General features: G+C 37.5%; 3 protein-coding genes and 3 pseudogenes across 3 annotated transcripts; 5 read left to right on the plus strand and 1 right to left on the minus strand.

The window, feature by feature from the left end:
• The first annotated feature begins 2,786 nt into the window (after positions 1-2,786).
• LOC113909228 (olfactory receptor 4K13-like) lies at positions 2,787-3,734 on the plus strand. Its single transcript, XM_027570332.1, has one exon. It carries the CDS (start codon positions 2,787-2,789, stop codon positions 3,732-3,734), a length of 948 nt encoding a protein of 315 aa, XP_027426133.1.
• Positions 3,735-23,473: 19,739 nt separating this feature from the next.
• On the plus strand, positions 23,474-24,415 carry LOC113909227 (olfactory receptor 4K13-like). Its single transcript, XM_027570331.2, has one exon. It carries the CDS (start codon positions 23,474-23,476, stop codon positions 24,413-24,415), a length of 942 nt encoding a protein of 313 aa, XP_027426132.2.
• An 8,565-nt stretch (positions 24,416-32,980) lies between these two features.
• LOC113909226 lies at positions 32,981-40,272 on the plus strand (annotated as a pseudogene).
• Positions 40,273-40,698: 426 nt separating this feature from the next.
• LOC113909225 lies at positions 40,699-42,931 on the plus strand (annotated as a pseudogene).
• A 6,792-nt stretch (positions 42,932-49,723) lies between these two features.
• LOC113909869 (olfactory receptor 4K14-like) lies at positions 49,724-50,638 on the plus strand. Its single transcript, XM_027571495.2, has one exon. The coding sequence runs from the start codon at positions 49,727-49,729 to the stop codon at positions 50,636-50,638; it is 912 nt and encodes a 303-aa protein (XP_027427296.2). The 5' UTR covers positions 49,724-49,726.
• A 14,367-nt stretch (positions 50,639-65,005) lies between these two features.
• LOC113909224 lies at positions 65,006-65,928 on the minus strand (annotated as a pseudogene).
• Positions 65,929-72,089: the final 6,161 nt, after the last annotated feature.

Genomic DNA, 72,089 nt, shown 5'->3' on the forward strand with positions numbered 1-72,089 from the left:
TTATCAATTTTATGGATGAAAGATGGTGTCTCATTTCTGTAAAGTCAAAAGTGTATTTTAACATCCTAATTAGTTTTTTACTAATAGTCTCTCAGGAATTTAAGACAATCAAATGAGTTTCCTCCTTTGTGCTTTCTACCAAGGGATAGATTGATATACTGCTGTCTCTTGAAGTTCAGAGCAGAAAATAAAATCACTGGATGATGAAGATTAAGCATCCATTTCATACTGATGTGACTTCTGAAGTCCAAGTGCAAACCGGTAGGTTACATAATCCTGACCTGTCACTCTACCCTACATACCACATCTATCTCATTATTGTCATTAATAACCTCAAATGTGTACATAAGTGATAAGTACAAATGCCAAAAAAAAAAAACTAAAGGGAGGGCTGAAAGGGGAAAATTAAACTGGAATATACTTGATTTTGTCACAACTGGAAAAAAAATACAAAAATCAGAAACACCATACCAAGGACTACTGGCAATTAAGATAATCCAGCAATCCAGGTGAAGTAAATTATTCTTAGAGAAAAGAAATCTAGATATGTTCAAATTGTCTGGCTATACTTATCAGGTTGAATGATCTTATTCTTTGAATTATAGCAGAAATACAGAGACCGTTCCTTTGTTGTTTTTAGAAATGCAATTTTTTAAAAGAAATAAATAATAGAAATGTAAGGATAAAGTGCCTGATTCATGGCTTTGAAAATCACAGAATGTGGGGCGTCTGGGTGGCTCAGTTGGTGGGGCGACTGCCTTCGGCTCAAGTCATGATCCTGGAGTCCCGGGATCGAGTCCCGCATTGGGCTCCCTGCTCGGCAGTGAGTCTGCTTCTCCCTCGGACCCTCCCTCTATCTCATTCTCTCTCTCAAATAAATAAAATCTTTAAGAAAAAAAAAAAGAGAATCACGGAATGTCACCACTCATAAAATATTGATGCTATCATTAACTTGTTAGGAATTACTAGAAAAACCTGTCAGAAAGTTCAACTTTCCTATGGCAACAGTCTGAAAATGGCCAAGTACACTCATTAAGAAAAAAAAAAGAGAGAGATAGCATCTTGTCTAGGACTCTATCTCTGCCAGACCCATGTGCACCTGCAAATGTACTTATTGCATACTTCAGACAAATACAGAAGGTCCAGGGGCTATAGCTTAGGTCATTGTCTTATAGCAAGGGTATGAAGCACTAAGAAGAAATATACATTCACATCTGTGAATGAGAACTAACAAAGATTTCCATTTTCAGTTCTATCACCTTGTGAAAGAAGGAAGTTTTTATGTACTCTGAATGATGGTGTCAAACATAATGGAAGATTATGAGCCATTTACAATAACTGTGTGTCTTAAGTGACAGTAACGATACATAGAAAAGAGAATACAATTAAATGTTTATTACGGTTATTTAGATATACTATATTTTTAAAAATTTGAACTGTGTAACTAAAAGGTGAAAATGTACCCCAAAACTATGCATATTCTATTTTCTTTTCTGACAATCTGCATTAGGCCTGGGTCTAGGCTCTCATAAAATCAAGGAAAGGACTGGAGATGAGCAACAAGCCTGGATTTAAGACTTGAAAAATAGAGCTACAATCAGGCAAACAGGAAGGTCTTTAAAAAGTGAATTTATATACAATGAGCACTGACCTATTCCTTTGATATGTGTGTATTTTTTAAAAGTTCATTTAGCTTAGCTGAATCCACCTCAGTCAGTAACATAGTATCTATGACTTTTTCTATTTTGGTAAAGTTAAAGGTTAAAAGAACTTTAAGGAAATAACTGTGAGAAAGGATAGGTCCAAGGAGGATAAGTAACCCAAGATGGCACTCTATTCAAACAATCCATCACATTTCAAATTTTTTAAAGTCATGTTTACACAGGTAAATGATTTACCTTACCCTTTGCCCCTCACTAATGGAGGAAAGTAGAACAAGACTACAATGGTCGGAAAAAAAAAAAGACTACAATGGTAAACTTCACTAATCTTAATAATAGTGATTTAGATGTTTCTATATAATCATATATGAAACCATATGACTTAAAAACAGTTATCAGATAAAAATGGGTATTTAATTCAATTTTACAGCAATTGGATAAGAATGCACAGATAGGACACACTTTATGTCTAATCACATGAAGAGTTAAGCACTATGTAGATGAGCATCTGTAGTTTTAAGAGTCAATCTGGGTCATTCAAGTCTAAAAAGCTTAATCTTTCTCAGTAATTGGTTTTGATCTCAGTTATAAGTGTATCCACATGCAACCTTGTATCAACAGTATGCTCGTGGACTATATAATTAGTTCAGGAAGCATAACGCACATTATGTGATTTCAGCAATATTTAATATGGCAAACTTTTTACTGCACACTGAGAATGTCACAAAAATGTGTCAGTAAATGCACTTCCTGAAAAAGATAAAAATCTATTTTGCTGATGCCTTCCAAAACTCTTTTCCATCATTCTAATAAGTGTTCACATATAGTCTGATCTGCAGCTGAACAAGAAGTGAGAGGTTTTCTCAATGTCCAACTGACGTTGCCCCTACTAACCAACACACACATTTCATTTAGTTGGCTCCATTCCCCCCATACTTTCTATTGTCATGTGGTCCTGTGAAATATCTCCTGTAAAATACCTATGAAGCAGTCATATTACCAACAGGGTTGTCTGCCTGCATATGAGACAGGATGTAAGTAAAGATCAGGTTTACTGACTTGTCAGTCCCTATGACATCCTGTTTCTTCCCTCTTCTAGGCAACTTCTGACAAACATACAAAAGGATGAATGTGGATCTCCCGAAAAACAGATCAAGTGTCTCTGAGTTCATCTTGCTGGGACTTTCCAATTCTCAAGAAATTCAAATATTCTTTTTTACAATCTTCTTTCTTGTCTATGTAGCCATCATAGTAGGAAACCTCCTCATTGTGATTTCTGTGATAGTCGATAACCATCTTCACTCTCCCATGTATTTCTTTCTGGCAAATTTATCATTTTTTGACTTATGTCTTTCTTCGGCTACAACTCCCATAGTGATTTCAGACTTCCTTAGAAAACTCAAGACCATCTCCTTGTGGGGCTGCATGGCCCAAATGTTTTTTGTACACTTCTTTGGGGGTGGAGAAATGTCTCTTCTGATAGCTATGGCCATGGATAGGTATGTTGCCATATGCAAACCCTTGCACTATAAGACCATCATGAATCGCAGGGCACTCATTGTGTTTCTACTGCTCTCGTGGGCAGTTGGGTTCATACATACCACCAGCCAGATGGTTTTCACTGCGGGTTTACCTTTCTGTGGTCCCAATGTTGTGGACAGCATTTTCTGTGACCTTCCCCTGATCATCAAGCTTGCCTGTACTGACACCTATATTCTGGAACTGTTGGTAATTGCAAACAGTGGACTCCTCTCCCTGGTCTGCTTCATTCTCTTGCTCATATCCTATATTGTCATGCTGGTCACCATCTGGCAGCACTCCTCCAGTGCATCCTCCAAGGCAGTGTCCACACTAACTGCTCACATCACTGTGGTCACTCTCTTCTTTGGTCCCACTGTCTTTATCTATGTTTTCCCATTCAACAGTTACTCTATAGATAAGTTTCTTTCTGTGTTTTACTCTATAATCACCCCCCTTCTTAATCCAATTATTTATACTCTGAGGAATAAGGAAATGAAAGCAGCCATTAAGAGATTCAGCAGCCAGCATCTTGGTTCCTGGCTCACTTCTTAAATAATGTCTATAACAAGTGATTATTTGTGGTCTCTGCTATTTGGGGTTTTTGAGTCTTCAATATTTATTGGAATAACTACAATGAAAATATTAAAAACCATTTCCCTCAAAATTCATAGAATTATTGTCAGTTTTATCAAAAATTTAATGGAAAATGTTCATAACACAGATTCAATACATTAATAAATGTGCATTCATTAATTCCTTGTATTTCCTTGTCTTCAAATTCAAGGAAACAACATTGATGAATGTTTAAAACACATAATCATAAATGTTATTATAAAAATTTTATAAAGTTTTAATGGCTCAGTATGTAAAAATAGGTAATTTTAGTATGACAACATACTATATGGTGTTTAGTATCAAATCTTTTTCCCTAAAACTGTATTTAGTAACTTAATAGGTGTTAAAATATCTGTCAATATTTGTCAACCATTATGAAGTCTTCACAGAGGAATTGTGATTTGAATGAGGGTAACATTCTCACTATATAGCCTCAATAAACTATATATTTAGTAGAAGGTAAAAATATGCCTAAAAATAAATATTCCCAACATATCTTTGAGTACTCAGTTTTCAAAGAATCAGTATCAACCGAAATATTAAAGATTAAAACCATGAACAGCTTAGTGTAGCTTGCTTTACCAGATCACATGGACACTCAATGAAAGTGAATTTCATCATTCATGAAACATTAAAAAAATATTTACTAGTTACCAATCACTGTCTAAAGCAATACAAATACACGGTTATAGATACAGACCTGTTCCCTGTTCTGGAGAGAGTAACCAAGGGGAGGGATCTATCTTAAGCATGGTGGTCTCAGAAGACCATTTTAAGGGGAGACATTTATACCAGCCAGTTAAGTAAGCTCTAGAATTAGAGATCTGAGCAAAGAAAAGAGCATTTCAGGCAAAAGGGCCAGTGTAAACAGACATTGTGAAATGAGAAAGAGTTTGTAAGTATTAAGGGTAGACCTCGGTGAAGGAAGTTGATGAATAAAAGGGAGAAGATCTATGCTGAGATTTTATAGAAAGGAAAACCAGAATTTTCAAGCCTAGTAGATTCCTTTTTATTGTCAACATAAAGCCGTTAATGTGTTTTGAGAAAGGGAAGGATGGGATCCAGCATACATTATAGTATGGTATACCTCAGTCCCCTTAAGTAGAGAATATAATGTAGCTAAAGGGAAAGCAGAGGGACTAGTTAATGACTGTTTCTGGTAGGAAGCCTGAATTTATTAATAATACAAATATTGAGTTTGTGGAATCTGCAAAGACTTCCAAAGGCAGTTAGAAGACCTAAAATTATTCAAACATCTTGGAGACCAAGATGTCTTTTTATAAATTTTTAAATGTCTCAGCTTTAAAAATATTTTAATATTTTGTTTTATTATGAAAACTTTTATTTGAGGGGGCGGAGCAAGATGGCGGAGGAGTACAAGACCTAGATTTCGTCTGGTCTCAGGCATTCAGCTGAATAGGGATCAAACCATTCTGAACACCTACGAACTCAACAGGAGATCGAAGAGGAGAGTAGCAACAACTCTCTGAACAGAGAGGCGACCACTTACTGGAAGACAAAATGCCAAGACGAAAAAAATCACCTCAGCAAAAAAAACAAGGGGTAGTACCGTCAGGCAGGGACCTACTCAATACGGACATTAGTACGATGTTGGACCTAGAGTTCAGAATCATGACTTTAAAGATACTAGCTGTGCTTGAAAAAAGCGTGGAAGTTATTAGAGAAACGCTTTCTGGAGAAATAAAAGATCCAAAATCTAACCAAGTCGAAATCAAAAAGCCTATTAAGAGGTGCAATCAAGGGGCGCCTGGGTGGCTCAGTTGGTTAAACAACTGCCTTCGGCTCAGGTCGTGATCCCGGAGTCCTGGGATCGAGTCCCACATCAGGCTCCCGGCTCAGCGGGGAGCCTGCTTCTCCCTCTGACCTTCTCCCCTCTCATACTGTTTCTCTCTCTCGCTCTCAAATAAATAAATAAAATCTTAAAAAAAAAAAAAAAAAGAGGTGCAATCAAAAATGGGGGCACTAACTGCTAGGATAAATAAGGCAGAGGAGAGAATCAGCGATATAGAAGACCAAATGATGGAAAATAAAGAGGCTGAGAAAAAGAGAGATAAACAACTACAGGATCACGAGGGCAGAATTCGAGAGATAAGCGATACGATAAGATGAAACAACATTAGAAAATTGGGATCCCAGAAGAAGAAGAAAGAGAGAGAGGGGCAAAGGTATATTGGAGCAAATAATAGCAGAGAACTTCCCTAATGTGAGGAAGGAAACAGGCATCGAAATCCAGGAGAACCCCTATTAAAATCAGTAATGATAGGTCAACAACCCGACATCTAATAGTAAAACTTACGAGTCTCAGAGACAAAGAGAAAATCCTGAGGGCAGCTCGGGACAAGAGATCTGTAACCTACAATGGTAAAATATTAGATTGGCAACAGACCTATCCACAGAGACCTGGCAGGCCAGAAAGGACTGGCAAGATAGCTTCAGAGCACTAAACGAGAAAAATATGCACACAAGAATACTATATCCATCTAGGCTGTCATTGAAAATAGAAGAGATAAAAAGCTTCCAGGACAAACAAAAACTAAAGGAATTTGCAAACACGAAACCAGCCCTCCAAGAAATATTGAAAGGGGTCCTCTAAGCAAAGAGAGAGCCTAAAAGCAGCATAGATCAGAAAGAAACACAGACATTATACAGTAACAGTCACCTTACAGGCAATACAATGGCACTAAATTCCTATCTTTCAATAGTTACCCTGAATGTAAATGGGCTAAATGCCCCAATCAAAACACATAGGCTATCAGATTGGATTAAAAAATAAGACCCATCGATATGCTGTCTGCAAGAGACTCATTTTAGACCCAAAGACACCCCCAGATTGAAAGTGAGGAGCTGGAAAACCATTTACCATGCTAATGGACACCAAAAGAAAGCTGGGTGGCAATCCTTATAGCAGACAAATTAGATTTTAAAACAAAGACTGCATAAGAGAGGAGGAAGGACACTATATCCTACTTAAAGGGTCTATCCAACAAGAAGATCTAACAATTGTAAATATCTATGCCCCTAACATGGGAGCAGCCAATTATATAAGGCAATTAATAACAAAAGCGAAGAAACACATTGACAACAATACAATAATAGTGGGGGACTTTAACACCCCCCTGACTGAAATGGACAGATCATCTAAGCAAAAGATCAACAAGAGAATAAAGACTCTAAATGACACACTGGACCAAATGGACTTCACAGACATATTCAGAACATTCCATCCCAAAGCAACAGAATACACATTCTTCTCTAGTGCCCATGGAACATTACCCAGAATTGTTCACATCCTAGGTCACAAATCAGGTCTCAACCGGTACAAAAAGATTGGGATCATTCCCTGCATATTTTCAGACCACAATGCTTTGAAACTAGAACTCAATCACAAGAGGAAAGTCAGAAAGAACTCAAATACATGTAGGCTAAAGAACATCCTACTAAAGAATGAATAGGTCAACCAGGAAATTAAAGAAGAATTAAAAAAATTCATGGAAACCAATGAAAATGAAAACAGAACTGTTCAAAATCTTTGGGATACAGCAAAGGCAGTCCTGAGAAGAAAGTATATAGCAATACAAGCCTTTCTCAAGAAACAAGAAAGGTCTCAAATACACAACCTAACCCTACACCTAAAGGAGTTGGAGAAAGAGCAGCAAATAAAGCCTAAACCCAGCAGGAGAAGAGAAATAATAAAGATCAGAGTAGAAATCAATGAAATAGAAACCAAAAGAACAGTAGAACAGATCAACAAAACTAGGAGCTGGTTCTTTGAAAGAATTAACAAGATTGATAAACCCCTGGCCAGACTTATCAAAAAGAAAAGAGAAAAGTCCCAAATCAACAAAATCAGGAATGAAAGAGAGGAGATCACAACCAACACCAAAGAAATACAAACAATTATAAGAACATATTATGAGCAACTCTATGCCAGCAAATTAGATAACCTGGAAGAAATGGGTGCATTCCTAGAGATGTATCAACTACCATAATGGAACCAGGAAGAAATAGAAAACCTGAACAGACCTATAACCACTAAGGAAATTGAAGCAGTCATCAAAAATCTCCCAAGAAACAAAAGCCCAGGGACAGATGGCTTCCCAGGGGAATTCTATCAGACATTTAAAGAAGAATTAATACCTATTCTTCTGAAATGTTCCAAAAAATAGAAATGGAAGGAAAACTTCCAAACTCCTTTTATAAGGCCAGCATTACCTTGATCCCAAAACCAGACAAAGACCCCATCAAAAAGGAGAATTACAGACCAATACCCTTGATGAACATGGATGCAAAAATTCTCACCATAATACTAGCCAATAGGATCCAACAGTACATTAAAAGGATTATTCACCATGACAATTGGGATTTATCCCTGGGCTGCAAGGCTGGTTCAACAACCGCAAATCAATCAACATGATACAATACATTAACAAAAGAAAGAACAAGAATCATATGATCCTCTCAATAGATGCAGAAAAAGCATTTGACAAAGTACAGCATCCTTTCTTGATCAAAACTCTTCAGAGCATAGGGATAGAGGGTACATACCTCAATATCATGAAAGCCACCTATGAAAAACCTACAGTGAATATCATTCTCAATGGGGAAAAGCTGAGAGCTTTTCCCCTAAGGTCAGGAACGTGGCAGGGACGTCCACTATCACCACTGCTATTCAACATAGTATTAGAAGTCCTAGCCACAGCAATCAGACAACAAAAAGAAATCAAAGGCATCCAAATCAGCAAAGAGGGAGTCAAACTCTCACTCTTTGCAGATGATATGATACTATATGTGGAAAACCCAAAAGACTGCACCCCAAAACTGCTAGAACTCATCCAGGAATTCAGTAAAGTAGCAGGATATAAAATCAATGCACAGAAATCAGTGGCATTCCTATACACCAACAACAAGACAGAAGAGAGACAAATCAAGGAGTCGATCCCATTTACAATTACACCCAAAACCATTAGGTGACTAGGAATAAATTTAACCAAAGAGGCAAAGGATTTGTACTCAGAAAACTATAAAACACTCATGAAAGAAATTGAGGAAGACACAAAGAAATGGAAAAATGTTCCATGCCCATGGATTGGGAGAACCAACATTGTGAAGATGTCAATGTTACCTAGAGCAATCTACACATTCAATGCAATCCCCATCAAAATACCATCCACTTTTTTCAAAGAAATGGAACAAAGAATCCTAAAATTTGTATGGAACCAGAAGAGACCCCGAATAGCCAGAGGAATCTTGAAAAAGAAAAGCAAAGCTGGCGGCATCACAATTCCGGACTTCAAGCTCTATTACAAAGCTGTCATCATCAAGACAGTATGGTACTGGCACAAAAACAGACACATAGATCAATGGAACAGAATTGAGAGCCCAGAAATGGACCCTCAACTCTATGGTCAACTTATCTTTGACAAAGCAGGAAAGAATGTCCAATGGAAAAAAGACAGTCTCTTCAACAAATGCTGTTGGGAAAATTGGACATCCACATGCAGAAGAATGAAAGTGGACCATTTCCTTACACCACACACAAAAATAGACTCCAAATGGTTGAAAGACCTAAACGCGAGACAGGAGTCCATCAAAATCCTAAAGGAGAACACAGGCAGCAACCTCTTCGACCTCAGCTGCAGCAACTTCTTCCTAGAAACTTCGTCAAAGGCAAGGGAAGCAAGGGCAAAAATGAACTATTGGGATTTCATCAAGATAAAAAGCTTTTGCACAGCAAAGGAAACAGTCCACAAAACCAAAAGACAAGCGACAGAATGGGAGAAAATATTTGCAAATGAAATATCAGATAAAGGGCTAGTATCCAAAATCTATAAAAAACTTATCAAACTCAACACCCAAAGAACAAATAATCCAATCAAGAAATGGGCAGAAGACATCAACAGACATTTTTCCAAAGAAGACATCCAAATGGCCAGCAGACACATGAAAAAGTACTCAACATCGCTCGGCATCAGGGAAATCCAAATCAAAACCTCAATGAGATACCACCTCACACCAGTCAGAATGGCTAAAATTAAGTCAGGAAACGACAGATGTTGGCGGGGATGCGGAGAAAGGGGAACCCTCCTACACTGTTGGTGGTAATGCAAGCTGGTGCAACCACTCTGGAAAACAGTATGGAGGTTCCTCAAACAGTTGAAAATAGAGCTACCCTACGATCCAGCAATTGCACTACTGGTTATTTACCCCAAAGATACAAATGTAGGGATCCGAAGGGGTACGTGCACCCCAATGTTTACAGCAGCAATGTCCACAATAGCCAAACTGTGGAAAGAGCCAGATGTCCATTGACAGATGAATGGATAAAGAAGAGGTGGTACATATACACAATGGAATATTATGCAGCCATCAAAAGGAATGAGATCTTGCCATTTGCAACGACGTGGATGGAACTGGAGGGTGTTATGCTGAGTGAAATAAGTCAATCAGAGAAAGACAAGTATCATATGACCTCCCTGATATGAGGAATTCTTAATCTCAGGAAACAAACTGAGGGTTGCTGGAGTGGTGGGGGGTGGGAGGGATGGGGTGGCTGGGTGATAGTCATTGGGTAGGGTGTGTGCTATGTTGAGCGTTGTGATTTATGCAAGACTGTTGAATCACAGATCTATACTTCTGAAACAAATAATGCAACATATGTTAAGAAAAAAGAAAAAGAAGAAGATAGCAGGAGGGGAAGAATGAAGGGAAGTAAGTCAGATTGGAAGACGAACCATGAGAGACAATGGACTCTGAAAAACAAACTGAGAGTTCTAGAGGGGAGGAGGGTAGGGGGATGGGTTAGCCTGGTGATGGGTATTAAAGAAGGCACATTATGCATGGAGCACTGGGTGTTATGCACAAACAATGAATCATGGAACACTACATCAAAAACTAATGATGTAATATATGGTGATTAACATAACAATAAAAAACTTTTATTTGAGTATAGTTGACATACATATTACATTAGTTTCAGGTGTACACAGTGATTTGAGAAATTTTATATATTATGCTGCTATGTTTACCAGAAGTATAACTCCATCTGTCACCAGACAACACTACTACAATATCATTGACTATATTCTTTATGCTGCCTTTTATTCCTCTGACTTGTTCTTTCCATAACTGAAAGCCTGTATCTCCCACTCACCTTCACCTATTTTGCTCTTCCCCCCACCTGCCTCACCTCTGGCAACCATCAGTTTGTTCTCTGTATTTATATATCTAATTCTGCTTTTTGTTTTTTTGTTCATTTGTTTCGTTTTTGGATTCCACACATGAGTGAAATCACATGGTATTTGTCTTTCTCTGAATCATTTCACCTAACATAACACCCTCTAGGTCCATCCATGTTGTTGTAAATGCAAGATTTCATTCTTTTTATGGCTGAGTAATCCATTGTGTATATATACCATATATTCCTTATCCATTAATCTAGTGATGGACACTGGTTGCTTCCATATCTTGGTTATTATAAATAATGCTTCAGTAAATGTAGGTGTACATATATCTTTTCAAATTAGTATTTTAATTTTCTTTGGTTAAATACCCAGCAGTGGAATTACTGGATCATATTGTAATTCTATTTTAAATTTTTTGAGGAATCTCCATAATGTTTTCCTTAGTGGCTGTACCAATTACATTCCCACCAAAAGAACATAAGAGTTGTTTATTCTCCACACCCTCACCAACACTTACTATGTTTTGTCTTTTTGATTCTAGACATTCTGACAAATGCAAGGTTGATGATATGTCATTGTGTTTTGATTTGCATTTCCCTAATGATTAGTCATATTGGGCATCTTTGCATGAGTCTGTTGACCATATGTATGGCTTCCTTCAAAAGATATCTATGCAGGTCCTCTGCCCATTTTTATTCAGATTGGTTTTTTGGTGTTGAGTTGTATACATTCTTTTTTTTAAGATTTTATTTATTTATTTGGCAGAGAGACACAATGAGAGGGAACACATCAGGGGATGTGGGAGAGGGAGAAAGAGGCTTCCCTTGGAGCAGGGAGCCCGATGCGGAGCTAAATACCAGGACCCTGGGACCATGACCTGAGCTGAAGGCAGACGCTTAACGACTGAGCAACCCAGGTGCCCCGAGTTGTATACATTCTTTATATATTTTGGATATTAACCCCTTTTCAGATATATCACTCCCAAATATCTTCCCCCATTCAGCAGGTTACCTTTTTGTATTGCTGATGGTTTCCTTTGCTGTGCAAAAGCTTTGAAAAATACCTTGAATATCAAACTTACATATTTTCCCTTCTTATCCGCTTTTTCTTCCTTTTTTTTAATATGTTCTCCACTTTAAATTCTTGTTACTGTTATGTTAAACACCATACATTACATCATTAGTTTTTGATGTAATGTTCCATGATTCATTGTTTGTGCATAATATCCAGTGCTCCACGAAGAACTTTCCCTCTTTAATATCCATCACCAGGCTAACCCATCCCCCCACGCCGCTCCCCTCTAGAACCCTCACTTTGTTTTTCAGAGTCCATCATCTCTCATGATTCGTCTCTCCCTCCGATTTGCCCCCTTCATTCTTCACCTCCTGCTTTCTTTTTTTTTTACTTAACATATATTGCAGTATTTGTTTCAGAGGTACAGGTCTGTGATTCAACAGTATTGCACCATTCACAGTGCTCACCATAGCACATAGCCTCCCCAATGTCTACCACGGAGCCACCCCATCCCTCCCACCTCCCACCACTCCAGCAACACTCAGTTTGTTTCCCGAGTTTAAGAATTCCTCATATCAGTGAGGTCATATGATACATGTCTTTCTCTGATTGACTTATTTCACTCAAAATAACCCCCTCCAGTTCCATCCACGTCGTTGCAAATGGCAAGATCTCATTCCTTTTGATGACTGCATAATATTCCATTGTGTATATATACCACCTCTTCTTTATCCATTCATCTGTCGATGGACATGTTCGCTCTTTCCACAATTTGGCTATTGTGGACATTGCTGCTGTAAACATTGGGGTGCACATATCCCTTCGGATCCCTACAGTTGTATCTTTGGGGTAAATACCCAGTAGTGCAATTGCTGGATCGTAGGGTAGCTCTATTTTCAACTGTTTGAGGAACCTCCATACTGTTTTCCAGAGTGGTTGCACCAGCTTGCATTACCACCAACAGTGTAGGAGGGTTCCCCTTTCTCCGCATCCCCGCCAACATCTGTCGTTTCCTGACTTAATTTTAGCCATTCTGACTGGTGTGAGGTGGTATCTCATTGAGGTTTTGATTTGGATTTCCCTGATGCCGAGCGATGTTGAGCACTTTTTCATGTGTCTGTTGGCCATTTGGATGTCTTCTTTGGAAAAATGTCTGTTGATGTCTTCTGCCCATTTCTTGATTGGATTATTTGTTCTTTGGGTGTTGAGTTTGATTAGTTCTTTATAGATTTTGAATACTAGCTCTTTATCTGTTATGTCATTTGCAAATATTTTCTCCCATTCTGTTGGTTGTCTTTTGCTTTTGTTGACAGTTACTTTTGCTGTGCAAAAGCTTTTTATCTTGATGAAATCCCAATAGTTCATTTTTGCCCTTGCTTCCCTTGCCTTTGACGAAGTTTCTAGGAAGAAGTTGCTGCAGCTGAGGTCGAAGAGGTTGCTGCCTGTGTTCTCCTTTAGGATTTTGATGGACTCCTGTCTCGCGTTTAGGTCTTTCAACCATTTGGAGTCTATTTTTGTGTGTGGTGTAAGGAAATGGTCCAGTTTCATTCTTCTGCATGTGGCTGTCCAATTTTCCCAACACCATTTGTTGAAGAGACTGTCTTTTTTCCATTGGACATTCGTTCCTGCTTTGTCAAAGATGAGTTGACCAGAGTTGAGGGTCCATTTCTGGGCTCTCGATTCTGTTCCATTGATCTATGTGTCTGTTTTTGTGCCAGTACCATACTGTCTTGATGATGACAGCTTTGTAATAGAGCTGGAAGTCTGGAATTGTGATGCCGCCAGCTTTGCTTTTCTTTTTCAAGATTCCTCTGGCTATTCGGGGTCTCTTCTGGTTCCATACAAATTTTAGGATTCTTTGTTCCATTTCTTTGAAAAAAGTGGATGGTATTTTGATGGGGATTGCATTGAATGTGTAGATTGCTCTAGGTAGCATGGACATCTTCACACTGTTTGTTCTTCCAATCCATGAGCACGGAACGTTTTTCCATTTCTTTGTGTCTTCCTCAATTTCTTTCATGAGTATTTTATAGTTTTCTGAGTACAGATCCTTTGCCTCTTTGGTTAGATTTATTCCTAGGTATCTTGTGGTTTTCGATGCAATTGTAAATGGGATCGACTCCTTAATTTCTCTCTTCTGTCTTGTTGTTGATGTATAGGAATGCCACTGATTTCTGTGCATTGATTTTATATCCTGCCACTTTACTGAATTCCTATATGACTTCTAGACGTTTTGGGGTGCAGTCTTTTGGATTTTCCACATACAGTATCATAACATCTGCAAAGAGTGAGAGTTTGACTTCCTCTTTGCCGATTTGGATGCCTTTGATTTCTTTTTGTTGTCTGATTGCTGTGGCTAGGACTTCTAATACTATGTTGAATAGCAGTGGTGAGAGTGGACGTCCCTGCCGCGTTCCTGACCTTAGCGAGAAAGCTCTCAGTTTTTCCCCATTGAGAATGATATTCGCTGTAGGTTTTTCATAGATGGCTTTTATGATATTGAGGTATGCACCCTCTATCCCTATACTCTGAAGAGTTTTGATCAAGAAAGGATGCTGTACTTTGTCAAATGCTTTTTCTGCATCTATTGAGAGGATCATATGATTCTTTTTCTTTCTTTTGTTAATATATTGTAGCACGTTGATTGATTTGCAGATGTTGTACCAACCTTGCAGGCCAGGGATAAATCCCAATGGTCATGGTGAATAATCCTTTTAATGTACTGTTGGATCCTATTGGCTAGTATTATGGTGAGAATTTTTGCATCCATGTTCATCAAGGGTATTGGTCTGTAATTCTCCTTTTTGATGGGGTCTTTGTCTGGTTTTGGGATCAAGGTAATGCTGGTCTCATAAATGAGTTTGGAAGTTTTCCTTCCATTTCTATTTTTTGGAACAGTTTCAGGAGAATAGGTATTAATTCTTTAAATGTTTATTAGAATTCCCCTGGGAAGCCATCTGTCCCTGGGCTCTTGTTTTTTGGGAGATTTTTGATGACTGCTTCAATTTCCTTAGTGATTATAGGTCTGTTCAGGTTTTCTATTTCTTCCTGGTTCCGTTTTGGTAGTTGATACATCTCTAGGAATGCACCCATTTCTTCCAGGTTATCTAATTTGCTGGCATAGAGTTGCTCATAATATGTTCTTATAATTGTTTGTATTTCTTTGGTGTTGGTTGTGCTCTCTCCTCTTTCATTCATGATTTTGTTCATTTGGGACCTTTCTCTTTTCTTTTTGATAAGTCTGGCCAGGGGTTTATCAATCTTGTTAATTCTTTCAAAGAACCAGCTCCTAGTTTCGTTGATCCGTTCTACTGTTCTTTTCGTTTCTAGTTCTTTGATTTCTGCTCTGATCTTTATTATTTCTCTTCTCCTGCTGGGTTTAGGCTTTATTTGCTCTTTTTTCTCTAGCTCCTTAAGGTGTAGGTTTAGGTTGTGTATTTGAGACCTTTCTTGTTTCTTGAGAAAGGCTTGTATTGCTATATACTTTCCTCTCAGGACTGCCTTTGCTGTATCCCAAAGATTTTGAACAGTTGTGTTTTCATTTTCATTGGTTTCCATGAATTTTTTTAATTCTTCTTTAATTTCCTGGTAGACCCATTCATTCTTTAGTAGGATGCTCTTTAGCTTCCATGTATTTGAGTTCTTTCCGACTTTCCTCTTGTGATTGAGTTCTAGTTTCAAAGCATTGTGGTCTGAAAATATGCAGGGAATAATCCCAATCTTTTGGTAGTGGTTAAGACCTGATTTGTGACCTAGGATGTGATCTATTATGAAGAATGTTCCATGGGCACTAGAGAAGAATGTATATTCCATGTGTATTCCATTGCTTTGGGATGGAATGTTCTGAATATATCTGTGAAGTCCATTTGGTCCAGTGTTTCATTTAAAGTCTTTATTCCCTTGTTGATCTTTTGCTTAGATGATCTGTCCATTTCAGTCAGGGGGCTGTTAAAGTCCCCCACTATTATTGTATTGTTGTCAATGTGTTTCTTCGCTTTTGTTATTAATTGCCTTATATAATTGGCTGCTCCCATTTTAGGGGCATAGATATTTACAATTATTAGATCTTCTTGTTGGATAGACCCTTTAAGTAGGATATAGTGTCCTTCCGCATCATTTAGAAGCTGACTTCTAAAAGTTCCGACAGTCTTTGTTTTAAAATCTCATTTGTCTGATATAAAGATTGCTATCCCAGCTTTCTTTTGGTGTCCATTAGCATGGTGAATGGTTTTCCACCCCTTCAGTTTCAATGTGGTGGTGTCTTAGGGTCTAAAATGAGTCTCTTGCAGACAGCATATTGATGGGTCTTGTTTTTTAATCCAATCTGATAGTCTGTGTCTTTTGATTGGGGCATTCAGCCCATTTACATTCAGAGTAACTATTGAAAGGTATGAATTTAGTGCCATTGTATTGCCTGTAAGGTGACTGTTACTGCATATTGTCTGTATTCCTTTCTGGTCTATGCTGCTTTTTGGCTCTCTCTTTGCTTAGAGGACCCCTTTCTATATTTCTTGTAGGGCTTGTTTTGTGTTTGCAAATTCCTTTAGTTTTTGTTTGTCATGGAAGATTTTTATCTCTCCTTCTATTTTCAATGACAACCTAGCTGGATATAGTATTCATGGATGCATATTTTTCTCCTTTAGTTCTCTGAAGATATCATGCCAGTCCTTTGTGGCATGCCAGGTCTCTGTGGATAGGTCTGTTGCCAATCTAATGTTTCTACTATTGTAGGTTACAGATCTCTTGTCCCGAGCTGCTTTCAGGATTTTCTCTTTGTCTCTGAGACTCGTAAGTTTTACTATTAGATGTCGGGGTGTTGACCTATTTTTATTGATTTTGAGAGGGCTTCTCTGTGCCTCCTGGATATTGATGCCTGTTTCCTTCCTCACATTAGGGAAGTTCTCTGCAATAATTTGCTCCAATATACCCTTTGCCCCTCTCTCTCTTTCTTCTTCTTCTGGGATCCCAATTATTCTAATGTTGTTTCATCTTATCGTATCACTTATCTCTCGAATTCTGCCCTCGTGATCTAGTAGTTGTTCCTCTCTCTTTTTCTCAGGTTATTTTCCATAATTTGGTCTTCTATATCGCTGACTCTCTCTTCTGCCTTATTTATCCTAGCAGTTAGTGCCCCCATTTTTGATTGCACCTCATTAATAGGCTTTTTGATTTCAACTTGGTTAGATTTTGGATCTTTTATTTCTCCAGAAAGGGTTTCTCTAATAACTTCCATGCTCTTTTCAAGCCCAGCCAGTATCTTTAAAGTCATGATTCAGAACTGTAAGTGTGACATTACAGTAATGTCCGTACTGAGTAGGTCCCTGGCAGACGGTACTACCTCTTGTTCTTTTTGTTGAGGTGATTTTTTTGTCTTGTCATTTTGTCCAGAGGAGAATAGATGAATTAGAGAACAAAATGCTAGCAGGTTAACAACGTCCCCAGAAAATATACTGTAATAAAATCAGAAAAGACCTGAGACCTGGGGAAAAGAAAGGGAAAGAAAGAAAAAAGAAAGAGGAAAAAAAAGATAAAAACTAACAAAATAGAACAGAACAAAAACAAACAAACAAAACAAAACAAAAACAGAATATGATCCAATATGATCAGGCTGGTGCATAGATCAGTGCCACACACTAGATTTTGGGTGTATTTTGGTCTGTTAGAAGGTGCCTCCTAAAATTTTAAAGAAAGACATATGTACAAAATAAGGGTTGATACGATGAAGGGATGGAATATGACTGTAAAGATGAAAATTATAAAAAATTTTAAAATAGGAATCCATAAGAAGATGTTTGAAAAAAGAAAGAAGAGGTTTAAAAAAAAAGGAAAGAAAGAAGAAAAAAAAGGGGGAGAGAATGTGATCAGGCAGGAGACTAGAACAAAGCCATACACTAGAGATTTAGGGAGTTTTTTGATATGTTAGAAGAAATTGTATCTCAAAATTTTATAGAGAGAACAACTTATATATATATGCCAAAAATAAGGGTAACTACTATGAAGGGATAGAATATGACTCTAAAAATGAAAAATAAAAATGTTTTTTTTAAAAAGGGATTGATAATATGTTGGTTGAAAAATGGAAAAAGAAAAATCCAAAAAAAAGGACAGTTAAAAAAATTAACTTTGAAAGGCTAATGAATCATGGTAAAAAAGCCATGAATTCTATGTGCAGTATTCCCCTAGCGCTGGAGTTCTGCCATTCTCATTGATCAGTAAGCTTGGTCTTAGCTGGCTGTTCGTGCTGATCTTCTGGGGGAAGGGTCTGTTGCCATGGTTCCCAAATGTCTTTGCCGGAGGCAGAATTGCCCCGCCCTTGCTGGGTCCGGGCTAAGCAATTTGCTCGGGTTTGCTCTTGGGAGCTTTTGTTCCCTTCAAGCTTTCCATATAGCACTGGAGGATGACAGTGAAAATGGCGGCCTCCCAATCTCCACCTGGAGGAGCCACGAACTCGGGGCTCCGCTCCTCAGTGCACCCCCAGAGAAAAGCAGTCAGTCACTCCCATCTCCCCGGTCTCCAGCCGCACTCTGTGCTCACCCAGGCTGTGACCGAGTGTTTCTATCCTGGCACCCGACCCCATGCGGAGTCTGCAAACCCAGCAGTTCCCTGCGGTGAGCTTCTGCGCCCCTCCTCCCTGGGGAGGAAGTTGAGTCTCCCCGGATCTGCCACTTATTGGGTCCCTGCTGGAGGAGCAGTGGCCCGACTGGGCCGTGGATCACAGTTTATGGCAACCCCGAGCTGAGAGCCCGCGCCTCAGCTCCGTCTCTGCAGCCGGCTTTCCCACTCTGATAACTGGGAGCTCTGCCGCACTCAGGCACCCCCGGTCTTTCTGTGACCCCGAGGATCCTGAGACCACACTGTCCCGCGAGGGTTCCACCCACTTAGCCACTGGAGCGACGCCCCTCAGTGGAGCCAACTTCTAAAAGTTCCGATTTTGTGCTCCGCGGCTCTATCACTTGCCAGAAGCAGCCGACAGAGGCCCCTCCCTCGCCGTCTATCCTCCTGAATATCGCCTGGGATTCACTTCTCCGCACGTCCTACCTTCCAGAAAGTGGTCGCTTCTCTGTTCAGAGAGTTGTTGCTACTCTCCTCTTCGATCTCCTGTTGAGTCTGTAGGTGTTCAGAATGGTTTGATCCCTATCCAGCTGAATTCCTGAGACCAGATGAAGTCCAGGTCTCCTACTCCTCTGCCAGCTTGCTCCGCCCCACCCCCTTTTCTTCCTTTTTAAGTATATCTGCCCTACTTGAGTTTGGCCCTAGACCATGTACTCCTAACAGTTCAGCTTTATTTTGAAAAATTTATGCATACTATCCTTACCAACTGATTTGGGTAATCAAGTCAGGACATCCAATATTGTTCTAATATTATCTTCCTAATTTCTATATTAAAGAATCCTTTTCTTTCTTGCATCTCAAATGCCACACTAAACTGAAAAAACAACAGAAATTTTTAAAAGAGTTATTTTTCATGGCAATTCTAACTGCTAGTGGCTGCATGGGTAAAATAAATTTTTAAAAATTGTTAACTAAATTGAATTTAAATAAAAAAAATTCCTAGGCTCAGTCAGAAAGAGTGAGAAATCTATTAGGAATATCTTCTATGGACTTTGGAAATGAATGTGGCACCACATTTATCATACATTTACTCCCCTCACTTTCTTGTAATCTTTTCAAGAGCATTCCAATTAAACAGACATGGAGGAGTTATAGTATGAAGAAACAGAAAAATTTCTGTAGCAAATGAACTCATGTGCAGTCATATGTTGTTACACTGCTAGCCTTTAGTATTTTACTTACCTACATTGTTTTACTATAAAAGTTTTACTACAGTTGCCTCCATGATCTCCCTTTCATTGTCTTGAGTCATAATCAAGTTCTACATAATTGTAAAGGACTAGAGAATTCTAAATCTTTAGAATAGTTGGTTGATTGCTAAACTCCACTAACTAATCATTTATTGCTTACCATGATGAAAGCCTTTCCTTTTTGCTCATTCTTGTGTGTGCTGGTTCACTTGCTCTCTTACTCTCTCTCCTCGCTCTCTTCTCTCCCCTTCTATGGTAAAATGAGATTTTTTTTTGTTAAGAACTGGTCTATAGTATATGAATTTCCTTATATGCCTTGCTCAGTGTAGACTATTTTAATTTTACTTGAATAAATGCATTCAATTACTAATTATAAATATTCAGATTCATGAAATCTAATTAATAGAATTATAATTTCCTCAAGTCTATCATTTATGATAGATCATTTTCTACAAATGTGCTCATCCTTCCCGAGCCAAAACACTTGAGTTAGTGCTTTTTCTGGAAAGCACTTACTAGAGAAAGTTCACATGGCTGATACTTGGTGAATTCACAATCTGCTTAAATAATGAGAGAAGTCCTTGTTCTGAACTCTTGGGAACACTAGCATGTTTATTTTAATAATTCCCTTTAGGGAACTGATCACGAGCCTGCATCTTATTTATGTTTCTTGTCCTTTTTTCTTTTTTTGTACCTGCAAATCATTGTCCTGTATATTCATGAAGGCAAAAAAAGATAAACAATATATATTCAGGATCTAACTGTATCGTTCCAATTTTAGTATATGTGCTGCCGAAGCGAGCACCAGGATCTAACTGTATCTGTACGTTTTTGAAGAGGCCACTCCTCAGAACTGGTAGGTTTAAATAGCAGTGCTAACAAAAACTGCAAATGTATACTTTAATAAAGGAGGAGTTGTTTTATAAGAAACTTAGAACTGAATGAAAACCACATTAATTCTGATCATGAGGGCAACAGTAAAATATAATTTTGGTCAACTAGCAATTGAAGAGTGTATCTAGTTTCAGTAAGAACAAGAGCCACATTCCTGATTTGAGGGGTACGTTTTATAGTTTGTATTTTGGGAATATAAACTTAAATTAGTTATCCCTATGGGATAAAAAGACCATTTAGAATATTAAAATAATGGAAAAATTAGGTTCTTCCTTGGCTAAGTATAGCATCTGTGATAAGTCTGAAACATAAAATAATAAAATCTCATATCAAGAAACTGAGAAACAATGATTTCCTATTACTTAACCTATGTTATTACTTTCCTACACTGAGTATTTATTTTATCACAGAAAACACATGAAATAAGTGAGATAAATTATTAATTTAAATCAATTAAAAAAATTTCCACTCAAGTATACTTATATTTTGTTCACTGAAGTCATATAACATTTCATTCAATGTAATTACCTAATTGTACTGCTAATAAATTTCTTTGGTAATTTTGCAACTCAAGGACTATTTCCTATTCTTCTAAACCTACTGGCCTTTTTTCTACCTACATTTAAAGCAATTAACTTTAATATTTTAAACTTGATCAATATATGAGAACAAAGCCCTTTGTGTATCTATAATGCTGAGCCTTTTTCTATTAAATGTACAAGTTTATTTTTTAATTAGAAAATATTTATAATGGTTATTCTGACAGCAAATCTGACTTTTACATTCCAAACATTTTTTTGTAGTCAGTGACTATTACCCATGCATGGGTTATCTAATCTATACATGACTTAATCCTCTCATAAAAAAGATTCGTAAAAAAACCCTCAAGATCAATAAAAACTATACAGCTTTTATTCTTATTAAAAAGAACTGTCAGTTATGTATTTCCACATACACTGTTTCAGTGCTTTTGTGTAAATGTATAGAAAAGACTTTATTACTAAATATAGACACACAGTATTGGACATCCCATAGCATTTTTTTCCCTAGGCAAGCAACCACAGTTGAAGAGTGCACTAATTTGTCATCCTTAAGTCACATAAATGTCACAGAAAGAGCTAGGCTCTCCAGTCACAGGTTATCCATCCCATTCTCAGACAAAGTTCCTGCTAGAGAGAAACCAAACCATGTTGATTCATTTTTTTTTAAATAAAATTTTCAATGCAGTTGCCTTTGCTTTTATGATTCACATTTATTCAATTATTTTTTCATTTCTTTTCAGTTCACTGTATTTGTATAATACACACCACTCAAAAGTTTAAATTTTCCATTTGAGGCTTAACTGTGGCTTAAGTTATGAAAAATTCTTTTCTTTTTCATACTCTAACTTATTTTTACTTGTGTCTGAGTAGAAAAATATTTTAAAGATATTTCATCTTTGATCATATGTACAAATTGTCATATTGAATGATTTCATCTATAATAACGTATTGGAATCCATTTATATGTACACTTAGGTGGATATATTTTATAGAGACTCATAAAATTCCAAAAATCCTAAATTAATAAATATTGGTTTTTGCTCATAATTTTCCAATTTTACTTATTAAACTATAAAAATTACTTTTATAATTCTTCTCAAGATTTTTCTTTAGTATTTTGAGACTGAGGACTGCACAGTTTTGAAACTATGCATAACTAGTATGTGACTCAATTACTACATGAAATAGAATACCAACGATGATAATAAATCTTTATAATGAAGACAATTAGGTAATTATATCATTTAAATTTAATAGAGAAAAATATATTCATTTAGACTAAGTTTTCTTTACCAAGTCTTCCATAGTAAAATTCTTCTATGGTTCTTATTGGTTTGGGTATCTTTATAGTCACCAGAAAATGAGATAATGCTAAAAAAAGAATTTTGTAAATGCACATACATAATACCTATGGGTATACAATGAAATATGCAAATATATTCCATATATGTTATCCTTGGGAGTCTCATAACAATCTGTGAGGTTGAAGAGTAGGTATTACTTTATGTATACAGAAAAATAAATCAATGTTCAAAAGAGTTAAAGAGTATATTTACCTAGTAAATGTAGAAGCCAGGACTAGAATGTAAATCTAGGCTCTTGGTTCAAGTTTTTTTTTCCCTTATTCAGATAGTTGGGCTAAACAATAACATCTGACTATTTCATGAACTATTAAGCCAAAAAATGTATATTCAGAGTAGATTTTCCAAAATCTGTTCTGGAGCTCCAGAACTAGAACGTATGTTTTTGTGTTTATGTGTATACGTGTAATTCTGTATCTGTGTCTGTGTGGTTGGTGTGTATCAGTAATAGTTTTTCAAAGAGAATAAAACAGGAAAAAAAAGTTGGGACTAAAAGATCTAAATAAAAAAGTATATAAAAGTGATCTAGCAGTGTCAGTTCAATATGGGAACACACACAAAGTACACGTGTCAAAGATACATGAGCCAGTAGAGTCAAGAATCAGTCTGCACACAAATATGAAATACCAGAGGAAAGCACTGGGTACAAAGAAGATAAGCTTGCAGGAACCAAGGCAACATAAACCTACTTGTAAAAAATCTGCTGTATTTTTCAGAAATGTCCATCTTCTCTCTATATATATATGAATCAAGTACTACTTTCTACATGGTCATATCTTCAAAATTATCACAGGTTAACTTGTCACTTTTTCCAGATTTTCTACATTTTAATGACTTTCTGAAAACCCCTACATAGACTAGATGGATATGATGAATAGCTCAATGGTAACGGAGTTTGTTTTGTTAGGACTCACCAACACTTGGGAACTTGAGATTTTCTTTTTTTTCATATTTTCGTTGGCCTATGCAGCGACTGTGGCAGGAAACCTTCTCATCGTGGCCACCATAGCCTTTGACTCACTTCTGTACTCCACACCAATGTACTTCCTCCTTGGAAATCTCTCCTTCCTGGATATGTCTGTTTCCACAATCACAACCCCTAAAATGGTCACAGATTTCCTCAGGGAGAATAAAACTATTTCTTTGTGGGGCTGTATGGCTCAGATGTTCTTCCTTCACCTTTTAGGTGGCAGTGAGATGACTCTTCTCATAGTTATGGCTGTTGATCGGTATATTGCAATATGCAAACCTCTTCACTACACATCCATCATGAATCGCCGGGTCCTCGTGGGTTCTGTGCTGCTATCATGGGCTGTTGGTTTTGTGCATACAATGAGCCAGATGGTTTTTACTATCACCTTGCCCTTCTGTGGCCCCAACATAGTAGACGATATTTTTTGTGACCTTCCCCGCATTCTAAAACTTGCCTGCACTGAGACATTCATTCTGGAGTTACTGGTAATTGCTGACAGTGGACTGTTGTCTTTCATCTGCTTCATACTCCTGCTCATTTCCTATACTGTCATTCTGGTAACTATCCGACGTCGATCCTCTGGTGGACTCTCCAAGGCTCTGTCCACATTGTCTGCTCACATTATTGTGGTCACTCTGTTCTTTGGGCCAATTATCTTCATTTATGCTTGGCCATTCAGGGGCTTTTCAGTGGATAAATTTCTTTCTGTGTTTTATTCAATTATTACACCTTTACTGAACCCCATCATTTATACTCTGAGAAATCAGGAGATGAAAGCAGCCATTAGTAGACTGAGGACCAAACACATACTCAGAATAAATTGGTATTAATTTGTTTTGTTTGTAGATTTTTAAAAATATTCATAATGTATACTGAAATCAAATGTTTGTTCCATCATTACATTTATAGGACATGTTTGGTTTTTTCGCAAATATACTTATTTAGTTGAAATTTAATCCAGTTGGAGTTAATATTTTTAATGTAATAAAGAATTAAAGAGAAAAAAAGCCAGCCCACTAATTATAGTTGAAAACCCAGAAATTTTAAAGACTAAATTCCATTAAATAAAGAGAAATCATGGTCTGGGAGCGCACAAAGTGTTGTAGGGATCTCCTGCATCACACCGGGAGAGAAAGTTCCCCCTCCTGGAGTATGTTTGGAAGGGGGTATATTGCCTCTCCAAGGACAAAAGACCTTGCAGGTGCCAGCAAACAGTCTTTCACTGGCAGGGGACAGAGGTATGCACAGAGGCTGGATAACTTGGTCCCTGCTTTTTGCTGTGCTACACCATAGATTCTGTGTACTGCACAGGAGTTGGGACTGTTTTTTGTTTTTGTCTTTGAGTCATCCTAAGGACACCAGACACAGCATGGGCAGACTCTTCTCTGGAGGAAAGGAATGGGTCTGCTCGGTGCCAAGTCCCTTAAGATTTGGAGTCTTGAATCCCAGCCGCAGGCCAAAGACAAAACACAGGAAAGCTGTAGTGCTCAGTGCTTGGCGCACTGATGGCCTTCGCTATTCTTTGAGGGCTTCCTGAACACCCAGAAGTGAAAAGAACTGGACAATAAAGCATTTATCCACTTATTTTCACTAAATATTACAGACTACTTTCCAGAATGACTCTAATTCCACCTATAGAGCAAGATGCATCGCTCATATCCCCACTACAAAATTTAGCATAATTTGCCTTTCTAAATTTTTGTTTCCATATAAAATAATATCATGTTGCTTTAATTCACCTTCTTTTGGTTATCAATGAATTTGGAGCCCCTCTCATACCTATTAGCTTTTCAACTTTTCTATGAACTACTCTAATCTTGGCCCACTTAAAATGGTTTTTCTGTGCTCTTCTTGTTGATTTGCATCCTGTGCATCTGCACTGTTCAATACATTACATAGTAACATATATCTGTTTAAATTCTAATTTGAATAAATTAAAATAAATAAAAGTTAAATTTTAGTTCTTCACAACAGTCTCATTCAGGTGTTCAATAACAATTGACAAGAACAAGAACAAGACAGATATAAAACATTTTCATCATTATAGAAAGTTCCTTTGGGCAGCAGTGATCTAGATATTGATCCCTTGTTAAGATATTACAAATATTTCTGTTGAATTTGTCATTTGTACACCAATCTCTAGTTTCCTTCACAGGAAAGAAAGTTTACTATTTGTATTCTGAAATTTAATAAAAGCTTACCTTTTCATTCATTTTTAAAAGATTTGCTTATAAGATATCCCTCCTAAAACATAAGTCACAAAAATATTCTTCAATATTTTATTATCATATCACATTTTTCACATTTTGTTGTTAAATATTTCTGGAGCCCACCTTTATGTATTGGGAAGGTAGGAACCCAACTTTATTTTTCTTTAAGTAAACCACTAGTCTCAACGCCAGCTACAAATTAATGTGTCCTTTCTCCATTATTTTGCTTGGCCATCACATAGGTGTGTGTGTGTCTGTGTATACACACATTATACATCCTATGTGTATATCATATATGTATATATACATTTGTACATTTCATATATGTACATATTTATATGTGTGCATGTATCTCAGAATATATATACACGCATATAAACATATATGATTTCAGTTTTCTATTCACCTTCATTTTTTGTCTTTCATTTTACCATTACCATAGTGTTTTGGCATCACTTTGCATATAGCTTAATACCTATTTTCAACTTGCAAATATCATTTTGCTTTAAGTTTGCCTACTATAGATAATTAACACTTTTGTTTTTGCTACTAATATTCAATATTGGTTTTATATGTATATAAGGTATATAGAAAGGTAAATATATTAAATTATATTTACATGTATATAAACTATATATGGATACATATAAATATATGTGTGTTACGTATGTAATATATATACATGTATAATTTTATTTCTGAACTTTGAGAGTAAGTTATAGACATAGTGTTCTTTTACCCCTGGCTACCTCGGTGTATATTTCCTAAAACAATAATTTTCAAATTTGTAAATCAACATTAATATGATATGACTATCTAATCTATCGATCTTATTTAATTTTTTTGCCAATTATGTGAATAATGTCCTTTCAGAAAAGAAAGTCTCTGGTCCAGGACCGATCCAGGATCACAAGTTGTATACTGCCATGTCTCTTTTTTTACCTAATCTTCAACAATTCCTCAATCTTTCTTTAACTTCCACTCACTGTTTGTAGGTAACCAAACTCATTGTTTAGTGGTTTGTTGCCTATGTTTCCTTTTGCACAAATGTTCAGGTGTATGGCTCCTTCCCCTCTTATTTTCCCTTTTGCTTGCTTCCGGATATACACATTATTTTGGTCTTTTCACTTAACTCTGTATCCTGAAAAATCAGGTTATATGACTGCCCTATCAGGTCATAAACATTTTCCTCTTTCTTCATCATAGCTGTGTATCTCAAATATCCTAATAAATATGAAAATAAAGCAGAAGGGGAGCCAGGGTGGCTCAGTTGGTTAAGCGACTGCCTTCGGCACAGGTCATGATCTTGGAGTCCTGGGATCGAGTCCCACATTGGGCTCCCTGCCCAGCAGGTAGTCTGCTTCTCCCTCTGACCCTCCTCCCTCTCATGCTCTCTGTCCCTCATTCTCTCTCAAATAAATATATAAATAAATAAATAAAACCTTAAAAAATAAAGTGAGTAAAGCAAAGCAGAAAAGGAACAAAGGAACACAATGAGAATGCAGCAAATGCATCCAGAATGCTCTCTGGCAGCAAATCACACAACACTAGCAAGCCCTCATTTGCCTGGGACTAAAGTATTCATGTTAGATCAGTGCTACCATATGCTTCACCAGGAAATTCTCATAATTTTTATTCTAGTTTCGTAGATCATTTATTTTCTTCTCATTTCTGTGTCATTGCTGGTTTGAACCTCAATTAAAGAGCCTATATCCTCAATAGCTTGCTGTCAGCTTGTCAGAAATAAATGATTCTTTTGTTTTCACAGATTAAGCTATACCAACATTTTATACGAATTAATTCCTTATTCTCTGCTGGTGAGGTTTGACTCTATAATCAATTCAAAGTACAAACACTAAAAAACTGCTCCCTATCTCTCCCATCTAACTGTAGGTTGCTAACAGAAAGAGGGATTGAACCACATTTAAATTCCATGGAAGTAATCTGATCACATCTTCTGTCGGGTAGGAAGTGACATTTCTGCGTTTATATCCAAGGTCATTGCAAATGATTCATATGTAGAGACTCTATGTTTTGTGGCTTCTTTTTTTTTAAGATTTTCTTTATTTATTTGAGAGAGAGGGAGGGTGAGCATGAGTGGGGGCGGGGGGGAGGGAAGGCAGAGGAAGAAGCAGACTCCCCACTGAGCAGGGAGCCAGACATGGGGCTCTTTCCCAGAACTGATCCCAGGACCGATCCCAGGACTCTGGGATCATGACCTGAGCCAAAGGCAGATGCTTAACCGACTGAGCCACCCAGGCACCCCTGTTTAGTGGCTTCTTAAAAGCTTTGAACACCTTCACATTTTGGTAATCCCACTAGAGTAACAATGACTTGCCAATAAAGGATTTTTTTAAAAGATTTATTTCCCAACACATTTACTGCCAAGGTATAAGTACATGGCTTAGATTCCATCCATCTGATATTTTTGTCTGTGGGAGTTTTATTTGGAAATGAGTTATATAAATAATAAGGCTGGAATGGTCATTCATTTTGCTGGCACCAGTAGCAACAAAATTTACTTAATATGATTATTTTACAACCAAACATTTTAAAAAAATTAATGGTCTCACAGCCACCTGAAGACAAGAGAAGAAAACAAGCCACCAGCTCTAAAAATCTCTCCAATCTCTGTAGTGGATGGAACTCCATCCGTCCTTTCAAACTGTTACTGATTCTAAAAGATGAAATCATCACAAAACACTTTTTTGTGAAGTATTATCCTCTCAACAGACAGAATTCCCATTAGAATCACCTACTGAGGATTCCCAGAATTTACCAGCACTTATTGGACACTACCTAATACTAACAGAAACTATATTAGGAAGTCCCTAGGTTGATACATCTTAGCAATCTGTTCCTTCTTAAAGAACTGAATTCAGGACTCCTGGCCATCTAGATATTTTCCCATCTGAACACACTGCCTGTAACTGCTTCTGAACTGGTAAGCAAACGAGATGTTGCAAACATAATAAAATCAATGCATTTGCCTGTTAGGCTCACACAAAATAGCAAATGTTAACCGAGTTTGTTACAATCAGTAGTGAAAGGCACAATCTCAGGTTTGAAAACATGTGTCATAGGTTCTAGAAAATGGGCCAGAAAGAAAATTTCACCCAGAGTTATGAAAATTAAATGAGATGATTTACGTGAAGTTCCTAAAAATCTAATCTGGCAAATAGCAGAACCTCAATAAATGACTGCATTTATTGTCATTGAGGAAAGATTTTTCTACAAGGCACTGTGCTAGGTGTTAAGATGACAAATAAATTTTAAAAATTCATAATCTTGGAAGACAGACATGCCAAAAATAACTGCATCACTAGTTAAAAAGGCAAATAGTTACCATGGGCGCACAGAGAAGAGAAGCATTAATTCTGACTCGGCTTCTTAGGAAAAGATCCACTGAGAATCTATTATTTGATGCAGGTATTAAGGACAAATAGAAAGACAAAGTAAAGAGGATTCATTTATGTAGACGCATTCATTTCTTCTTGATACAGAGTTAAACTTCCTGACATCATCCTTTCTAGAAGCCTTTTGCAAAGAGAGTGAGTCTGCATCTAAACTATTAAAACATATAGCCAACTCTCAAAAACCCATGCTAATTTAAGAAAATCCAAGCATTTTCCACCCAAACAGGTAGCTGTATGTGGGGTTTTCTTTCGGTGTGGTTGCTTCAGCTCCACCAGTTCCAATAAAAAAATTACCAGAGCTATATTGCTGACCTTGTGAGGCTGGGAAGAATACAGAAGAGCTTACAAAATATAAGCATATGCTAGAAAAGAAATACAGACTGCCCTGAACTACTCTTAGAACCTGCATAAACACCAGAAATGAGATCACTTGGGATCAGCTTTATTCCAGTGACCTCACCCATAATTACCTCTACTTCTCTAAGCCTGGGCTCCCTTTTTTTGTGTGATCTGCCCAACACCTCTGTCTAATTCCTCTCCCCAATGGGATGAGCAAAAATTCATTACCCACTTTCTCTTCATTATATACTGGGCTAGAAAACAAAAGAAATGGGGCTCTGGAAAGACTGGCTAGGTCAAAGTAAGGAAAAGAAATTAGACTTTACCATTTATCTAAGGAGGAAGAGAATGGGAGTCAATAAAAGAGCACCATAATATTTATGGCTGGGTAGGCTTGGGGGGGGTGGGCTGAGAGGGAGAAGTTACTGGGAGTGGAGAAGTTCTAGTGAGGAAAGAGATTGAGAAATCCTGAAAGCTGACAAGTGTTAGGTCTTTCTTATGAAACTATGAATTCAGAAATAAAATATTAGTTCCCACATTTAAAAACAATATACTACAGAACACATACAAGAGTGTGTATGGAGATCCTCAGGTATGGTTCCAGATGACCAAAATAAGCAAATATTACAATAAAGCGAGTTCCATGAATTTTTTTTTTTTGGTTTCCCAGCGCATATAAAAGCTATGTTTACACTACAGACTATTCAGTGTGTAATTGAATTATGTCTAAAGAAAACAATGTATACACCTTAGTTAAAAAAACTCCATTGCTAAAAAATGCTAACCATTATCTGAGCTTTCAGCAAGTTTTAATATTTGTGCTGGTGGAGGGTCTTACCTCCATGCTGATGGCTGCTGACCAGGGTGGTGGTTGCTGAGCTGGGGTGGCTGGGGCAATTTCTTAAAATAATATAATAATGAAGTCTGCCACATCAACTGACTTTTCCTTTCATGACCAAATTCTCCATAGCATGCAATGCTGTTTGACAGCATTTTACCCACAGTAACACTTCTTTCAAAATTGGAGTCAATCCTCCCCAACTCAGCTGTTTTATCAACTAAGTTTATGTAATAATCTAAATCCTTTGTTGTCATTTCCATAATCTTCACAGTATCTTTGCCAGGAGTAGATCCTCATCTCAAGAAACCACTTTCTTTGCTCATCTAAAAGAATCAACTTCTCATCGTTAAAGTTTTATCAGGAGATTGCAGCAATTCAGTCACTTTTTTAGGCTTCACTTATAATTCTAGTTCTTTTGCTATTTGTACAATATCTTCAGTTACTTCCCCCACTGAAATCTTGAACCCCTCAGTCATCCATGAGGTTTGGAATCAACTTCTTCCAAACATGTTCATGTTGTTCTTTTGACCTCTTCCCATGAATCACAGATGTTCTTAATGGGATAAAGAATGGTGAATCCTTTCCAAAACGTTTTCAATTGACTTTGCCCAGATCCAACAGAAGAATCAATATCTATGGTAGCTACAGCCTTAAGAAATAAATATTAAGACTTGATACAGAAGGGTGGGTGGATGGGGTAACCAGGTGATGGATATTAAGGAGGGCACGTGTGGTGATGAGCACTGGGTGTTATATGCAACTAATAAATTGCTGAACAGTACATCAAAAATTAATGATATACTATATGCTAACTACTTGAACATGATAAAAATAAAACGTTAAAATCGAAATTACTCCTTATCCGTGGGCTACAGAATGCATGTTGCATTACCAGGCATGAAAACAGCATTAATCTCATTGGACATTCCACCAGAGATCTTGGGTGACCAGGTGCATTTTCAATGAACAGTAATATATTGAAAGGAATTTGTTCTTCTCCATATGGAATTAAAATATTCACTAAACAATGTTGTAAGCAGATGTGCCCTCATAGGGCTTTGCTGTTATATTTACAGAGCAAAAGCAGAGTAGATTTAGCATAATTCCTAAGGGCCCTAGGATTTTCAGAATGGGAACTGAGGCTTGGCTTCAAATTAAAGTCACCAACTACATTAGCCCCTGACAGGAAAGTCTGCCTGTCCTTTGAAGCTTTGAAGCCAGGCATTGACTTTTCCTTTCTAATTATGAAAGTCCTAGATGGCATCTTCTTTCCATATAAGGCTGTTTCATCTACATTAAGAATCTATTGTTTAGTGTAACCACTTTCACATTATCTTAGCTAGATCTTCTAGTTAAACGTGCTACAGCTTCTACAATAGCACTTGCTGCTTCACCTTACACTTTTATGTTATAGAGATACCTTCTTGCCTTAAATCTCATGAGCCAGCCTCTGCTGGCTTCAAATTTTTCTGCTGCAGCTTCCTCATTTCTCTCAGCCTTCCTAGAATTGAAGAGACTTAGGGCCTTGCTCTGGATTAGGCTTTGGCTTAAGGGAATGTTGAGGCTGGTTTGATCTCTCCAAACCACTGCAACTCTCCATATCGGCAAGAAGGCGGTTTCACTTTCTTATTATTCATATGTTCTTGGGTGTAGCACCTTTAATTTCCTTCAAAAGCTTTTCCTTTTCATTCACAACATGGCTGTTTGGCACAAGAGGCCTAGCTTTTTATCTATCTCAGTTTTCAACATGCCTTCTTCACTAAGCTTAATCATTTTTAGTTTTTAATTAAAGGTGCAACATGTGTTACTCTTTTTTCACTTGAATACTTACAGGCCATTCTAGGGTTATTAACTGGCCTAATATCAATGTTGTTTTGTCTCAGGGAACAGAGAACCCTATGAAGAAGGACAGAGATGGGGAAACAGTCAGTTGGTGGCAGTCAGAACACAAAGATTTATCAATTAAGTCTGCCATCTTATGGGTATGGTTTATAGAACCCCAAAACAATTAAAATTAGAAGTAACAAAGATCAATGATCTCAGGTCACCATAATAAATATAATGAAAAATTTTACTGCAAAAATTACCAAAATATGAGGCACCTGAATGTCTCAGTTGGTTACGCGTCTGCTTTCAGCTCAGGTCATGATCCCAGAGTCCTGAGATCAAGCCCGGCATTTGTCTCTTTGCTCAGTGGGGAGTCGGCTTCTCCCTCTCCTCTGCCTGCCACTCTGCCTACTTGTGCTCTGTCAAATAAATAAATAAAAACTTGAAAAAAGACAGAAGTCACAGTCTTTAAAAAATTGCCAAAATACAACAGAGACACAAAGTAACCAAATGTTGTTGGGAAAATGGTGGCAGTATATTTCCTCAATGCAGTGTTGCCACAAACCTTCAATTTGTAAAATACACAGTATCTCCAAAGTGCAATAAACAAGGTATACCTGTATAAATGAGTTTAGAGACTTATATTTAGGGATCTAACTAGAGAAATGTGATCAAGATCTAAGGTAATAGAATTATGACTGAAAGTGGAAAAGATAAAACAGTGGTTCCCAAGCAGAGACAATTCTGTCCCCCATGGGACATATGGCAATCTCTGGAGACATTTTTGGTAGCCACGATGAAGAGGAGCTGCAGGTAACTAGCAAGTAGAGACTAGGGATGGTTTTAAGTATCCTACTGTGCAAAGGACAGCCCCTGCAACCAAGAATTATTCAACCCCAAATGTTAATGGTGCTGAGAAATCCTGGTGTGTAGGAATATAATAGAGCAAGGCATAAAAAGGTATGCTGAGTTGTTTTAGGTAGAATCTAAATTAAAATACTAGTTAGGATTTCATAGTCACATTAATACCAGAGAGCAATAATTTGTATGTTTTAAAGAAGTGGATTATAAAAGGCATTTTTTAATGATTTTGAATTGCCACAGATACTTTTGCGTTGAAGTGCACATGCTAGTTGGCTGGACCAAGCCTCTTCAGAAGGGAAGTCACTGTGCACAGCCACAGTTGAAGTGGATCCTCTAGGACTACCAGTCAGGGGAAGGGAGTGTAGAAAGGTTATATGGGACACATACAAAGAACATGTCAACCAAAATATCTCTGTTAATTGTTGTTACATTGCCTGATATTTTATAAAATATATAAATTCTATATGTATATATTTCTATATATAGATATCTATATGTATATAGAATCTGTATACTATATGTATATAGTATCTATACACATAGATACTATATACATTGATATCTACAGAATAAGATTATAATACTATACAAAGTGCACTATAATCTGCTTTTTCCATTTAAATAATGTGAATATTTCCCATGTTCTTGGTTTTCTCAAGCATCATTTTATTATTAGTGAAATATTACATCCTAAATTCCTGTAACTCATTTAAGAAAGTAAGCCCCAATTGTAAGACATTTAGTTTGCTTCAATTATTTTGCATATACAATAATATTACTATGAAGATTTTAGAGCATACACATAATCATCCCCTTACAATAAACTCTAAGAAGTGGAAGATCTGTCTCAAAGGTTCTACACATCATAAAGTTTTGAAACATAAACAATGGAGAAATGTTTTGGACAATGAGGTACTTTTAGAGGAGGATAAACAGAGAGATAACTAGGTGGCATAAGCATTTAGGAGTAAAACAGTACAGTAGGTAATAAAGAAAATGTCACAGTCAAGGAAAATACTATCTAAGAAAGGAGGTAAAAGGTCTATCACAGAGAAACTTTTATTTATATTTATTATGTTCAATTAGCTACTGTATAGTACATTAGTTTTTGATGCAGTGTCCAATGATTCATTACTTACATATAACACCCAGTGCACATCACAACACGTGCCCTCCTTAATACCCGTCACCCTGTTCCCCCCCTCACCCTCTCCCCTCTAAGACCCTCAGTTCATTTCCCAGGGTCTATAGTCTCTCATGGTTCATCTCCCTCTTTGATTTCTCCCCCTTCAGATTTCCCTCCCTTCCCTTATTGTCCTCCGCGTTATTGCTTATCTTCCACATATGACTGAAACCATATGATAATTGTCTTTCTCTGACTGACTTATTTCACTTAGCATAATTCCCTCCAGTTCCATCCATATTGATGCAAATGGTGGGTATTCATCCTTTCTGAAGGCTGAATAATATTCCACTGTATATGTATACCACATCTTCTTTATCCATTCATCTGTTGAAGGGCATCTCAGCTTCTTCCACAGTTTGGCCATTGTGGACATTGCAGCTATGACCTTCTTTTCACTACATCTGTATTTTGGGGGTAAATACTTAGTAGTGCAATTACTGGGTCATAGGGTAGCTCTATTTTTAACATCTTGAAGAACCTCCATACCGTTTTCCAGAGTGGCTGTACCAACTTGCATTCCCACCAACAGTGTAAGAGTGTTCCCCTTTCTCCACATCCTCACCAACATTTGTTGTTCCTGTTTTGTTAATTTTTGCCATTCTAACTGGTGTAAGTGTGATATCTCATTTGTATTTCCCTGATGGCTAATGATGTTGAGCATTTTTTCATGTCTGTTAGCCATTTATATGTCTTCTTTGGAGAAATGTCTCAAATCAGGTCTCAGCCAATACCAAAAGATTAAGATTATTCCCTGTATGTTATCAGACCACAAGTGAAACTGGAACTCAATCACCAGAAAAAATTTGGAAGGAATTCGAACACTTGGAAGTTAAAGAGCATCCTGCTAAAGAATGATTGGATCAACCAGGAAATTAAAGATGAACTTAAACAATTCATGGAAACTAATGAGAATGAAAACACTTCAGTCCAAAACCTATGGTATACTGCAAAGGCGGTCCTAAGAGGAAAATACATGGCCATCCAAGCCTCCCTCAGAAAATCAGAAAAATCCCAAATGCACAAGCTAACCGTATACCTAAAGGAGCTGGAGAAAGAACAGCAAATAAAACCTAAACCAAGCAGGAGAAGAGAAATAATAAAGATTAGAGCACAGATAAATGAAACAGAAACCAGAAACACAGTAGAACAGATCAACAAAACTAGGAGCTGGTTCTTTGAAAGAATTAATAAGATCGATAAACCACTAGCCAAACTTATCCAAAAGAAAAGAGAAAGGACCCAAATTAATAAAATCACGAATGAAAGGGAGAGATCACAACTAACACCAAGGAAATAGAAACAGTTATTAGAAATTATTACCATCAACTGTATGCCAACAAATTAAGCAACCTGGAAGAAATGGATGCCTTCCTGGAAACTTCCAAACTACCAAGACTGAAACAGGAAGAAAGAGACAATCTGAATAGACCAAGAACCAGTAATGAAGTTGAAGCAGTAATCAAAAACCTCCCAAAAAAAAAACAAAAGTACAGGGCCAGATGGCTTCCCAGGGGAATTGTACCAAACATTTAAAGAAGAAATAATATTCTCCTGAAGCCGTTTCAAAAAATAGAAACAGAAGGAAAACTTCCAAACTCCTTCTATGAGGCCAGCATTACCCTGATCCCAAAACCAGGCAAAGACCCCATCAAAAAGGAGAATTACATACCAATATCCCTGATGAACATGGATGCCAAAATACTCAACAAGATACTAGCTAAGAGGATCCAACAGTACATTAAAAGGATCATCCACCACGACCAAGTGGGATTTATTCCTGGGATGTAAGGGTGGTTCAACATTGGCAAATCAATCAACCTGATAGAGCACATTAACAAAAGAAAAGACAAGAACCATAGGATCCTCTCAATTGATGCAGAAAAAGCATTTGACAAAATACAACATCCTTTCCTGATTAAAACTCTTCAGAGTATAGGGATAGAGGGAACATTCCTCAATATCATAAAAACCATCTATGAAAAGCCCACAGCATATATCATTCTCAATGGGGAAAAACTGAGAACTTTTCCCTTAAGGTCAGGAACATGACAGGGATGCCCACTCTCACCACTTTTGTTCAACATAATACTAGAAGTCTTAGCCTCAGCAATCAGACAACAAAAAGAAATAAAAGGCATCCAAATTGGCAAAGAAGAAGTCAAACTTTCTCTCTTCACAGATGGCATGATACCTTATGTGGAAAACCCAAAAGACTCCACCCCCAAATTACTAGAACTCATACAGCAATTCAGCAATGTGGCAGGATACAAAATCAATGCACAGGAACCAACTGCTTTCCTATACACTAACAATGTAACTGTAGAAAGAGAAATTAAGGAATCGATTCCATTCACAATACCAAAAAAAAAAAAAAAGATACATAGGAATAAACCTAACCAATGAGTTTGTAAAGGATCTATACTCAAGAAATTACCAAACACTTATGAAAGAAATTGAGGAAGACACAAAAAGATGGAAAAACATTCCATGCTCATGGATTGGAAGAATAAACATTGTTAAAATGTCTATCCTGCCCAGAGCAATTTACACTTTCAATGCCATCCCTATCAAAATACAAACAGCATTTTTCAAAGTGCTGGAACAAACAATCCTAAAATTTGTATGGAACCAGAAAAGACCTGGAATCGCCAAGGAAATATTGAAAAAGAAAACCAAAGCTGGGGGCATCACATTGCCTGACTTCAAGCTATATTACAAAGATGCGATCACCAAGACAGCATGGTACTGGCACAAAAACAGACACATAGACCAATGGAACAGACTAGAGAGCCCAGATATGGATCCTCAATTCTATGGTCAACTAATTTTTGACAAATCAAGAAAAAATATCCAATGAAAAAGATCTCTTCAATAAGTGGTGCTGAAAAATTGGACAGCTACATATAGAAGAATGAAACTGGACCATTCCCTTACACCATACACAAAGATAAATACAAAATGGATGAAAGATCTCAATGTGAGACAGGAATCCATCAAAATCCTAAAGGAGAACATAGGCAGTGACTTCTTTGACATCAGCCACAGTAACTTCTTTCAAGACATGTCTCCAAAGGCAAGGAAAACAAAAGCAACAATGAGCTTTTGGGACTGTATCAAGACAAAAAGCTTCTGCACAGCAAAGGAAACAGTCAACAAAACTAAGAGGCAACCCATGGAATGGGAGAATATATTTGCAAATGACATTACAGATAAAGGGCTGGTATCCAAGATCTATAAAGAACTTCTAAAATTCAATACTCAAAAAACAAATAACCCAGTCAAAAAAATGGGCAGAAGACATGAACAGACACTTCTCCAAAGAATACATAAAAATGGCTAACAGATACATGAAAAAAATGCTCACTACCACAGAGAAAATTTAAATAACAATTTGTATCTAATATTTATATCTGAACTGATCAAAACATAAAATCAAATTAATAAGTAATAAAACTCTAAAATGGGGATACAGTAATAGATCCTCAAAGGATAATAAGAAATGTATTAATGGGGCACCTGGGTGGCTCAGTCGATTAAGCATCCAACTTTTGATTTCGGCTTAGGTCATCATCTCAGGGTTGTGAGACTGAGCCCTGTGTCGAGCTTCACATTAAGATTCTCTCTCTCCCTCTCCCTTTACCCGTCCTCCCACCTTTCCCTCCCCCAATCCCCCCTAAAAAGAAATGTACTAAGTCCACTAAGTTTTGAGCCTGAAAAGGAACTCAGAGATTGAGCTCAACCACTTGGTTTTATGGATCAGAAAACATACTCAAAGAGAAACATATGCCAGCTTTGGAGGTAAAACTGGTTCTCAATCCTAGTCTTCCAACTTTATTTCAGTGTTCTTGCCAAACACCATACTGATTCTTTTCACATGATAATTCATAAAAACACAGAAATCACAACTTTCAAATTGATCTTTATCTCTGGTGTGATTAACTGTCCTACTTCTTACTTGTGTTGTGGTTTTAGCAATATCACACACAAGCACCCATACACACATGCACACCCACATACAGCTGCAGTAGCAGCGGCAGCATCCAGATTGAAACATCGGGTTTACCAACTTAGTTTCAAGTAATTAGTGTGACATTCCCAGCCTAAGGGCTCCAACATGCGGACTCTGCTCCACCCATCACCAGATCAGTGTTGCTTTGTACAGATGTGAAGGGAGGTCTAGTGAAAATTATATGGTTAATGTATGAATTATAAAACCTGGTTCATTAAAAGCATACCATTTTGTAAAGATAGATAAGATCTGGCACAGAAGCTAAATGTGGGAAGTGAGACACTTAGAGGTCACAAGTAATCTCACTTGAATTTAAAGCATCTTTCTGCTTCACTATAATATGGGGCCCTTCTTAGAATGTGAGGGGGCTACTCAGAGACTCAGAACATTCAACCTTGTTGCTTAACCACAGCTGCCTTTGCAATTTACAGACTTTGTAATCCTCTCTAGGAATGTGGGTTTCAGCCACAGCAGATCATGGGTAATGACAGTCATGTTAGGAAAAACAGTCTTTGCCAAGAAAGGCTTTCTAAGAGTATGAAGATATCAAAAGCCCATTCATGGGTTGGTGGGAAAGAGAGCAGTCTGGGTCACTCTAAACCTGACTTACTTATGCAGAGCAGGTTTGTACCTGCTGGATCACAGGCCCTTCAAAACTCTGGGGCTGATTTAGAATGAAAATGTAATTTCTTAAAATGGTGAGGGCAGATGGCCTTGGTGAGGGTGGGCGTAATGGAGGCAATGATAAATAATAGGATTAAAATAAAAAAAAATGGTGAGGGCAAACCGTAACTCCCAGATTGACTCAAAATTTAAATTTTAAAGGGGTTGTGCTGGGCCCCTGTGTCCTCCAAGGAATTCAGACTAAGGGATCTTATCTCCTACAAAACCACAAAACTCTGAAAGATGGTCGTATTTCAACCTGTGAAGATGAAGCATGTGCCTCAGAGCTCATGGACTGCTTAGGGGAACCAAGAGATATGAATAGGTTGTGGCTTATAAGCTAGGCTTAGAGACAGACAGTTTAGACATGTATCTTCCTTCTTACAGTAATAGACATTAACACCAAATTTCAAAGTCAAATGAGATTGTTAAAAGACCCAAATGAATGAAAATCCTTGGCAACCTCCATGGCCTTAGTGCCCTCTTCTTTCTCTCTACAGGTCATCCCAGAACAAGCCACACAATGGAGTCCACGGAATAATCAAATCAGTCTGAAGTGTTAGAATTCATTTTGCAGGGCTGACCATCTGCCAGGATATATAGTTTCTTCTCTCTGCACTCTTCCTAGTTGTCTACGCGGTCACAGTCAGGTAACCTTTTCATTGTGGTCACAGTGTTTTACATCCTAAACTTGAACACCCCGTACTTTCTTACTGGGAACCTCTCCTTTATAGATATGACCCTCGCTTCCTTTGGTGCTGCTAAGATGATTGTGAACTTGGTTTAAAAAAAAATTGTAAGACCATTTCCTTTGCTGGATCTTTCTCCTTCACTTACTGGGTGGATTTGAAATGGAACTTTTGGTCTCCATGGCATATGACAGATATGCCGCTATTTGTAAGCCCCTACATTGCACAACCATCACGAACAGGAAGGTGTGTGTTTTCCTGGTAGTGACCTCATGATTCTTAGGTCTTCACTTAGGGCTTTTATTGTGAATTTGCCTTTCTGTGGTCCCAAAGTGGTGGACTGCATTTCCTGTGATCTCCCTCTGGTTACTAAGTTTGCCTGCATAGATACATATATCGTACAGATTGTCACTGTTGCCAGCAGTGGGATGATCTCTCTGAGCTGGTTCATGATTTTGCTTATCTCCTACAGTCTGGTCCTCACGACCAGTAAGAGTCACTCTTCTACTCATTCCACTTTGATTGCATTGTAGTGGTGATTCTCTTTCTTGGCCCATGCATCTTCACTTGTATCTGGCCCTTCAGCAACCCCTCTGTGGATAAGTCCCTTGCTGTATTTTACACCAGTGTCACCGCATCTTGAACCTAATTATCTACACTCTGTGAAACAAAGAAATGAAGATAGTCATGAAGAAATTCTGGCATGATTTTGTGAGTTCAAGAGAGAATACTTAGATTAAAATGTAATTTAGAAACAGGTTTTTAAAAGTTTTTAAAGAAAACTTTAGATCTTTTAAAAACTGTTACTGATCTGATACAGAGTATACAAGACTTATAAAAGTTCAGACCTTCAAGGATATTTTGAATCTAGTACCAACAAAAAAATAAATGCATGGCTTTAGGTATTTTAAATGATTCCAACTAATTATAAAAAATTGTCCATTAAAAACTCACTTGTATTTAAGATATATCAAATATATGCTTTATTTAGGTATTAGAATGGCATTGGTTGAAAGGGAAAATAAAGCAAATCTCCAGAAAATCTATCACATTTTTCTGCACAGTCAGAATGATTTGGCACTTATTGTGGGCCCAAGGTTGGTTCTCTGTCTCCTCAATAATGTTAATGTCTGAGTCAGCACCTACATGTGGTGCTTAAGAAAACAGTATCTACAGTTTCAGTATCTACAGATATACTGCCAAAATACACTCATTTTTCTTGTGCCTCCAAAATGAGTTTTTATAGATACTTTTAAGGCTCCTAATATCATTAAAATTTATTTCCATCTTCTCATTCCAAAATTTCTCAGTTTCAGAATCTATGTCTCTGACTCCAAAAAGAAAAGAAAAAAAGTTACTAAAGTCAGGAATACACACTCATGGTTTGCTTAAGAGTAAGCTGAATTTACAATATGATATTTAATAACAAATTACATTTTGCATGTTATCATTCTCCAGGAAACTAATGTAATGACATTTGGATATCATCATATCACTAATTCCCATTGATAAAACACAGTTCAGTGGAGTTTCTCTAGCTGTGAATTTGAATAGATTCATTCACAACTTGTCATTAGTCCTCTCTGTAAGACATGCATTGACACATAAAATAAAAAAACAGCAGCTTTAAGAAGTTGTGTTTAGGGGACAGTGGAAGGGCAGAGGGGGAGAGAGAATCCTGAAGCAGACTCCCTGCTAAGTGCAAAGCCCAAGGAAGGGCTTGATCTCATGACCCTGAGATCATGATCAGAGCTCAAACCAAGGCTGCTTAACTGACTGAGCCACCCACATGCCCCAAGAAGTTTTATCTTTTTAACAAGTCTAATTGTAGACACAAGTGGAGTCTTGACAACAAAAGAAGATCAATAGGTATTTTTTAGATTATTTTCTCCACTTTTACATATCATATAACCACAATCATAAAACCAGAATTTAATGATTATGAAAAACCTTGAAGTCGCAGGGAAGAAATTTAAGGTAGTGGCAGCAAATGTGGTTACAGAGACAAAAGGAAATAGGAAAATAACACTGTGTATTCACTCAATGAAAACAAATAATGTGAATAACACAACAATAACCAAATGTTTTATTTAACTTTAATGATGTCAAATTGAGAACAAGAGAACTTTTATAATAGGTAAGTCTATTATACTATGATCAAACTATCTCAAAACGTATTTCTAATAAATTCCAAATTCCTCAGAAATTACTTCCTTATGTTCCATTGCGGAGTGGAGTCATGACGCCCTGTCCAGTGTAGAAGTCATTGGTGTCACCTGCCTACCACCAGCTCCTTTACCTGCAGGTCTGTGCCCTTGCCTGGCCTGCCTGTGCTGCTCCCACAGCAGCTTTAGCGCCTGGGCCAAGAACAATGGTAAAGGGGCTGTGCTAGGGGCTTTCAGAGGAATAGGACAGCCCCTTTCACTTCTCCTCAAGGACATCCCCTTGGTGAGCCTCCTGATCCTCTACCATATTGCTCATGCTCCCAATGGCCACAGATCAAAGCCACATCAAGACCAAAGCAACTGTGAAAGGCTACCTTGAACATAAGCAGCTGCCAGACTGCCTGAAAGACTGTGAGGTGGTGCTTATTCCAGTAGAAGTCCTGAGAAAACCAGGCGTGACACAGGATGATATCTGTTCAAGACCAATGCCACAGTTGTGGCTACCCTGGCTACTGCCTGTGCCCAGCATTGCCCCTGAGGCCACGATCTGCACCACTTCAAATTTTATTAACTCCACCATCCCAATCACAACAGAAGTTTTCAAAAAACATGGAACATACAACCCCAGTCAAATCTTTGGGGTGACAACCCTGGGCATTGTCAGAGCCAACAATTACTACAGAACTGAAGGGTTTGGACCCAGTTCAAGTCAATGTTCCTGTCACTGGCAGCCATGCTGAGAAACCATCATCCCTCAACCACTCTAAAGGTGGACCTTCCCCAGCACCAGCTGACAGCTGTCATTGGGAGGATCCAGGAGGCCAGCATGGAGGTGGTGAAGGCCACAGCTGCAACAGGCTCTACCACCCTATCTGTGGCGTATGCTGGAGCCCAGTTTGTCTTCTCCCTTGTGGATGTGATGAATGGAAAGGAAGGAGTTGTCAAATGTTTATTAAGTCCCAAGAAATGGACTGTCCCTATTTCTCCACACCACTACTGCTGGGGAAAATGGGCACCGAGAAGAATCTAGGCATCAGCACCACTTCCCCTCTCCCAGAGAAGATGATAGCTGAAGTCATCCCTGAACTGAAGGCATCCATCAAAAAATGAGAAGAGTTCGTGAAGAACATGAAATGAGAAAGCAGTTAGCGAGTAGTCCGTTTCCCTAACTTATTAAAGGCATCATGTCATTGTAAAGCCATATCAGACCCTTTGTATTTCAGTTGTATTCATGACGAGTATTAATGTATTAATGTTGCTGTCCCTTCCAAATCACAGGTCTGTCTGTTGGTGCATCAATAAAAGTAGGCTTTATCTTCTTAAAAAAATAAATAAAACATACACATACACATACACACACACACACACACACACACAGAAAAAATAAAGACATATTCCCATTCTATAGGCAAATTAATTGTTGGTGAACCTGAAACAACCAAAACAGAAGCAGCACTACAGACAGGTACACACATTTATTCTACTATAGATGCACACACCTCAATGCCTCCACTACCACCCTCCCAGTCAAAAGATAAATACATTTAAAAATAGCTAGGGAGCTATGAGAGATTTCCTGGGTCAGCCACAATAACTATTAGAGATTATGAAAGAACCCAAGGCATTGAGAGAACTCCCTCATGTCCCACGAAAGTAAAATATCTATTTGACACATCCATGCCAAATACTCTTACCACTGCCAGAGTAGGAAGCACAAGGATGGCTTTACACATAGATCACACACAAATGTGGACATATTTGCTGATGTGTTCAGTGGGGCCTGGAAGAGTCCCTTGCCCAAAATCTTCACTCAGTATAGCTTGTCACATGACCTGAAATTCCACTACATTTTTTCATTCTTTTAGTGATAAAACCATTTGCTTTTAATACATTCATTATTTAAATATACAAAAATAAAAATGGTAACACATTTGCTTATTTTTAGTAATGCATATCATATCATGAATGAATTTATTAACTCTTCTATGACAACCAACTGAGGTCAAACCCTTGCAGAAACGGTGGCCTGATCCATGTGGAGATTAGGAATAGACAGGGAAAAGATAGAGAAAGGCAGCGAAAATGGCCTAGGAAGCACAAAGGTTTTACATATTTTCTAATTTTTTTAGACAAGCTTTGATCATACTATAATGAATCGAAGAGCACTAGCCAAGAGGAGAGAACAACTTTGAAGTTCCATTTGTGTAACAGGAAAATGGGTCTAACTCTAAGGCACTACACCTGAAGATCTGGGATCCTAGCTGAAATCCCAGACTCTGCAGGCACTGCTATCCAGCACATTCACATTCTGAAAGGAACTGATTACAGTTGACCCTTGAACAACATGGGTTTGAACTGCCCGGGCCCACCTACATGCCAGTTTCTTTTGAAAAATGCAGTACACTACTGTAAATATATTTTCTCTTCCTTACGATTTTCTTAATGGAATTTTCTTGTGTTTAGCTTATTTTATTGTAAGAATACAGTATAAAAAAAAAACAACAACATTTTATGTTATTAGTAAGGCTGCTAGTCAACACCAGGCTATTTGTTGTTAAGTTTTGGGAGATTCAAAGTGACACGTGGATGTTTGACTATGCAAGGGGTTACCACCCCTAACCCCTGCTTTAAGGGTCAACTATATTATATTGTCTCTATTCCACACAAACACTTTGCAAATGTTGATAGAAACTCAATTCACAATCACCAATACCTACAAAAACCTACATGGATTAAGCAACCTGTGACATATCCATACGTTGAACGATAAAAAGGAATAAACTAGGATTTGCAAATCATCTTCAGAGAAACAGCAAAATAAAACCTTTAAACTTTTTGAAGTCTAAGAAAATAACCAGAGGCCATACAACAAATTGAGAAATATTTATTCAAGTGCCTCAGTAATAACAGAGGGAGTCTCTGACACTTAAGCCAGAGTCTGCTCCTATTTCTCCCAGCTCTCTGCTGTGACAGTTCTTTGCTACACAGGTGCTGCATTCCATCAGGAAAAGCAGCTCCCATCATCCCTCCAAACTCCAAAACTGAGACAAGGAGATTATATCCTAGGTGGTACTAAGGCTGGCTGTGGTGACTGGTGGCTCCCATCTCCCCAGCCTGGCTCTGGCTCCATGGTATAGAGGTCTGCCCAGGGTGAGCACTGCAGACAAGAGAGGCACGGAAGCCCTGCCCAAGGGAGGTGACTTTATTTGGAGAGCAATGCAGAAAATCAATGTCCGGGGCCTACTGTTTGAAATGATCAGGGTCACAATGGAAACATCTTTAATGATCCTACAAAAAATAAAAAATACATGTATTTTGAAGGAATACTATGGAAAACTATGTACCAACACATTAGATGATTCATATGAAATGGACAAATGCCTGAGAATACGCAATAATAGAAAATCTAAACAGACATATAAGAAATAGATATTGTTAGCATTTTTTTAAACTTCCCAAAGGAAAACTCCAGGCTCTGATGACTTCATTGGTAAATTCTGCCAAATTTTTAAAGAAGAAATAAGACCAATTCTTCAAAAACTCTTCCAGTATGTAGACTGTCCTTGAGAGAGTGATGTGGTGTTGAGACCATCTGGACAGTATACGTGGCTGAACCCACTTAAGGCCTCGATATTAACTTGAAGATTTGGCAGGCACGTACAGAGATCTACTCATCTTACAGCCACCCATGATGGTGGTTATGTATCACATCAGTCAAGATATGACTTCTCTTGTAACTGGAACTAAAACCTTAACTGAATTTATGACATAATCTAGTTAGAGACTAAGATTGCTGAAGATATCTTCTTCGTACTTATATGCTAAATAAAAAATAATTTAAAACTTCACTAATGTTTAATGCATAGCTGCTTTATGTGTGATTTTTATCTCCTTGTTCTGATTTCTAGAATCCGCAAAAGTTATTCTTGACAAGGACATCCCTGAGAGGTGTCCAATGGAAATTATTTTCATGATTCTTGTTCTGCCCAGAATACAGAATAGGAAACGTTCACCCAAGGGATTCCTTCTAGTGGTGACTATATGTTAGGCTTCCAGAAGACACTGTCTCCACCCAACTGTGGATATCAGCTCAAGCATACATCAGAGGAGGGTAAGAGAAGAGGAAAAAGAAATCTGGTTTTAGAGAAAATTTGTGTTTGGTAAGGTATCTCGTGTTCTCTGTGACTCTCTTCTTTAATTTTTAAAAGTATCTGTATGTATCTGTATCGCCCATGCCCACCCGTGCCAACTTGAGTGTGGCTTGTTTAACTTCTGACATTTCAAGATGGTAATATAGTTTTTCTCCTCCCATCCTATTCCTACGGAGCTTCCATGGTCTCTTTAACAAAGGTGTACACACCACCATCATGCAGCGCCACAGAGATGTTCTCAGGTCTGCTTTAGAAGATCTCTGTTCTTTGATGGCTCCTGATATTAGCAACTTCCAGCTATCTTGACTCAAGTGGATCTTGCCACTTAAAAGGATAAAGTTTTTCAAATCAGATACAGTATTATACGCCAAGATAAATTTTAACATAGAGATAGAAGTAAAAACGGTTATATATCCAATGAGAAATGATATAAAACTCAGTAACTACAGAAGTAAGATAAAACTACAACCTGAGAGAAAAGGAAGGTACCTTAAGCTAGTAGAAGGAACTTGAACTTTCTCCCTATGCACCTTACCTAGTGTATATCTCAGGCAATTCATTAAATTCTCAGAGTCCAAGTTTCTCCTGTAAAAACATAAATATTGAGAATCTTAGTTTTAGGATGATTATTATTTAAAAAATCCTAGTGGACGAACATTGAATCTAAAAGAGTATGAAAAATGTGTTGCTATATTTTAATACTCCTAAAAGAGTAGTTCAATTTGTCTCCTTTCCCTGATTTTTCAATTTTACTAATCCCAAAGTTATCATTACTCCCTTTGTGAAAATTCTCCAAGTTACAGTTAAGAATTTCAAAGGTGCTTTAATAGAATGTGCTACTGCCTCATGTATGGTTTCTTAAAATATAAATAACCCCTCTTGGACAAAAGCAGAAGTGAAAAGTAAAAATGTTGCAAAGCTACTGAAAGCAGGTAGCATGTCTGAACTTCTTTTGCATCTGTATAACCTGTAGGGTTGCTAAGAATGTGCTTGTTCGTTTAGAAAAAATGTAAGAGGTAGTTATTTTTTTTTAAAAGGTTGTACCATGTATTTTGCTGACATAAAGTAGTTGGCTATTCACTAAGATTGCTGCCAGTAAGCTCTGGACATTGTACTGCTTTAAGCTGCATTTTAACAAACAAAGAAGGGAAAAAACTAATATTTATTAATCATGCACTGAGTACTCGAAAAGTTTAAGTGCTTTTTGTGTATTTTCTGACTCCTCGTCATAACATGTCTATTAGATTGAGTGCTCTCTTTTCACAGATGAGGAAATGGAAACAGAAATGTTTAGTTCAAGGTCACAAGGTTAACAAGTATTTGAGTTAGATTTCAGACCAGATCAGACTAGTTAAAAAGTCACTCTACTTAATGTCTTAATTACTGGATTAATATTAATATGTCTATAATTAATGCACCAATATTATGGAATATTAATTTCAAAACTGATTAAAAAACAGCAGGATTTCTTACTGGTAAATTGTTCCCTAGCAATGTACATGTTCATCTTTTAGCAAAATCCTCTGTCAAACACAACTGAAATCCAATTTTGCTATTAGCTATCTTCTGTATCATTTATTCCAACACACACAAAATTAGTTATTGACAACTAATCCCAGAAAGGGATTTGTCTTTACAAAAATTAAGTATCAATGTGAAGTTCAAATTGGTCAAGTTTCTCAGGGGACATAAATGTATTGGGTGTAATATCAGGTTATTTTCTTTAGAAATTAAATCTCTACTATGGTGGATATGTTTATTTGTAAGTTATGACACTATTAACACATGTCCCCTTTTCCCCAGCAAAGGTGTGTTTTGCCTAATTCTTTAGGAATATCTTCTTCATGTCTATCCTATGCTTCTGAGTTCTCAGTGTAAGGGAAGGGAAAATTAGTGCTTATGATGAGGTAATGGTTTTCACCATTCACCTGCTTTCTTTGGCACCACCCTTAAGATTTCAAGGGTAAAAAAGGAAGAGACACATAAAAAGTAAAAGAAAGCAAAGGGAAAGAAATAATAAAGAGAGAAGAGATGATATGCAATTATCTTTTTACATCCAGTGAGAAAAGGACTCAATTTACTTAAGGATAAATATAAACAATGTCATTATTATACTTATATAATATTTGTACAAAATAAGAAATTATAAATATTTACATATTATATTTAGAGGTATATAACTGACAATCTCTGAAACTTTATCTTCATGCTCACTCAGCGCTAACGGTCAAAGATGTACTTTGCTTCCACAGGTCTACAATTTATTCACATCTTAGAAATGACACATAGATATTTTAAACTTGTACAGCAATATTTTTAAACCTAGGGATTTCCTAGCATCCATGAAAATACAGCTGACCCTTGAAAAATGCAGTCAAAAATCTGTGTACAACTTTTGAGTCATCCAAAATTTAACAACTAATAGCCTGGTGTTGACCAAAATCCTTACCGATAACAGTTGACTGAAAAATATTTTGTATATGTATTATATACATTGAATTACTACAATGAAGTAAGCTAGAAAAAGGAAAATGTTATTTAAAAAATCATAAGAAAAAAACACATTTACAGTACTGTACCTACTGAAATCAGCATATAAATGAACACACAGTTCACCTGTGTTGTTCAAAAGTCAACTGTAAATGAACACAAATATTTTATATTGATAGGCTTGAATATTTGTTATATTTTGGTTATATATTTGCTACCATTCAAACTTCAAGTCAGACTCTGCATCTGAGTTACCTTCCTCTTTGGTTAATCCCCTTTTTTTTTAGTTATCAGAAACAAATTGTCTTTAATTGAGAGATTTTTTAAAGAAAAATTAGCATTATATTTAAAGCACCCACATCCTCAGAGTTTATTTTCCATGGTACAATCCGTATTTGAAAATTTTGATTAGAGAAATATTTTTCATGTTTATCCAAAATTAAATAGATCAGATTCTAAATTTCAAAACAAAAATTCTTACATATAATCCCTTTCTCATATAACTCTCCACATTTTTTTCTAATACATTTAGTTTACTAAATGAATTTCATTTAATTGTGGTCTTGATAAATTATGTGCCTGATTTTGCAACTGAATTATTATGCCAAAATATTTATTGTAAGGCTTTCTATATAGCTTCTCTCCAAAAGATTGTCCCAACATGTATTTTATAGTAATAAGCAAAAGATTTAGTTTTATGGTGTTTTATAAAAGAGGTTCAACTGAGGCTTTAAAGAATCATTATGTATAATACAGTGAAACCGTAATTTTGTACCATGTCATTTGCTCTGGATTTTGATACTTGCTCACTATAATTTTCCTAACTAGATGACTTAAATTTTATTTAGTATAATGGTTATTGGTAGTACCCCCACTCAGATTCTTTTTACTGGAGTGGTGGACTGAAGCTAATTTCCAGATGACACTGCAACCTTTTTTTTTTTTTTTTAGCATTTTCTTTAGCTGTGCTACTTTCCTCATTCACTTCTTGGGAGAGTACCCTCTCAATCAATCATTTACATGAGAATCCCATCTCAGACTTTGCTTTGTGGAAAGCTATCTTAGGCTTTTAGGTTTTTTTTTAAAGGCATAATGGCATGAATATTTTGCCAAGGTTTGTCTTCCCAATTATATTTTTCACTTTCAGATATATGTGCTCATTTTCAATGAAATTTAACTTTCAATGAAATAGAATTTCAACTGAATTCTAAAAATTAAGTACCCTTTCCCATGCCACTAACTGACGATCTATCCTTTTCTCTAGATTATTTTAGAGGACGTACTGAATAAAATGGATAAAGGAAATTTGTCTATAGTGTCAGAATTTGTGCTTCTGGGACTTTGCCACTCATGGAATATGCAGGTCTTATTCTTAATGATATTTTTTATACTTTACCTGATTATTATATCTGGAAATACTGTCATTATGATCCTAATCATCACTGACTACCGTCTTCATTCCCCCATGTACTTCTTGTTGGCCAACCTGTCCTTTGTTGATATGTGGCTATCTTCAGTCACTACTCCGAAGATGATCACAGACTTTCTCAGGGAGAACAAGACTATTTCCTTTAGAGGGTGTATGTGCCAGATCCTCTATGTACATTTTGTTGGAGGGGGTGAGATGGTGCTATTAGTGGTAATGGCCTATGACCGCTTTGTAGCCATCTGCAAGCCACTGCACTATTTGACTGTTATGAGCCTGCAAAAATGCACTTGGCTGGTGGTGACTTCCTGGACCATTGGCTTTGTGCATGCCATGAGTCAAATGGCTGTGATCGTGCAATTGCCCTTCTGTGGCCCCAGGGAAATTGACAGCTTCTTCTGTGACATACCACTGGTAATCAAGCTTGCCTGCATAGATTCCTACAATTTGGGAATATTAATGAATGCTGACAGTGGGGTTCTGGCCATGACCTGCTTTATTCTGCTGTTGATATCCTATACATATATTCTTCTTACTATCCGTCAAAGCTCTAAAACTGGTGCATCCAAGGCACTCTCTACCTGTACCGCCCACATCACAGTGGTGGTGCTTTTCTTCGGGCCTTGCATCTTCATCTATGTGTGGCCACTCAGCATCACCTGGGTGGACAAATTTCTTGCTGTGTTTTACTCTGTTATCACACCTCTCCTAAATCCAGCCATTTATACCCTGAGAAATAAAGAGATAAAAGATGCCATGAAAAGATTCAGACTCTAATACATGCATTCCAAGGGAAATATTTAATGCCCAGAAACCTTACTGTAAGCACTTCAAACTGGTAATACATTGACCTTGTAAAATAGGTTGAAAATTCTAGGCATTCAGTTTATTTCTACATGTTATGGCTGTCTCCAAGTGCAGGAATAGGTTTAATATAATTCAAGAAATCATATTTACTCAACCAGTAGAATACCACAAAATATATCCCTAAAACCCAAACATTAATCGTCCTTCTTTCTGAGGGAATTATCTAATCAGTCTTCCTGTGCCTTTAACTATGTTAAATGAGAACCTAAAATTCATTGCACAAAGCCATCCACCCATCCTGATGGACAGTATCCTAATAAACTTTCTCCTAACTTCATTTGGAAAGTAGTCCTGTGACACTGAATCCTTCCCTCAAACCTATCACCTAACCTCTTGTTAAGAGGCAACTGAATTATTATTTTTTTCTTTAACTTAGCTTCCTACTCAAATACTAATAGGAAGGCGTGGGAGAAAAAAATAGAGATGATGCAGTAACAGTGGAAAATACATAGGGAATAAGAGGGAATGATATTCTGTGTTTCATTTCCATTAACTCAATACACATAAAAAATGATAAAACCCAATGATATTTCCCTTAGTTATCTCAGTCGCAAGGACTAATATTTATTATGCCTCACACTATGATTAACCATTTGTGTGATAGTCCTGAAATGTAAGCTCCTCAAGGGCAAGAGCCATGCCTTTACCTGATTAATTCTTGAAACGGCAGTACCTAATACACTGGCTAATATATAGTAAACAATAAATATATTTTAATGAACATATAAAGGACAATTTTTCCATTCAAAACCCATAACATGTATTGATCAGGCTTACAGAAGTGCAGTCTTTTGTCATTAAAAAAATTCCTAGGTTTCAACTTACAACTAAAATTTACTTTCTTTCTTGCAGAATTACAAATTAAGTGGATTGAAATTCACTTGCAAGAATCAACAATAAGAGTCATAAAATAAATATTTGACACATACACAGAATTCTTGTAATATGGAAACAAAATACAACAAAATGACAATAAAAATAATGCATTTATCCTTGAATGCCTACTCTATGCCCTTATGTTATATTCATTAATTTAAATGTTTTTATTATTTCCAATGTATGACTAAGAAAATGAGACTAGGAAATGTGAATTAAAGTTCCTCAACAGGTGGGGGAGGAGCAAGGTGGGGGAGGAGTAGGAGACCTAAATTTCGACTGGTCCCAGGAATTCACCTAGATAAGGATCAAACCATTCTGAACACCTACCAACTCAACACGAAATTGAAGAAAACGATAGCAGAAACTCTCTGAACAGAAAAGTGATGACATTCTGGAAGGTAGGACATGGGGAGAAGTGAATCCCAGGTGATATTGGGGAGGATAGGAGGCAGGAGAAGGGGCCTCCGTCAGCCGCTACTGGCAAGTGATAGAGCAGCAGAGCACAAAATTGGAAATTTTAGAAGTTGGCTCCGCTGAGGGATGTCGCTCCAGCAGCTGAGAGGGGGGGCGGAACCCTTCTGGGACAGTGTGGTCTCGGGACCCTCAGGGTCACAGAAAGACCGGGGATGACTGAGTGCGGCAGAGCTCCCAAGTATCGGAGCAGGGAAGCCGGCTGCAGAGACGGAGCTGAGGCGTGGGCTCGCAACTCGGGGTTGCCATAAACTGTGATCTGCTGCACAGTCGGGCCACTGCTCCTCCAGCAGGGACCCAACAAGCAGCAGATCCACGAGACTCTCCTTCCTCCCCGGGGAGGAGCGGTGCGGGAGTGCACCGCAGGGATCTGCTGGGTTTGGAGACTCCACACGGGGCGGGTGCCAGGGATAGAAACGCTCAGTCACAGGCCGGGTGATCACGAAGTGCGGCGGAGACCAGGAAGACGGAAGTGATTGACTGCGTTTCTCTGGGGGCGCACTGAGGAGCAGAGCCCCGAGTTCTCAGCTCCTCTGGGGAGAGATTGGGAGGCCACCATTTTCACTCTCATCCTCCAAAGCTGTACGGAAAGCTTGCAGGGAACAAAAGCTCCCGAGAGCAAACCCAAGAAGATTACTTAGCCTGGACCGGGCAAGGACAGGGCAATTCCGCCTCCAGCAAAGACATTTGGGAACCACGGCAACAGGCTCCCCGCCAGAAGATCAGCAAGAACAGCCAGCCAAGACCAAGTTTACTGATCAATGAGAACGGCAGAACTCCAGCACTAGGGGAATACTGCACACAGAATTTATGGCTTTTTCCCCATGATTCTTTAGTCTTTCAAAGTTAATTTTTTTAATTTTTTTGAATTTTTTTTTCCCTTTTTCAACCAACATCTTATCAATCCCTTTTTTTTTAAAGATTTTATTTATTTATTTGAGAGAGAGAATGAGAGACAGAGAGCATGAGAGGGAAGAGGGTCAGAGGGAGAAGCAGACTCCCCGCTGAGCACAGAGCCCGATGCGGGACTCGATCCTGGGACTCCAGGATCATGACCTGAGCCGAAGGCAGTTGCTTAACCAACTGAGCCACCTAGGCACCCCTATCAATCTCTTTTTTTAAAATCTTTTTTATTTTTCATTTTTAGAGTCATATTCTATCCCTTCATAGTAGTTAACCTTATTTTTGGTATATATATATATATATATAGTTCTCTCTTTAAAATTTTGGGATACGGTTTCTTCTAACAGAACAAAATATACTCTAAATCTCTAGTGTATGGCTTTGTTCTAGTCTCCTGCCTGATCACATTCTCTCCTTTTTTTTTAAATCCTCTTCTTTCTTTTTTCAACCAACTTCTTATCTTATCAATTCCTTTTATAAAATCTTTTATAATTTTCATCTTTACAGTCATATTCCATCCCTTCATCATATTTGCCCTTATTTTTGTACATCTATAAGCTTTTCTTTCTTTAAAATTTTGGGATGCACTTTCTTCTAACAGACCAAAATACACCCAAAATCTAGCGTGTCACACTGATCTATGCACCAGCCTGACCATATTTGATCATATTCTGTTTTTTGTTTACTTGTTTGTTTTTTTATCTTTTTCTTTTTGTTTCTTTTTTCTTTCTTTCCCTTTCTTTTCACCAGGTTTCAGGTCTCTTCTGATTTGTTTAGTGTATATTTTTCTGGGGTCTTTGTTACCCTGTTAGCATTTTGTTCTCTCATTCATCTATTCTCCTATGGACAAAATGACAAGATGGAAAAAATCACCTCAAAAAAAAGAACAAGAGGCAGTACTGACTGCCAGGGACCTAATCAATATGAATATTAGTAAGATGTCAGAACTAGAGTTCAGAATGATGATTTTAAAGATACTAGCTGGGCTTGAGAAAAGCATGGAAGATATTAGAGAAACCCTCTCTGGAGAAATAAAAGAACTAAAATCTAACCAAGTCAAAATCAAAAAGGCTATTAATGAGGTGCAATCAAAAATGGAGGCTCTAACTGCTAGGATAAATGAGGCAGAAGAGAGAATTAGTGATATCGATGACCAAATCATGGAAAATCAAGAAGCTGAGAAAAAGAGATAAACAAGTACTGGATTACGAGGGCAGAATTTGAGACAGAAGTGATACTGTAAGACGAAACAATATTAGAATAATTGGGATCTCAGAAGAAGAAGAAAGAGAGAGGGAGAAGCAGGCCTCCCATGGAGCAGGGAGCCCGATGTGGGGCTCGATCCCAGGACCCTGGGATCATGACCCAAGCCAAAGGCAGACCCTTAATGACTGAGCCACCCAGGCGCCCCACCACTGTATGTTTTAAGCAATTTTTTTTTCTGCCCAGAATACTGAGAATCTTTTTTCTCTGTCTGTCCTTATAAGATAAACCTGAGTGTTAAGTATGATTTTTATGGATTTCCTAATATTGCAAAAGTAGAAGGGCTTAAGAATGAAAAATACAACTTAGATTTCCTTGCAATATAATTTGCCACAACAAAATCCAAGATCTACATGCTCTCATCTCAAACTTTTTAGTCACTTTCTTCCATGCTATCCAAGCTTAGTATTTTCGTATTTATCAGATAGGCAAATTCTCCTTAATTCTCACTGGTTTCTATTAGAATCAGCTTCACAGACATTAATCTAGAAGACTTGCAGTTATGCATACTCTCTAGTCAAACTCAAATGGCCAACAGTCTTAATTTCCATTTAATGAAAATATTGTCTACTCTGGCGGAAGCATTTCTTCCTTAAGCACCAAGACCTCCAACACAGTAGAGCTCAGAGTGATGCAGATGAGAAGCAAAAAAAAAATTTTGAAGATTTTATTTATTTATTTATTTATTTATTTATTTGAAAGAGAGAGAGAGAGAGAGATACAGAGAGGGAGGAAGCGCAAGCAGGGGGGAGTAGCAGGCAGAGGGACAGGAAGAAGCGGACTCCCTTGCTGAGCAGGGAGCCCAACATGGAGCTTGATCCCAGGACCCCCAGATCGTGACCTGAGCTGAAGGCAGACACTTAACCGACTAAGCCACTCAGGTGCCCCAAGGAACAAAATTTTTGAGTGAGTTGTTATGTGTAACAGTGAGAGGATCCACTACCATTTCTACACCTTGATTCCCAAATTCCGAGAAGGAAGATCTCATCTTCCAAAAGAGCCATAAAGTCTTCAGTATACCATTCTACCATTCTATTAGAACATTTGTTTGTGAGTGAACAAGTGTTAATATCAGTGTATTCCATGGTCATGAGATCACTGCAGCACTTGTTGAGCTATAAAATAAATTCCTTGATCAAATGTAATGTTATACAGAATACCACCATTGTGATAAAAGCATTTTTTAAATCCATGGATGGTAGTGCAGCCTATGATATTTAGTTAGGAAAAAAACTGCATACCTTATTTCAGTGAGGTCAAAATTCTACTTCTTCCACAATGGAAATGTCTCAATACAATTTTTTTAAAGAATTTATTTATTTGACACACACAGAGCAAGAGAGAGCACAAGCAGGGGGAGCAGCAGAGGGAGACAGAGAAGCAGACTCCCCACTGAGCAAGAAGCCCAACGTGGGACTCGATCCCAGGACCCTGGGATCATGACCTGAGCCAAAGGCAGACACTTAACCAACTGAGCCACCCAGGCACCCTCTCAATACAATTAACTTACCACCAGGACACTGGCTGATCCTCACAGTAAATTGTGCCTCTTAGTTGCTCAACATTAGAGGGGCAGATCACACTAAGAGCCAGATCAAGCTTTGTAAAGAATTCCAAGTTGTTAGCAATGAATGATATCCAACCCCGGTCATTTTGCATAGGAACTCATTTGTCAAGAACTGAGGTGGCTGAAGAAAGAGGTTAATGTGCTCATAATTTGTCATTTGTCTACCTTACTTCTAAAGTTTCCTCTCTAGTAGATACCCTGCAGTATACATTCACATGGGACATCTATATTTTCAAAATCTGTGCCCATTCTGAGAGATGTATCACCAGAACTCTCCCCCAGGAATTCTCTGTTAGTAGGCTTCCAATTCTATTCATTCTAAGCCCTGACCATCTAATCACACCATTAGTAACTCTTCATGAATAAATATATATCCATGCTTCTAGCCAAACAAAGTGGACAACCAAATGTACTGCTTGAAATTCTTCCCAATGGGGGAATTTCTCCTTAGCACACTCCTTCAGGGTCATAATCATAATAGTACCATAACTAACCGGTATCTAACCATACTACTTCACTAAACTGGGGCAGTAAAGCTGTGGACTTTCACTTCTAGTTGCTGCCAATTATATCAAAGAAAACCAACTGAATATTTGGGTCCAAATTTTAATTTTCAGTCCATGGGTTTTAAGGAACTCCCCATGTAGCCATAGATGTATAATGAGGGAGAGCAGGAAATCAGGCAGTAGTAGTTGTTAAAGGACTTTACTATAATCTAATGCAACTTCTTACACCTCTGGGCCTGTTGCTAAGCCCAGTTTCTTATGTGCCATTTCCACTTGATGATATCATGTTGTTTTTCCATCTCAATTTTATGGCTTAAAGAATAAGACAGCATTCAGTTTGTGATGGGTAGCTGAAATCACACAATCACTTGAAGCCCAACTTTAGGCATTTAATAACTACTAGAGTTCAGTGGGATGCTAGCCACTGGACCCCTAGAAACTTTACTGAGGTTGTTTATTTCCCACCATCTACTCAGATAGGTCTATGGCATCCAAAATACTTGCTTTTTTTTCCTTTCATTGGGTCCAAACAGAATTACCACATCAATGTAGTGGACTGGTATAATGTTTGGTGGAATATCAAAATGACCAAGATTTCTGCAGAACATATTATGACAAATGAATTTTATTGTATGTGTATTTTTATTTATTATCTATATAATATCTTTATTATAAAGCTATAATACTTTTATTTTTTTAAGTTAATGATTGACTTTAGACTTCATTTTTTAAAAATATTTTATTATTTGACAGAGAGAGAGACAGCCAGAGAGGGAACACAAGCAGGGGGAGGGGGAGAAGGAGAAGCAGGCCTCCTGCCAAGCATGGAGCCCGATGCAGGGCTTGATCCCAGGACCCTAAGATCATGACCCGAGTTGAAGGCAGACACTTCATGACTGAGCCACCCAGGCACCCTATAATACTTTCAAATACTAAATCTGTTAACTATACAAACAAAATGTATACCTTCAAGTTAACAGATACAAATGTATCCCAGGTCCTGGGATCAAGCCCCAAGTCTGGCTCCCTGCTCAGTGGGGAGCCTGCTTCTCCCTCTCTCTGCCTGCTGCTTGACCTGCTTGTGCACTCGCTCTCTCTCTCTCAAATAAATAAATAAAATCTTTAAAAAATTATATTTAAAAAAAGATCCTCTTCCCCAACTCCTATGCAGTGGTACAAAGGTTCTGCTTGGGGGAGAGTAAGGCTTTAAAGACAAAAACCCCTTCAGCCCTATCTGAGGTGACTGACATCATTTGGACCTTGGTATGGAGAATTCCATAATGAATGGCATTCTCAAAAACTTGGGTATCTTGGTAAAGAGCAATTAAGAAGGTGTTGGAATTTCCATGATACTGGTAGCCATAAACAAAACAGCAGAGAAGCCAGACATTTGACAGAAAGAACCAGCCAAGAAGAACCCTCCTGAGATCATAAACCTGGGGGACAGGAAGGCTATTTATGTGCCAGGCTGCACCCACTCAGGAGTAATGAGGCTTGAAAGCATCTCCCAAGCCACACAAAGATCTAATAAAAGATGAAGGTTCACAGGCACAGGGATAGTAGCAAAATGTCTGAAAAAAATAAGCTACTCTGATCTAGAGGCAAATCCTAGGAAGCCAGCATTTAAAAAAGAAAAAATTACACATATTTCTGGAAATTTGGAAGGCTCTTTGCATGTTAATTCCAAATATGTTTCCACTTCTTACAAAGCAATGCCCTTAATTTCACAAATTAAATTGTAATTCTGCAAACAACAAAATTAAATTTTGTGGGTGATTTCAGCAAGATTACACCTGTAACTACAAAAGTAAGATATTTAAAACCTTCCAAAATGTTTTTTCTGGTTCTCAGACTATAACTTGAAATGAACTTCCAAAAATCTGAGTTTGTCACACACTGTACTCCTTATGTGTAACTAAATGTTATCATTAGTAACAAAATGGTCAAGTACAATAGCCACTTGCTTCCATTGGCACTTCAGTACATTCAACACAATTATTCATAATGCCACTACCTGCTGGTAATGGGGTTACTAGCATGCCATTTCACATTGGCAAGAATCTCAGGCTGTATCAATTCCCAAGGACAAGATCAAGCCAATTCCCAAACCCCATACTCAAGGATCTGCTTCCTGGGACCATTGTTAGAAATTTATGAATTAGGAGACAAAAGAAGAAATATTTGTTCTTTCAATAAAAATATCATTTAAAGATGTATAAGTAGGTACTAAATAATGAAAAAATAATAAACTTTTTAAAACACTAAGGGATCATTTTAAAAGCAGCCAACGGGGGGAAAAAAGCCGCAGGGCTGGAGGAATAAAAGGGAGAATCTGGCATTATTAAAACTAAAGCTTAGGTAAGGACTCCACAGACTTGAAACTCAGACCTATGAAAAGAGGTTTCTGGCTGGTGCTACTTCTCTAAACCAGTTTCTGTAAAATATCACTTCATTCTCATAAGATGTTACAGATAAAATGCATAACTCATGTAAAACATTTAACAGTGTCTTACACATAGTAAACATACATACTATAAAAGCTACCAAAGGCCATCTACTATTGTTAGCATAAAGTTCAAAATTTGATGTTTTTCAAGACCTAAAGGCCCTGCATAATGCGGTTTCTGTCTGCAGACACATCTCAAAACCACTCTCCTCCTCATCATCTCAGTTTCTCCAGGCCATGAATGGAAAAACAAAACAAAACAATAACCACCACAGATGATACAATCCTAGAAATATATAGCATATTCCCAAAGAACATATATATTTATTATTTGCTCTTTGTTTATTCTAGGCAATGGTTTCTTTAAAACAAAACCCAGAGCACAATCCACGAAAGAAAAAATGGATACACTGGACTTCATCCAAACTAAAAATATTTGTGTGTCAAAGAATACAGTCAAGAAAGTGAAAATAAAATCTACAGATGAGAGAAAGTAGTTGTAAATTATATCTCTGATTAGGGTCTTGTAGTCCATTGAATGGTGGCCCTCAAAAAGATGTGTCTATATACTCTATTACAACTCCTAAAACTGTTAATGTGAACTTATTTGGGAAAAAAAAGGTCTTTGCAAATGTAATAAGGGTTTTGAGATGACATTATTTTGGAGAATGTGGGTTGGCTCTAAATCTAATAACAACTATCCTAACAAGAGACAAAGAGGCAAAGACAAGAATACAGAGAAGATGGAAGTCTAGGATGAAGTTATGCAGTTACAAGCCAAGGAACACCTAGAGCCACCAGATGCTGGAAGTGGCAAGGAAGGATTCTTCTCTAGAGCCTTAGGCAGGAGCACAGCCCTGCCAACGTACTGATTTCAGATTTCTAGCCTCCAAAATTGCAAGAGACTAAATTTCTGTTTTAAACCACCAAGATGGTGGTAATTTGATATGGCAGCCCTAGAAAACTAATACAGGTCTGGGGCGACTGGGTGGCTCAGTCGTTAAGCATCTGCCTTAGGCTCAGGTCACGATCCCAGGGTCTTGGGGTCGAGCCCCGCCTCAGGCTCCCAGGGAGCCTGCTTCTCCCTCTCCCACCCCCCCACCCCGCTTGTGTTCCCTCTCTCGCTGTCTCTCTGTCAAATAAATAAATAAAGTCTTAAAAAAAAAAAAGAAAACTAATACAGGTCTAAATATAAAGACCTCTTAAAACGCAACAATAAAAACACAATCTAATTTTACAATCAATGAGAGATCTGAAAATACATTTCTCTCGAGAAGATAAACGAATGGCCAACCAGGAAGCACATGAAAAGATGTGACATCAGGGCACCTGAGTGGCTCAGTCAGTTAAGCGTCTGCCTTCGGCTCAGGTCATGATCCCAGGGTCCTAGGATCAAGTCCTGCATCTGCTTCTGCCTCTGCTTCTCTCTCTGCCTCCCCCTCTCTCTCTCATGAATAAATAAAATCTTAAAAAAAAAAAGATGTGACATCATTAGTCACTAGAAGAATGCAAATCAAAAACTGCAAGGCAAACTCACTTCACATCCACTGGATTGGCCATAATAAAAAATAATAAAATAACAAGTATTGGTGACAATATGAAGAAATTGGAATGTGCATACACTGCTGGCAGGAACAGAGAATGGTGCAGCCCCTGTGTAAACAGTCTGACAGTTCCTTAAAATGCTAAGCATAAAGTTACTATATGACACATATAGTTAGTTCCACTCCAGAGAGCTGAAAACTGGTGTTCATCAAAAAACTGTGCATAAATGCTTGTAGAAACACTTTCAAAATAGCCAAAAGGTAGAGACAATCCAAACATTCACCAAGTGATGAATGGATAAACAAAATGTGGCATATTCACACAATGGAATATTACTTAGCCATAAAAGAAATGAAATTCTGATACATACTACAACATAGATGGACCTTCAAAACATGCTCAGTGAAAGAAGCCAGACACACACAAAAACTACATAAGATTCCATTTATATAAAATGTCCAGAAAAGTCAAATCCATAGAGACAGAAAGTGGATTCGTGGTTGCCAGGAGATGTGAGGAAAAGGGAAATAGGATTGACTGCTAAAAAGTATGAGGTTTATTTGGGCTAATGAAAATGTTTTAAGAAATAGAAAATAGAAGAGTTACCTTGGCCAGAAGTTATAAAAGGCCAGGAGTAGAAATTCACTCACCACAAATTAGTTCCCTCTATTTACTGGTTTTGTGCTTACATAAAAGAAAAAACAAATTAAGTATGTTTGAAATGTTGAAAGAAGATTTCAATTGGTTTCCAATTGTGGGTAATTTTAAACAATCTCTACAATCAGGCACAAGGTGCTTTTAAGAATTCATTCATTCAGTAAGTTTTCACTGACCACCTACTGAAAATACCCAATATACACCAGATACTATGTCAAGTTCTGGCATAAAACTCCCACCTGCCTTCAGGAATTATACTCCTCAGTGAAGGAACTAGACATTAAATAACCAATCATTGGTGTTTCCAGTTATGTTACATGTAAACTTAAAAAATGTATTCTATTATTGTGCTATAAAATCTGATCTATATTCATAGACCCAAAATATCTAGCTTAGTATGATTATATTATTTGAAGATTTTTTCCCTGCTTGTCCCTCTCCCTCTGCCCCTCCCCCCACTTGTGCTCTCTTGTGTGTGCTCTCAAATAAATAAATAAATAAAATCTTTAAAAAAAATAAAGTTTCTTTTGTATATCTTTCCCTTTCTTTTACTTTGGCCAACATACATTATGACATTCAAAGTGAGTTTCTTATAGCTTATACTTGTTTATTTTATCCATTCTGGCAATCTCTGCCTTTTAATTGGTATATTAATTAAGATCATTTATATTTAATGATATGCTTGGGCTGAAGTCTGATTTTTATTTTCAATTGTTGTATTTCCCACTTGACCTGTCTCAGATTGAACACTGATAGGCACTGATAAGCAATAAATCTGTCCTTTGTTTATTGTCTTGCTTTTGTTTTGTTTTGTGCTACTATTAACATGGTCTCCCTAATACTGTCTCCTTTACTTGCTATTTTTAATTTTTTGAATTTATTTTTATATTGTTTTGGTATAAAATTTTATAACTTATTTTATTGTCTTTCTGTATTGTGCTTAGTTACCTCACACACACACAAAAATGGGCTTCCATTTTTGGGTTGCCAGTTCCATTATATTTTCTGACTCCTACCTATTGCTGATGAGGAAAATCAACAAAGTATTCCACAATTTTTGTTTCTCTATCTCCACCATTAAAAATGTTTAATTTATCAGAGAATTAATCCTTCCATACTATTTTTTCATGTGTAGTCTCATTTTTAGGTCTTAAATCTATAATACAATGTATTAAATTCTAAGCAACAGTATAGTCAAAGGGTCTTCAAACAGCTCTTAATTGCATGGAGAATCCTCTAGATATCTCAGGAAGTGCTTGTACATACAACATTCTATAAAACCTTGATTGCTTAAAATCATTTTCTTTAACCCTGATATATTTGAAAGATATACTAGCTATCCATTAATTTTTTCAATTTAAATTCAATTAGCCAACATATAGTACATCATTAGTTTCAGATGTAGAGTTCAATAATTCATTAGTTGTATATAACACCCACTGCTCATTACATCACATGCTCTCCTTAATGTGCATCACCCAGTTATCCTATCCCCCCACCCACCTCCCCTCCAGCAACCCTGTTTGTTTCCTAGAGGGAAGAGTCTCTCATGGTTTTTCTCCCTCTCTGATGATATATATTAATTTTTATATCACATTTTATTTCCTTGAGTCTTTTGGAAACGTAGCTCCATTGTCACCTTCTTTGTATACTACTATCAAGAAGTCAGTTGCCAACCTGATTTGTTCTCCTAAAGATACTATATTTTAAATATGTAATAATTTTCCTAGGCTATGCCTTGGAATTAAGCATCTTATACCAATTTTCCCAAGTTCACTGCTATTTCATTATGTAGATTCTAGTCTTTTATTTGACAAATTAATAAAAGCTTGAAATGTTAATTCTGTTACATTGTCTCACTTTCAAATTATATAAATATTGAGTATCACTTGCCTGGTTCTATACAACTTTCTGAAAAAATTTTATCTCCATCTTAAATTAGGTTTCATTTTCTTGGTTCTTTTAATCCTTATATCCTGTATCTTTCATTGTATTTTGGCCATTCTGATCTTCTTTAGGTATCTAGGAGCTGGTTCCTTATTTATTTATCTATTGATGTCCTGCAAAACTATCTTTAGAGCAAACTAACAATTCTAACCAGTGTCCCTTATACCCTGTTTCTTCATAGTAAGACAAACCTTACACAAACTTTAATAGCTGCAGCTTGGGTGATTTCAAAATGCTTCATACTGCAACATATAATAATATGATTCTGGAGTTACACTGAGTGAAGTATTTTATTCCCTAAACAACCCAGGAGCATAAGGGAACATCTGTATGATTCCAAAATTTTAAGCAAGTAACAATTTGCCTGGCTCCATTCTAAAAAGTCTCTTGTGTTTTTTTTGTTTTTTCCTGTTTTTTGGAAAAGGAATTTGTGGGTTATTTTTTTTCATGATTATAAGTGTACTTTTTAATCCCCATCCCCTATTTCACCCATCTCTCATCCCCCTCCCCTCTGGTAACCATCAGTTTGTTCTCTATAGTTAAGAGTCTATTTCTTGGTTTGTCTCTTTTTTTTTCCTTTTGCTCATTTGTTTTGTTTCTTAAATTCCATATATAAGTGAGATCATACGGTATTTGTGTTTCTCTGACTTATTTCACTTAGCATTATACTCTCTAGCTCTGTCCACATTGTTGCAACTAGGATGGCCAAATAATATTCCCTTGTAATATATACCACATCTTCTTTACCCATTCATCTATCAAATGACACCTGGACTGCTTCGATAGTTTGGCTAATGTAAATTATAATTGTGTCTTGTTCAAATTTTTTCTGAGTTTCAGTTGGCTCTTACTCTTTATTTCTAAATTTTTAGTCATTTTCAGTCAAAGATTTTGAATTTCTATTTCATATATTACTGTGCTGCGGATTTAATGACATTTCATTTATGATGCAATATTATCATATATTTTTCTCTGCTTCATGGCTGGAATCAATATCAGCTTGTATCTGGGTTCCAAAAGAAACAGATTTTAACAGAAAATTAAACGGACATTACAGGTTGCCTCATAAATAACTCTCGTGAAATTTTCAAAATGGGGAATTGTGCCTAAAAAGACTTAAGATGTTTAGCCTCAGAAGGAATATTTATCCTTAAAGCTAGAAGATATATCATCATATTTAATTTTCAACCATGAAAAGAGGAGACATTATGGAAGATATTTCATTCTGCACAATCGTAGATTATAAAAAGAAATACAATATGAAATACACAGGGAAGCAAATTCCATCTCACTGTAAGAAAAAAAAATTCAACAAGTAAGTAAGTAAAGTTTTTCAAAAGGCATTGTTTTGATTTGTGGGGTGATGAACAGTCAGGTCCACAAGTCTAAAAGCAGAGGCTTTATGCTTGAGCTTGGAGTAGTGTTCAGTAATGCACTGTATCCATGGTTGAAGAATACTGCATAGGAGTTCCTTCTTTTTAATTTAACATTTTGTAATGCCATCATAGTTCTACTCTCTTTAATGAATATAATTTCTTAATTCATATCTTTTTACTGTCACTACACATTTAAAGGAAATAGTTAAAAGCAAAGTTGAGAGGAAAAAGATATTAACTTTGCCCACTTAGAAACCAGATATAACTTTAACTATTTCTTCATCCACTGGATTATTTTCTGCATATGTGAATGAGACAATATTTAATCTATGACAAAAATTATATTCATGTAACAGCATATCTATTAAATAATAAAGGAAAAAAGTTGACAGCACCTTGAATTAACTTAACAAGCCTGACTTGCCAAAAATAACATAAGAACCAATCATTCTCTTTACATGAGAATATTTTTCAACTCAGTGACAGAGAAAAGTATCAGCTACACCAGTAGCTCTGCAAATGTGCCTTGAAATTCATAAAACTTTACAAGATTCCATAGACTAGTCAATATATAAGCCACGTAAAAAGTGTACTTTCAGGATATTAAAATCTTAAAAATACAAACTAGCCTTAAATATATATATATGTTTATATATATATATATCCCATTAACATGGAATAAACTATTCAAGAACTTTGAGCTGCTGACAGAACCCTTTAGTACTTGTGCATACCACTTGTTTTCTCCTGAGTTATTTTGAAGATCATCCTCAAACTCCATCTTTTCATTGCCATCTTCGTGTCCTTGTCCCTCAATGTATAGATAATAGGATTCAGAATGGGTGCAATTTTAAAATCCAAAATGGCAAGAAACTTATCCACTGACACAGTGGGAAATGGCCACAGACAAACAAAGATGCATGGTCCAAAGAACAAAATCAGCATAGTGATGTGAGCTGAAAGAGTAGAAAGGCCTTAGACAAGGTACCTGAGGAATGTTTCCATATAGTGACCAGGATGAAGGTATAGGAGATAAGCAATAAGAAGAAGGTGCCCATGGAAATGAACCCATTGATGGCAATAACCATGAATTCCATTCTGTAGGTGTCTGTGCAGGCAAGTTTAATAAACCAAAGAAGTTCACAGTAAAAGGTATCTATCTCACTGAGACCACAAAAAGGCAAATGGACAACAAAAGCTAACTGGACCACTGAATGAATGAAGCCAATAGCCCAAGAACCAGACAGAAGCAAAATGCACATCTGCGGGCTCATGATAGTCAGGTAGTGGAAGGGCTTACATATGGCCACATATCAGTCCAAGGCCATGGAGATGAGCAGCACCATCTCAGATCCACCCAGGACATGAAGAACAAATATCCGGATGACACATCCCTGAAAGGATATGGTTTTGTGCCCAGAGAACAAGTCATGAATCATCATAGGAACTGTTAAAGTAGAAAAACATAAATCAATAAATGAGAGACTGACTAAAAGGAAGTACATGGGGGAATGTAAATGAGGGTCAAAGCTCACTGTAAACACAACAAGAAGGTTTTCCAGAATGATTGTTACATAAAACACAGGAGAGAAAGCAAGGAGGAAATGCTGCATTGCTCTATACATAGAAAGTCCCAGGAATACAAATTAAGACTTTTCAGAGTAATTTGCATCATACATTGACTTTCTCTAATGATACCTAAAACACCAAAACCAAAATAATAAACAAAGAATTGATCAAAAATTATTATTTACAAACACTTTTAAGCTTAGAAGCCGCCTGAGGAACATTTCTATACAATGACCAGGACGGAGATACAGGAGATAAGCATTTTAACATTTAAATTTCTATTAAATCTGATTTTAGGAAGCAATAATCAGTAAGAGACAAACGGTGTTTTTTTTCTCTTTAAATTTTTTATTATTATGTTAATCACCATACATTACATTAGTTTTTGATGTAGTATTCCATGATTCATAGTTTGTGCATAATACCAGTACTCCACACAGAACATGCCCTCTTTAACACCCATCACCAGGCTAACCCATCCAACCACCCCCCTCCACTCTAGAACCCTCAGTTTGTTTTTCAGAATCCATCATATTTCATGGTTTGTCTCACCCTCCGATTTCCCCCGCTTCATTCTTCCCCTCCTGCAATTTTCTTTTTTTTTTTTAACATATATTGCATTATTTGTTTCAGAAGTACAGATCTGTGATTCAACAGTCTTGCACGATTCACAGCACTCACCATAGCACATACCCTCCCCAATGTCTATCACCCAGCCACCCCATCCCTCCCACCCCCACCACTCCAGCAACCCTGTTTGTTTCCTGAGATTAAGAACTACTCATATCAGTGAGGTCATATGATACATGTCTTTCTCTGATTGACTTATTTCCCTCAGCATAACACCCTCCAGTTCCATCCACGTTGTTGCAAATGGCAAGATCTCATTCCTTTTGATGGCTGCATAATATTCCATTGTGTATATGTACCACAACTTCTTTATCCCTTCATCTGATGATGGACATCTTGGCTCTTTCCACAGTTTGGCTATTGTGGACATTGCTGCTATAAACATTGGGGTGCACATAACCCTTCGGATCCCTACGTTTGTATCTTTGTGGTAAATACCCAGTAGTGCAATTGCTGGATCATATGGTTGCTCCCTTTTCAAATTTTGAGGAACCTCCATAATGTTTTCCAGAGTGGTTGCACCACCTTGCATTCCCACCAACAGTGTAGGAGGGATCCCCTTTCTCCACATCCCCGCCAACATCTGTCATTTCCTGACTAGTTAATTTTAGCCATTCTGACTGGTGTGAGGTGGTATCTCAATGAGGTTTTGATTTGGATTTCCCTGATGCCAAGCAACATGGAGCACTTTTTCATGTGTCTGTTCGCCATCTGGATGTCTTCTTTGGAAAAATGTCTGTTCAAGTCTTCTGCCCATTTCTTTTTTTTTTATTGTTATGTTAATCACCATACATTACATCATTAGTTTTTGATATAGTGTTCCATGATTCATTGTTGGTGCACAACACCCAGTGCTCCATGCAGAATGTGCCCTCTTTAATAACCATCACCAGGCTAACCCATCCCCCCCCACTCCCTTCTAGAACCCTCAGTTTGTTTTTCAGAGTCCATTGTCTGTCATGATTCATCTCCCCTTCAAACTTACTCCCCTTCATTCTTCCACTCCTGCTATCTTCTTTTTTTTTTCTTAACCTATATTGCACTACTTGTTTCAGAAGTACAGATCTGTGATTCAACAGTCTTGCACAATTCACAGCGCTCACCATAGCACATACCCTCCCCAATGTCTACCACCCAGCCACCCCATCCCTCCCAGCTCCCACCACTCCAGCAACCATCAGTTTGTTTCCTGAGATTAAGAATTCCTCATGTCAGTGAGGTCATATGATACATGTCTTTCTCTGATGGACTTATTTCACTCAGCATAACACCCTCCAGTTCCATCCACGTCGTTGCAAATGGCAAGATCTCATTCCTTTTGATGGCTGCATAATATTCCATTGTAGATATACAACACATCTTCTTCATCCATTCATCTGTCAAAGGACATCTTGGCACTTTCCACAGTTTGGCTATTGTGGACATTGCTACTATTAACATCGGGGTGCATGTACCCCTTCAGATCCCTACATTTGTATCTTTGTGGTAAATACCCAGTAGTGCAATTGCTGGATTGTAGGGTAGCTCTATTTTCAACTGTTTGAGGAACCTCCATACTGTTCTCCAGAGTGGAAAGTGCACCAGCTTGCATTCCCACCAACAGCGTAGGAGGGTTCCCCTTTCTCCGCATCCCTGCCAACATCTGTGGTTTCCTGACTTGTTAATTTTAGCCATTCTGACTGGTGTGAGGTGGTATCTCATTGAGGTTTTGATTTGGATTTCTCTGATGCCACGTGATGTGGAGCACGTTTTCATGTGTCTTTTGGCCATTTGGATGTCTTCTTTGGAAAAATGTCTGTTCATGTCTTCTGCCTATTTCTTGATTGGATTATTTGTTCTTTGGATGTTGAGTTTGATAAGTTCTTTATAGATTTTGGATACTAGCCCTTTATCTGATATGTCATTTGCAACTATGTTCTCCGATTCTGTCGGTTGTCTTTTGGTTTTGTGGACTGTTCCTTTTGCTGTGCAAAGGCTTTTTATCTTGATGAAATCCCAATATTCATTTTTGCCCTTGCTTCCCTTGCCTTTGGCGATGTTTTTAGGAAGACATTGCTGTGGCTGAGGTTGAAGAGGTTGCTGCCTGTGTTCTCCTTCAGGATTTTGATGGACTCATGTCTCACATCTAGGTCTTTCAACCATTTGGAGTCTATTTTTGTGTGTGGTGTAAGGAAATGGTCCAGTTTCATTCTTCTGCATGTGGCTGTCCAATTGTCCCAACACCATTTGTTGAAGAGAGTTTTTTCCATTGGACATTGTTTCTTGCTTTGTCAAAGATAAGTTGACCATAAAGTTGAGGGTCCATTTCTGGGCTCTCTATTCTGTTCCATTGATCTATGTGTCTGTTTTTGTGCCAGTACCATACTGTCTTGATGATGACAGCTTTGTAATAGAGCTGGAAGTCCGGAATTGAGATGCCGCCAGCTTTGCTTTGCTTTTTCAAAATTCCTCTGGCTATTTGGGGTCTTTTCTGGTTCCATACAAATTTTAGGATTATTTGTTCCATTTCTTTGAAAAAAGTGGATGGTATTTTGATGGGGATTGCATTGAATGTGTAGGTTGCTCTAGGTAGCATGGACTTCTTCACAATGTTTGTTCTTCCAATCCATGAGCATGGAACGTTTTTCCATTTCTTTGTGTCTTCCTCAATCACTTTCATGGGTATTTTATAGTTTTCTGAGTACAGATCCTTTGCCCCTTTGGTTAGATTTATTCCTAGGTATCTTATGGTTTGGGGTGCAATTGTAAATGGGATCGACTCCTTAATTTCCCTTTCTTCTGTCTTGTTGTTGATGTATAGGAATGCAACTGATTTCTGTGCATTGTTTTTATATCCTGCCACTTTACTGAATTCCTGTATGAGTTCTAGCAGTTTTGGGGTGGAGTCTTTTGGGTTTCCCACAGAAAGTGTCAGATCATCTGCAAAGAGTGAGAGTTGGACTTCCTCCTTGCCGATTTGGATGCCTTTGGTTTCTTTTTATTGTCTGATTGCTGTGGCTAGGACTTCTAATACTGTGTTGAATAGCAGTGGTGATAGTGGACATCCCTGCTGCGTTCCTGACCTTAGGAGGAAAGCTCTCAGTTTTTCCCCATTGAGAATGATATTCACTGTGGGTTTTTCATAGAGGGCTTTTATGATATTGAGGTATGTACATTCTATCCCTATATTCTAAAAGAGTTTTGATCAAAAAAGGAAGCTGTACTTTGTCAAATGCTTTCTCTGCACCTATTGAGAGGATCATGTGATTTTTGTTCTTTCTTTTGTTAATATATAGTATCACATTGATTGATTTGCAGATGTTGAACCAACCTTGCAGCCCAGGGATAAATGCCACTTGGTCGTGGTGAATAATCCTTTTCATATACTGTTGGATCCTATTGGCTAGTATTCTGGTGAGAATTTTTGCATCCATGTTCATCAAGGATATTGGTCTGTATATCTCCTTTTTGATGGGGTCTTTGTCTGGTTTGGGAATCAAGGTAATGGTGGCCTCATAAAATGAGTTTGGAAGTTCTCCTTCCGTTTCTATTTTTTGGAACAGTTTCAAGAGAATAGGTATTAATTCTTCTTGAAATGTTTGGTAGAATTCCCCTGGGAAGCCATCTGACCCTGGGCTTTTGTTTATTGGGAGATTTTTGAAGACTGCTTCAATTTCTTTAGTGGTTATTGGACTGTTCAGGTTTTCTATTTCTTCCTGGTTCTGTTTTGGTAGTTGATACATCTCTAGGAATGCATCCATTTCTTCCAGGTTATCTAATTTGCTGGCATAGAGTTGCTCATAATATGTTCTTATAATTGCTTGTATTTCTTTGGTATGGTTGTGATCTCTCCTCTTTCATTCATGATTTTGTTGATTTGGGACATTTCTCTTTTCTTTTTGATAAGTCTGGCCAGGGGTTTATCAATCTTGTTAATTCCTTCAAAGAACGAGCTCCTAGTTTCATTGATCTGTTGGTTTCTATTTCATTGATTTCTGCTCTGATCTTTATTATTTCTCTTCTCCTGCTGGGTTTAGGCTTTATTTGCTGTTTTTTCTCTAGCTCCTTTAGGTGTAGGGTTAGGTTGTGTATTTGAGACCTTTCTTGTTTCTTAAGAAAGACTTCTATTGCTATATACATTCCTCTCAGGACGGCCTTTGCTGCATCCCAAAGATTTTGAACAGTTGTGTTTTTTCATTTTCATTGGTTTCCATGAATTTTTTTAATTCTTCTTTAATTTCCTGTTGACCCATTCATTCTTTAGTAGGATGCTCTTTAGCCTCCATGTATTTGAGTTCTTTCTGACTTTCCTCTTGTGATTGAGTTCCAGTTTCAAAGCATTGTGGTCTGAAAATATGCAGGGAATACTCCCAATCTTTTGGTTCCAGTTGAGACCTGATTTGTGACCTAGGATGTGATCTATTCTGGAGCATGTTCCATGCGCACTAGAGAAGAATGTGTATTTGGTTGCTTTGGGATGGAATGTTCTGAATATGTCTGTGAAGTCCATTTGGTCCAATGTGTCATTTAAAGTCCTTATTTCCTTGTTGATCTTTTGCTTAGATAATCTGTCCATTTCAGTCAGGGGGGTGGTAAAGTCCCCCACTATTATTGTATTGTTGTCAATGTGTTTCTTTGCTTTTGTTATTAATTGCCTTATATAATTGGCTGCTCCCATGTTAGGGGCATAGATATTTACAATTCTTAGATCTTCTTTTGGATAGACCATTTAAGTAGGATACAATGTCCTTCCTCATCTTTTATTACAGTCTTTGTTTTAAAATCTAATTTGTCTGATATAAGGATTGCCACCCCAGCTTTCTTTTGGTGTCCATTAGCATGGTAAATGGTTTTCCACCCCTTCACTTTCAATGTGGGGGTGTCTTTGGGTCTAAAATGAGTCTCTTGCAGACAGCATATCGATGGGTCTTGTTTTTTAATCCAAACTGATAGCCTGTGTCTTTTGATTGGGGCATTTAGTCCACTTACATTCAGGGTAACTATTGAAAGATATGAATTTAGTGCCATCCTATTGCCTGTAAAGTGACTGTTACTGTATATTGTCTGTATTCTTTTCTGGTCTATGCTGCTTTTAGGCTCTCTCTTTGCTTAGAGGACCCCTTTCAATATTTCTTGCAGGGCTGGTTTCGTGTTTACAAATTCCTTTAGTTTTTGTTTGTACTGGAAGATTTTTATTGCTCTTTCTCTTTTCAATGACAGCCTAGCTGGATATAGTATTCTTAGGTGCATATTTTTTCGTTTAGTGCTCTGAAGATATCATGCCAGTCCTTTCTGGACTGCCAGGTCTCTATGGATAGGTCTCTTGCCAACCTAATGTTTCTACCATTATAGATTACATATCTCTTCTCCCGAGCTGCTTTCAGGGCTTTCTCTGTCTCCGAGATGCGTAAGTTTTACTATTAGATGTCGGGGTGTTCATCTATTTTATTGTTTTTGAGAGGGGTTCTCTGTGCCTCCTGGATTTTGATGCCTGTTTCCTTCCTCACATTAGGGAAGTTCTCTGCTATAATTTGCTCCAATATACCTTCTGGCCTTCTCTCTCTTTCTTCTTCTTCTGGGATCCCAGTTATTCTAATGTTGTTTCATCTGATCGTATCGCTTA

The sequence above is a fragment of the Zalophus californianus genome, chromosome 6 (genome assembly GCF_009762305.2).
Source record: "Zalophus californianus isolate mZalCal1 chromosome 6, mZalCal1.pri.v2, whole genome shotgun sequence".
In the NCBI taxonomy this organism is placed as follows: domain Eukaryota; kingdom Metazoa; phylum Chordata; class Mammalia; order Carnivora; family Otariidae; genus Zalophus; species Zalophus californianus.

Bases quoted from the DNA above. Each gene is read 5' to 3' on its own strand.
- LOC113909228 (XM_027570332.1), top strand. From the start codon at position 2,787: ATGAATGTGGATCTCCCGAAAAACAGATCAAGTGTCTCTGAGTTCATC.
- LOC113909227 (XM_027570331.2), top strand. From the start codon at position 23,474: ATGGATATGATGAATAGCTCAATGGTAACGGAGTTTGTTTTGTTAGGA.
- LOC113909869 (XM_027571495.2), top strand. From the start codon at position 49,727: ATGGATAAAGGAAATTTGTCTATAGTGTCAGAATTTGTGCTTCTGGGA.